This window comes from Sarcophilus harrisii, chromosome 1 (assembly GCF_902635505.1).
Source record: "Sarcophilus harrisii chromosome 1, mSarHar1.11, whole genome shotgun sequence".
In the NCBI taxonomy this organism is placed as follows: Eukaryota; Metazoa; Chordata; class Mammalia; order Dasyuromorphia; family Dasyuridae; genus Sarcophilus; species Sarcophilus harrisii.
This window is the reverse complement of record NC_045426.1, coordinates 349,679,728-349,740,675: the sequence shown is the minus strand read 5'-3', so window position 1 is coordinate 349,740,675 and position 60,948 is coordinate 349,679,728. Positions and strand designations below refer to the sequence as shown.

Sequence of the window (60,948 nt, the reverse complement as noted above, 5' to 3'; positions counted from 1 at the left end):
AACCATTTTAAGTTATAAAAGTGCTCTAAATTACTATTGACCAGAGAAATGTAAATTAAGACAACTGTGAGGTACCACTACACATCTCTCAGATTGTCTAAGATGATAGGAAAAGGTAATAAAGAATGTTGGAGGGGATGTGGGAAAACTGGGATACATTGTTGGTGAAATTGTGAACAGATCGAGACATTCTGAAGAGGAATTTGGAACTATGCTCAAAAGGTTATCAAATAGTGCATACCCTTTGATCCAGTAGTGTTTCTACTGGGCTAATGTCCCAAAGAGATCTTAAAGGAGGGAAGGGGACTCACATGTGCAAAAATGTTTGTGGCAGCCCTCTTTGTAATGGCTAGAAACTAGAAACTAAGTGGATGCCCAACAGTTGAAGAATAGCTGAATAAGTTAGGGTATATGAATGTTATGGAATATTATTGTTCTGTAAAAAATGATCAGCAGGATGATTTTTTTTATTATTATAATAACTTTTTATTGACATAACCCATGCCAGGGTAATTTTATTTACAACATTATCCCTTGCACTCACTTCTATTCCGATTTTTCCCTCCCACCTTCCACCCCCTCCCCCAGATGGCAAGCAGTCCTATATATGTTGAATATGTCATAGTATATCCTAGATACAATATATGTGTGCAGAACCAAACAGTTTTCTTGTTGCACAGGGAGAATTGGATTCAGAAGGTAAAAATAACCCGGGAAGAAAAACAAAAATGCAAACAGTTTACATTCATTTCCCAGTGTTTTTTTCTTTGGGTGTAGCTGCTTCTGTCCATCATTGATCAATTGAAACTGAATTAGGTCTCTTTGTCGAAGAAATCCACTTCAATCAGAATACATCTTCATATAGTATCGTTGTTGATGTATATAATGATCTCTTAAGAGGTTCTGCTCATTTCACTTAGCATCAGTTCATGTAAGTCTCTCCAGGCCTCTCTGTATTCATTCTGCTGGTCATTTCTTACAGAACAATAATATTCCATAATATTCATATACCACAATTTATCCAACATTCTCCAATTGATGGGCATCCATTCATTTTCCAGTTTCTAGCCATTACAAAAAGGACTGCCACAAACATTTTGCACATACAGGTCCCTTTCCTTTCTTTAGTATTTCTTTGGGATATAAGCCCAGGCACTGCTGGATCAAAGGGTATGCACAGTTTGGTAACATTTGGGGCATAATTCCAGATTGCTCTCCAGAATGGTTGGATTCGTTCACAATTCCACCAACAATGCATCAATGTCCCAGTTTTCCAGCATCCCCTCCCACATTCATCATTATTTTTTCCTGTCATCTTAGCCAATCTGACAGGTGTGTAGTGGTATCTTAGAGTTGTCTTAATTTGCATTTCTCTGATCAGTAGTGATTTGCCTTATATATATTTTGAAAATAAAAAGATTAAAAAAAAAAAAAAAAAAAGAACTAGCCTATTGAAGAGGATGAAGAGGTCAGAATCTTGTCAGCAAAGACAGAAAAATATAGATACTCATCCCAGTCTCCCATTGTCAGAGGACATCTATTTGCATCCTTAAATTACTGGGGGATAAACTTATTTTGCCATATAATCCTAAAGATTTCAGTCAACTTTTGTATAAGCCATATACCCCTGTCTTGTATTTAGCTGGGAAAAAATTCAACATTAGGTACTGTGTCACATGAAAGGACCCTGATGTCATTCAAAACCTTTTCTTCAGTTGGAACTTCAGCTAGGGATCCACTGCAATCTGAGATAAACAATCAGTGGTTTTAGCATTGATCTGTTGAGAACACTGTGTCTCCAGAACTATGTGGCTCCATCAGCCTGAGTAGTGAAATGCACTACAGTTTTTTGACCCATAAATAGTCTTCATGGCATCAAAAAAGTGCTCTAGATTGTTAATTTCAGTGTAAATTGAATTTCATACTGCAGCTTTTCTTTCTTTTTTTTTCCCCTGAGGGCAATTGGAATTAAGTTGTTGAACCAAAAAGGACCCATGAGAATCTGAACTTAGCTGCCTCACACACTAAATCAGTGACAAGCATGACCAGAGTGATTTTGCCTATTTCTGTTCTTATGTTTATTTGATTCATCACACCTGCAAGGTATTTTCCAAAATAGGATCATTGTTCTCTGAAATTAGTGACCTTGGAAAATCTCCTTAAACCCATTCCCAATACTATATGCATCCTAAACCCATTCCCACCATTTTATACATCCCAAGTCCATTCCCATCATGTATACATCCTGTTATCTCTTTAGACTGTGAAATATTTTTCTTGTATAATAGCTGCCTGATGATAAATAAGGAAATTGCCTAACTGCATTCTTTTTGCTTCTGTTATCACTTACAGGCTTTGCTAATTACAATCCTACATAAGCTCCCTTCACAACATGTTTGGGATCGGGAGCTTTGGACCATAGTCCCATTCAGTCAAGCCTAGTTTATTAAACTGTCCACTTTGAATTGAACCAATCTCCACACTCCTCAGTCTCGCTGGTATTACAAAGTAACGTGCCCATGGTCACACAACTAGGAAGTGTTAAGTGTCTGAAGACAGGTCCTCCTGACTTCACAGGACTGGTGCTCTATCCACTGCACCACCTCACTGCCCTGTACTGCATCTTTCTAACCTTTACTTGCACTTTACTTTTGGACAAAACTGCCTGCTAGTAAAACTTATGGAATTATCTTTTTTATTTAGCAATTTCTGTATTTCCCCATCATTTTTGTCAATCCAATCTTGATATTAATGAGTATCCTGGGCCAGATGAATAAATTCAGTGCTATACAGCAAATCTTTGAAAGTTTCCCACTCCTTTTCTACTTCACTGTTACTTTTTCTGAAAAATATTAATGGAGAATCACTTGAATCTATTGACATTGTCTTCTGTTGGTTTACTTGTCTTAGGGCTGCCATTTTTTTTTTTTTTTTATAACTCCAGTGCTTAACTTGGAGAGGATAAGTTGATGATCACTTCAGCACTCTGCCTTCATTATTCTCACATCCTATCTGCTTCTTCTTCAATGACATAGTCATTAAATGCCAATGGTTGCATTGAGGGTGCATCCACAAAGTTTTATTGTATGTTATTAAATGAAAGACCATGTTAATGATGTTAGAAGGCTAATAAGTGAATTGTTACTATTACTGTTTCCAAAACCATTCCTTCCAAGGATTCTCTTCCATGTTTGATAGTCTGTGCTTGTTTTGGCATTAAAGTTGATGTTGTTCTAGTGGCGGTGCAGAGAGTATGGGAATGTCCTTCTGGTTGGCACAGGTTCAACATGAAAGAATTCACAAACCTGAAATATTAGTGGCAAAAAAGGAACTTTATCGGCACCGAGAAGAGGTTCTCTTAATAGTGGGCAGGAGTCCTAGCAGGCAGCTATGCCAAGGACAGAGGTTCCTTGACAAAGCATAATCCTACTTCAAACATTCTGCAAAAATATGGAGTTCAGAATTGTCCTTTATAGAAATCTGAGGCTAAAACCTCCAATTGAAAAAAAAGTGAATGTCCCCAAGGCCTAGATACTTGGAGTTTCAAGCCACTCAGTATCAGACCCAGATCTCCAAATTTTATGAAAATCACTTTGAAGGCTTCCTGAATGGGGATCCAGTTATCCAAAAGATCAATTGGAGGAGGAAGGTGATTTGCCTTAGAAAAGCCCAGTCTGGGAAATATGTCTTTTCATAGATTCTCTAGAGTCTAGGAGGTCAGGAATGAAAGGGGCAAAGTGATTACTTTAGAGATTAAAGGAGACACAGTTTCACCCTGTCAAAGTCACCTAGAATTACAAACTTGTTCTTTTTCAGCACATTGATGATAAGGGTCTCCAAATCTTCACAAATTTTTTTCTTTGACTTCATCAGAGTTCGTCATAATGGGAGCATGTAACTGATGATGATGTCATAGCAATTTCCTGCAAGTTGCATTATCATAAGCCTGCTATTCATTCCTTTTGGGAGACATACAAGCTTCATGGAACTTCTCATAACTACAGTCATTCCAAGAAAAATGTGTAGAGAAACAGTACTCTCCTTATTTTCCCTTCCCTTCTTCTCTCCCCTCCCCCAACTTCCTCTCCTTCAGTTTGATTTACTCTCAGAATGTTTAGTAGAATTATTGCTTGGAAGGACTGAAGGGCTTCCAACAATAACAGATCGAAAACTTGCTTTTCTATTGGCTACGAAAATTAGCTAATCACAGTGCTTTATTTTCGCGCTCAGTACGCTTTATAAAAGGTTCAGTTCAAGCGTTTAGTTTATAGGTTTGCATCTTACTCCAGAGCTAAGAACATTTTTGAATATTTTGTCATGTCTGGACGTGGCAAGCAAGGTGGCAAAGCTCGCGCCAAGGCAAAATCGCGCTCCTCTCGGGCTGGTTTGCAGTTCCCTGTGGGCCGTGTACATCGACTTCTACGAAAAGGCAGCTATTCCGAGCGAGTAGGAGCTGGAGCACCCGTATATTTGGCCGCTGTATTAGAGTATCTGACAGCCGAAATCTTGGAGCTAGCTGGCAACGCGGCTCGGGATAACAAGAAGACTCGTATTATTCCCCGACATCTTCAGCTGGCCATACGAAATGACGAAGAACTCAATAAACTGCTAGGCAAAGTCACCATTGCTCAGGGTGGCGTTCTGCCTAACATTCAGGCAGTGCTACTACCCAAGAAAACCGAAAGTCTCCATAAAGTCAAGGGCAAATAAGTAAGTCAGACAATCCTGCATTTTGCCTTCGATTTTGCTGAATAACAAAGGCTCTTTTGAGAGCCACCTATGTTTTCAAAGAAAGAGTTGATTTACTTTCACTACTAAGTGTAATGACAATGTGATTTTTAAATAAAGTTAGTAATTTGTGACGAATCAAAACCCAAATTTCCCCCTGTCCCCCAGTACTTGTTGAATGAATTCATCCACAATTTGTAGGTTTTAATAGTGCCATTTAGGGCACTAAAATCATTAATTAGATAAATCCCTTGGAAAATGGTATTTCTGACACTTTCACATTCTACTTTCCATTAAGTTTCTAAAAACTTCCCCCTCGCACTCTCACCCCCGCCCTTGTTTTTTAGTGAAGCACTTTGTAGCCGGCAAGGGTCTTTTATCTGATTCAATTGATGCCCGGAAAATCCTCATTAAAAGTCCTTGCTCTCCTCTCCTTCGCCCAAGTACTCAGCGGACCGTGAAGGAGGAATATTTTCTATATGCCAAGCCGGTTCACCTCTTCCCAGAAGCTGAGGGAAGTCCAAACCAGCGTGTTCTAGTTTCATTCCGTTTTAACCTCCCTTACAATGCTGGAGGAAATCAGGTTTAGATAGAGCAGGCAGAGAAGGCTGAAGCAGTACCTTGTTTTCCAGCTCATTGCTGTCAATTGGGCATTAGTTCCAGGTTTCCGTTTTTCCCTTTCTGTTTTCTGATGTATTCTAACTCGGGGGGTGTGGTGGGGGGGTCGCCTAAAGATTCCCCCTCCCATGTTTCACTTCCTGCGACTTTCGGGAAGAGAAAGCTCATATGTATCTGGAAAGAAAGTGTACAATTATCTCTGTGCTAACATGTCAGGTATTTTAACAATCTCAGTATTGGAATGGTAGCTTAAAGAAAGTAGAAAAGCCGACTTGAAGATCTTCGGAACAGTGATATTTGCTTACCAGAGCTCGGCCGCAGGGATGGGGAGTCTTCTTTCTGCCAAGGGCAATTTGATATTTATAACATCATTTGCGGGCTATACAAAATGATCAATTTATAGAACTCAAGCTATGGGAGGTTCCATCTTTCAGCTCAGCATCGCCAGAGGTTGGTTAAGCAAATTATTTTGATGGCCTAATTCTGCCGGAGGTTCCCCACCCCCGGCCTAAAGGAACTTGATGGGGGATTGAGGGTGGTAGTGGGGGTGGAAGTGGGGGAAGGGGTGGGAGGAGGAAATACTTTTTTGGGTCTCATAGTTTGCTCCATTCCACCAGCAGCTCCCATATCTAACTCCTCACTCCTTTCCTGACTCTTTCCCGCCATTGCCCAGGATGCTTCCTTAATTCTACCTTCCACAACAGGCTATCATGCAGGGAAATTTACCTTTTATATGTGTGATGCACCTCTTGGATTGTTTGGTAAAGCCTGTGTTTCTTTTTAAGTTGAAAGATTTTTAAGTTAATGAAAGACCTAACTTCCCTCCCATCCGTGTAACTAATTTCAAGGATCCCCTTCTCAGCGTTCATGAATCCAAGGTTAGAAAGCTCTGATCAAATCTATTTGAGTTGTAATTCGTTTCACTACCTGGGAGTTTCCTTTTCTGTAAAATAAGAGTTGATTTATGGCCACATCGTTAAGCTTCCTCACAGCTCGAAATTATGATTAAAATATTGAAATGGCTAATTCACATGAAAGTAATTTGACTTTGGGACCTGAAATCTCTGGGAAATCCTCGTTCAATTCGATAAAATAAATTACACATGACCAATGTTTATAAGAGCTAGAAAAAGTTTGCTTTTTTATTAACATGATTTTATTAACCTTATATCGTGTATAGTTTACAAATATTTTAGCATCTCATTCATGCCCCTCCACTTCCACTCACGGGTTTCTTTCCTACGAGATATGATTTGGGCAAAAAAAAAAAAAAAAAAAAAAAAAAAAATGGGGTAAATATTGTAAAATCAAAAGAATGTTTCTATTTTTCCTGGGATTTGTTGGTAGTTCAGAGAATCTAAAGATTTCTTCTTTGAGACAAATCACTCTTTTTCAAGTCAAAATACCGACAAACATAAAAATTTAAAAGAAAAAAAAAAGTGCAGAAAGACCAGTCACCAACCGGCGTGGGCATTTACAGTATTGGGGAGAGGGACAACGGAAATCCGTTTTATTCTGACGAATATTTTAATTCTAGAATACAAGGAAAATCTTCATTACTGCTTTCGCCATAAACTAGCTTTTTAACTAGGTGGAATTAGAGGTTTGAATTAAAAACCAATTAAGACAGAACGCGGGACTTTCGAATGTTCTTTTGTCCAATCAGGAGAGAGTTACTTCTATAAATAGGGTCAGAAAACCTCCGCACAGTACTTCTCTTACAAAGCCTTGTTGTCTCTTGTGAAATGGCTCGTACTAAGCAAACTGCCCGTAAGTCCACCGGAGGGAAGGCACCTCGCAAACAGCTGGCTACGAAAGCAGCCCGTAAAAGTGCCCCTGCTACCGGCGGTGTGAAGAAGCCTCACCGCTATCGTCCGGGTACCGTGGCCCTGCGAGAGATCCGTCGTTACCAAAAGTCAACCGAGCTGCTGATTCGCAAGCTGCCCTTCCAGAGGCTGGTGCGAGAGATCGCGCAGGACTTCAAAACTGATCTGCGCTTTCAGAGCTCGGCTGTAATGGCCTTGCAGGAGGCCAGTGAATCCTACCTTGTGGGTCTTTTTGAGGACACTAACCTATGCGCCATCCACGCCAAACGTGTGACTATCATGCCCAAGGACATCCAGCTAGCTCGCCGCATCCGAGGAGAGAGGGCTTAAGCCAGAAGAAGGCGTGAAATTAATCCAAAGGCTCTTTTAAGAGCCACATATATTCTCAATGGGGGCTGTACTACAATTTGTATGCAGAGTGTACAACATGCATTTAGTTATTCCCTTATATTTCCGGATTAAATGTGAAATCTTTCGCAGAATGAAAAGTTTTCTGAGTAACTATCACAGCAGGGTTAGGCCCTGCTAACCTGCGGCTTCCAGAAACTTGTTGCTCTAGAGGTAATATCTTTAACACACCCGTAATCCTAGAAATAAGCGTGAGGTAGGGGTTCCAAAAAGCAGAAATAAGGAAGGAGAGCATTCCAGGCATGAGGGACAATTTTTGCCTAGGCAGAGATAGTAGCATTCATGTCTTGTATGTCTTCTAATGAGCGATATTGGGCCAGGTCAATCTGCCACATTAGTTGTGCGATCCTGGGTAAGTCAGTTTGCCTCTTCAATCTGTATAATGTGCTGAAAAAGTAAATGGCAAATTGGTATCTTTAACAAAAAACCTTATGGGGTCAAGAGGAGTCACGAAAATAAATGGTCCAAGTAGACCAATTTCACTGGATATGAGAGTAATGTGTAATAAACATGGAAATGTAGCCTAGGATCAGATTGAATGGGATTTAAAATACCAATCTGAGGAGTTGTAGTTTAAAGATAATGGGGAACAATTTAAGTTTCTTGAGCAGATCTAGGAGAGGACAAGTTCAAGCCTGCATTTTTTCCCCTGAGGCAATTGGGGTTAAGTGGTTTGCCCAGGGCCACACAACTAGGAAGTGTTAAGTGCCTGAGGTCACATTTGAACTCAGGTCCTCCTGATTTCAGAGTTAGTGCTCTTTCCAGTGTACCATCTAGCTGTTCCTCAAGCCGTATTTTGTGGATGTCACTTTTGTAGTTGTGTGAAGGATAAATTGAATAGGATAAATTAGATACCAGGAGATTTGCTTAGAAAGCTCTTTCGGTATTCCAGGTGACAGATGATCAGGTTCTTGTCTGTAGGATGATCTTAATTATAAGTAGAAAATAAAAGAGAGAGATGGAAGAGATAAGAAAGTGGAACTGATAAAACTCAATTGCTTGGATATTTGGGATCAAATGAGACACTGGTTGGTACTGGTAACAAATATGAAAGAAAAATGGAAAAGTTTGTGATGAAGGATGAGTTGAGTACACATTACGTTTGAGAAATCGATGGGACATCCATGTGGAACTGTCCAGGAGACAGAGATATGGGACAAAAGCTGAAGAAATGAAGGCTGAACGATTTGGGAGTCATCTACACCGGGAAAATAAGTGTGACCAAAAAATTTGTCACAGGGTCTGTGACAAAATTACTGCTGATGAGGTACTGTTGCCAATCACCTATCAACAGAGATGAGAGCACAGGTTTTGATGAATTATCAGTCATTCATTGAACACAGATCATGAGATTCAGCAACCTTAGAATGTGAATGCATAGGCAGGATGAGTAAAATGGGATTTTAATGAAACCAGAAGGGAAAGGATGCAGTTTACAAATCAGGAGACAGACAACAGAAGGGGAACATATGCATGTCTATCAGGAAGGTCAAGGAACCAGTGGGTCAAAACTGGAGCTGTATTTTACTTCTCAAGCTTGATTTTTGCAAACCAGCAGCAAACATAATCAAAATGATATTAGGTTCAAAGTAGAGTTTAAGGCAATTTTTCTTAGTCTTACTTGGAGGCAAGTTCTCCGAGTCAGAAATTCTCATCACAAATTTAAGAGTGTTGGTGAAATCATCAAGCACTCAATTGAGGAAAGAGAAAAAAGGGAAGGAAATAAATGTCTAAATGTTTAAATATAATGTTTTAAATGTCTAAAATGTGTCAGGTATGCTGCATTTTTTAAATGGGCTATCTTGATCACAGGGCAATATCTTGATTTCCTTATGAATTGGATTTAAGGGAGGCAGAGTATAGCACAAAGTCATCAGTCTCAATCTCTCTTTCAGAATTACCAAAGTTTGGTGGCAAGTTAAAAGTCAAAACATTTAATGATGATCTGGAATGCATCTCGACATCTTTGATAACTAACCAAGCTCTAAGTTCCAGCCAACTTCATGGCTTTAGGAATATATTCTCATCCATCCATTCTGCCTAGGGAAATCTTCATATGCTTGTGGTAGCTATCTCCCTAAACTCATCAAGGGGTGTGAGGCCTGTATGTTACACTCAAACTGATTTAGGTCATTTGCTTGAAACTGTTTACAGTATAGCTGCTGTGTATGCAGGTAAGATCTGGGTATAGATGAACTCCAGAAGTGGATAAAGCTCTAAAAGGACTCAGGTCTTCCTAATTGCAGGCATAGCATTCTGTTCCATGTGCCACCTAAGCTGCCTTTTAAAAGGAGCTAACTTGGGGGAGGATCCTGGGTACATCCATTTAAGAAGATTAATGAATAATAATACATTATTATACTTATTAAAATGCTAGGAATTGGAGTAAGCATTTTACAGCCATATTCTCATTTGAGCCTCACAACAACCCTGAGTAATGGACCTTATCATTAGTACTCTTATTTTTATAGATGAGCTAAGTGAGGCAAATAGCTTAAATAACTTGCCCAGAGTTTCACAGCTAAGTGTCCTAAGGTGAATTTGAAATCATCGCGTCCTGACTCTATAGGCGCAGAGTTTTGACCACTGTGACTAGTAACTATGAGGACACATCTATAATGGAGGAATTCTATGAAAATTTGGGTAGGTGAGAGGACCCAGTAGGAGAGGTGGGGTCTACCGGGATCAAAGCTGTAAAAAAGTCAAGGAAATTACTGCCACATCCTCTAACCAATTTTCTCAAACTGCCTTTTCCCAAGACCCCAAACTTTCAACTTGGACTTTTCTTAAAATAGTGATTTCATTGACGTCATCTGAAGAACGTTTTCTAATCTAAAGTGCTCCGTTAGTAGCCCAGATCCCGTGATAGAAACCGGCCAATCCAGAACGAAGCGGGTTGTTCCAAAAGAAAAAAAAAAGTCTCCGATCTTCCTACTTCCGCCGCCTCCTTCTTTCCCTGCTTTTGCTTCTGCTGTTTCTTATTGGGCTACCTAGACTCCCCTCCAGGCACATTTTCGTGCTCAGACCTTCTCTTTGTGATTTGTAACTGATACGGGTCTTTGCGGTTTCTCTACCTTTTCTGGTGCACCCTTCCTGGTCGTCGAGGTGCTTGGCAGATTGCCTACTCCTCGAAGTTGTCATCGCTCCAATTCCAGGACAAAAATTAACCCAGAGCGGGGAATTTAGACCCTGACAAGCGCTGCAGAGACAAGCGGCTCGCCCTCCGCACTTCTTTAAGGGCTCGGATCTCTCTCCGTCCTTACCGGGAACAAATGGTGGGATGCGCCGCTTTCTTCGTTCGCGGTAGGGAAGTTGGGCATTCTCGACTCTACATCCCCGGGGCTGTCTCTAGCCACCGAGCGACAGACAGACAGACTGACTGACCCTCCCGCCTTATTCCCTCAGCCGCAGCCATGGCGGCCTCCGATCTGTCTGCCAACCTCCAGGAGGAAGCCACCTGCGCCATCTGCCTGGACTATTTCACGGATCCGGTGATGACCGACTGTGGCCACAACTTCTGCCGGGAGTGTATTAGTCGCTGTTGGGGACAGGCCGACGGTGCATTTCCATGTCCGGAGTGTAGGGAGATGTCCCCTCAGAGTAACCTACGGCCCAACAGGCCGCTGGCCAAGATGGCCGAGATGGCTCGGCAGTTGCATCCGCCTTCGCCTGTACCCCAGGGTTTGTGCGGGAAGCACCGGGAGCCGCTGAAGCTCTTCTGCGAGGAGGACCAGGCGCTCCTCTGTCTCACATGCGAGCGCTCTCGGGACCACTGGACCCACCGGGTGTCCCCTGTCGAGGAAGCCGCAGAGGACTACCAGGTGAGTCGAAGCCCAGAGGGCCAGGTCCACACGGGAAACTGGTCTCAAAGACGAGAAGACTCTTCGGGAAACTAGTAGTTAACAAAATAAGTGGCAGAGTCAGCCCGCTCACCCGAATCGAAAGCCAGGAATTGGGACCAGCATTTTGCAGCTTGGGCATTGAAAGGAGGACGGAACCCAGGGGCATTATTGCACAGATTTTAATGGAGCCCAGATCTCTGGGTTTGAGGCGATGCCCTTTAGGAGGACAGGGAATGAGAAAACAGCAATTATAACTTAGTTTTGCAGTTCCTTTCCAAGAGTAACTGAAGAGTTCATCATACTTGAATTTCAAGGGCCAGTAGAGACTCCTAATAGAATTCTAAATTTAGATTTGGAAGGAAACCGAGAGGCCATCACATCCAGGGGATGGATTTTATAGATGAGAAAACTGAGGCCCGGAGAGATTGTGATTTGTCCAGGTCCACACAAATATTAAGTGATGTATGGGGCTGATTCTTTTTCTTAATTGTAAAATGAGGATAATAATAGCATCTAACTCACCAGATTATTGGAGGATAAAAATGGGATCAAATGGGATAATAATTATAAAATGTTTAGTACTGTGCCTGGCACATAGTAAGCACTAAACAAATGTTTATTCCTGTGCTTTTTCCCAATGAAAACTAAAAGTATGTGGAGCATAGTGATGAATTCTGTACACTTTTAAAAAGCCCAAGCTTTTTAATCCTATTTACAGCCTATCCTATAATAAGCCTATCCTATTTCTGAGATTACTGGGCAATATAATCTTAAATGAGCCAGCTAGGTGGTGAAGTGGATAGAGCAACAGCCTTGAAATCATGAAGACCTGAGTTCAAATCAAATATATATATATATATATATATATATATATATATATACGCATATATATATATGTAATATGTAATCTTAAATCATAAATTATTTAATAAGACTATTGAGTTTGTGATAATTTATTAAGCATGTAAGTAATTTCATTAACAAGATATCAGTTTATATATACTACTGGATTTAAGTGTTACTTAAGAGGAACATTTTAAAAAAGTATTAGAAAGCCTCTGACCTCAGAGAACCTCAAGTCTTATTTGGAGAAATTACATTACAATATGTACAAGTATATGATTAAGGACCTAAATAAGTGATTTGACTAACTGAAGTAGGAGTCAGAGAAAGGACAAATTACTGTCAGATGAGACTGGTAAGGGAATGCTAAAGTGGAAGTTTATTTTCCCTTAGCAATTTCACTTAATTCATCAATCACCTCCTGTCACTTCCAAATGTAACTTATAAAATTTCTTACATGAATTATAATTAACATCCAGATGACTCACTGCCATTTTCATAAAAGTTGCTGCTTCTTTTGATGTCACTTATTTTGTCAGCACCATGTCCAAAAGAGATATTTATCTTGAAGAAAATATATAATATGAAATATAAACTCTGCTTGGCACTTGAAGTTGATGAAAAATATTAATGCTGTATTCTGTTTTAGACACAAATCTACTGGAAAAAGTTTTTATTCATTTAACATTATTCATTCATTATTAACTTGAGAGAATATCCCAATTAATAGTCTAACCCCTCCTTGTCCTCAAACATCTCTCTCCTCCCAGACAACTTGAAATAACTTGGGAAACTTAAACATGGAAAGAAGAAGTCATAAAATGATAAAAAAAAAAAATTTTTTTTTAGTCAGAATTCTAGAACAGTTATTTGATCCTTCAGGAACTCTATCTTTGACCATTTTCCTTATGGGCCTTTCTATCCCCTCCCTCTTCTGACTCCCAAGCTTGTCACTCGTGATCTGAATTAACTAAAGGAACTTGTTTCATCTAATCAATACCCTAATGTCTTCAGGAAAGAGGGAGAGAAGATACTGCTTAGATTGATCCCAGTACTCTTCATTTTAGGGAGTAGGGAACACTGATTTCAACCAGATAAGAGGTACTTTTGTTTGTTTGTTTCTATCCTTATTCCAGTTTTGTTCTTGTCCTATCTTTTCCTAAGGGCACAAGTCTGGAAAGGATTTTTGGACTAGAGAAGTATTTTAGTTTTGTTATTTAATACTAATGTTAGTATGTTTTTGCAAAGCTTTTCAGACTTGGCCCCAACCTACTTTTTCTGCCTTATTATGACTTTTTTATACACACTATGGTCCAATCAAACTGATTCAGACATTTAGGGTTAGGGTTGTTTCTATACTTTTGTATTCCCTCCTCACTGCTGCTTTGTAGAATCCCTAGTTTTCTTCATGGTTCATTTCAAGTGCCATTGTGTAAGTGAAATTTTTCTTGATTTCCCCCTAGTTGCTGTTACCTGTTCTTTCTCTTCAAATTTTGCCTTTTTATATATTACTCGGCTACCTATATTGGAACTGTAAATTTCTTGAGATCAGGAGGTTATTTCTACCTAGCATGTCAATTGGCCTTCCTTTCATGCCCACTAATTATGTACACCAGATACTGTGCTAAAGTGTTGTTGCTACTTGATAAATATTTCATTGAATTGGGAGAGAGGAATGAAAGGGAAGATTCCATTTACCAAGACCTATGTTCTGTTTTTGCAAAATCTTATATGTCTTTCTTCCTCTGTCCTTTTTTACTACCATTGGTTCTTAACGCCACTTGGCTAGACTGATAGGAAAGCTTCTTCATGCTTTCTTTTGTCATACTATTGGCAAGATTAATCTTTCTGTCATTTGTTCAGTTCAGTCAATTATTGGCTATCTATTGCCTTCCAAGAAGAATCAAAACTTTGTTTGATTAATCAAGAATTTATCATGTGCCTTTCATATGCTAGGCAATGTTCTTTTTTTTCCTAGAAATTTATTTATTTTTAATACACACTGCTTTATCATGAGGAGAGAAAAATCAGAGCAAATGGGAAAAACCATGGGAGACATAAAAAAACAAGAAAAAGAAGTGAACATAGCATGTGTTGATTTACAGTCAGTCTTTTTAGTTTTTTTCCTGGATGCAGATGACATTTTTTGTCCAAAGTCTATTGGAATTACTTGGATCACTGAACCACTGAGAAGAATCAAGTCTTTCATAGTTGATCATTGCATATTTTTACTGTAATTGTGGACAATGTCCTGATTTTGCTTGTTTTACTCAGTATCAGTTTGTATAAATCTTTTCAGGCCTTTCTAAAATCAGCTTGTTCATCATTTTTTAACATAACAATAATATTCCATTACTTTCATATAACACAACTTGTTCAGCCATTCTCCAATTGATGGGCATCTACTCATTTTTCAATTCTTTGCTACTACAAAAAGAATTCCTACAAACATTTTGGAAAATGCGGATCCTTTCCCCTCCTTTATGATTTCCTTGGTAACAACATCTAGTAATGACACTGCTGGAATACTAGGCATTGTTCTAATGGCTAGGGATACAGAGACAAAAATAAATCAGACAATCGCCACTCTCAAGGAATAGTCATTGGCAAAATGGAGAAAAATTCAAATGGAAGAAAAAAAAATCTTAAGTTCTGGGGAAAAAAATCAAAAGACGGTCTGCCCACAAAGCTTACATTGCAATATGAGGACACAACACACATAGAGAAGTGGAAACCAGAGAGAAACACTGATTCTGGAAGTTACAGGGATGATATGTGGGACCATGGGGGAAGAAATTGTCATCCCCCTTCTAGGAATAATGGCAGAGATAATCATGTTTCCAAAACTACAAGGCCAGACTTCAAAGAAGATTAGAGAACATAAAGGAAGATTATGTAAAATGAAGCAGTACTGGGGACTATCTGAAATGATGGGCTAAGTGAGGCAATTATCAATCAGTCAGTATAATGGGACTCCAAAGTCAAAGTTCCAGACAGAAAAGAGTTGAAGGAGACTTAAGGAGCCCACATTCTATGACAGACTGCACACATGTAAACATATACAGGTTGATTACAAAATTAAATAAAAGGTAGTTAAGAGGAGTATCAACATTGATATATTACTGCAACGATATGGTGGAGAAGAAGCTGCTTTAGCTGTGTCTTGAAGAGACAAATCCTTTATGTAGAAAAAGTACGTTTTAGGCAGGGAACAGAGAAGATTCCATTTATGATTATGGACCATATATAAAAAGATTATAGAAGTCATAAAACTGAGTTTTCCCTAAGGAATGGGGAAGGATTGGGTGCTCTTGTACTACTGAAGAGTTAATCATCTTATCTCTCTTCTAGGGAAAGTTGGAGAAATCATTGGAGCATCTAAGGAAGCAAATGGGAGAAGCTCTGCAGTTTCAAACCCAAGGAGAGGAGACTTGTATTATTTGGCAGGCAAGTGATGAGCTGAAATGGGATCTTTCTTACTACTTTTTTTGTGAGTGACTGGAGTGGAAGGGCGAATGAGAGATAGCAAGGTGGCCAAGGAACTTTTGGGCACAAACCCTGGAGTGCGTGCCTTTGTCCTTGCTTAAGTAGGAAGAACAAATGTAACCATGTGGGAATAAACGGGGGAAGAGGAAAAGTGCAGAGATAACTTAGGTCAATGCTTTCTTATCCCTTTCTTGATCTATAGAAAATGGTGGAGAGCCAGAAACAGAATGTTACAGCTGAGTTTGATAAGCTTAGAAGCTTCCTGGCTGAGGAGGAGCAAAGGCTCCTGCAGAAGCTGGAGGAGGAGGAAAGTGAGACTCTGCCTAGACTCAGGGAGAATAAGACTAAGCTGATCCAGCAAAGCCATTCCTTGGAAGAACTGATCAGAGAGCTAGAGGAGAGATGCAAACGTCCTGCCTTGAGTCTGTTGCAGGTAAGTCTTGATTCCTTTTAATTTTAGAGGCACAGAAATTAGAGATAGAAGAGAGACTGAATTAAATGGATTGTTGTTCTCTTGTGGTTAGAACAAATAGCTTCATTTAGGTCCCTCTTTTGGACAAACTGTTCTTTTTCCTCTTTCTCTTCTTCATCTATCACCAGCCCTGTTTGGCATTGCTTATTATTTTTTAATCACAGGATTGTGAGAAATTGGGGTGGGGAGAGAAGAGACATGAAAAAAAACACTGGAGAATATGAGATTTGGGGGATGAATTTCAAGTAGTTTAGGCAAGAGAAGAGAAGGCTAAGAAGAGAAAAGAAATCCTTTTTCTTACACATATCATAATCTTTAGATAATTAGTTCCTTGTACATAATGAGTACTTAATAAGTATTTGTTGAATTGAATTGATTTTCTTACTCAGCCCCAGTTTCTCAAAAATGGAATCCCAACATTAAGAAGAGAAAGTTGTACATAGAAGGAAATTATTCCAATATTTATGTTATGTTCTTTCTGATGTCTCATTATGTAGCATGAAGGTAACTGTGTAAGTCTGGTCTGTATAAACTGTTTAGAAATCAATGCTAGAAAGGGAGACATTAAGAGAAATGGAAAAAGTCCTGCCCACCTATCTCCATATATATTGATGCCAGGAAGTATTCTGAACTGGGTGGGTCAAGGAAGTCCAGTATATTGGAAAAAGTAAAAAGATAACATAAGTCTTCATTTCTTTCCCTGCCTGCAGAACTAATAATCTTTAGTTCTCTAGTTCTTAGAAGGTTCACTAGATTGATTTTTGCTTTGATTTGAGAATTCCTTCCAAAGGTACAAGTCATAACACAACTGTACCTATTTATCTAGTGTAATTTCTGTCCATATCCTTCATAAAACTTCTTCCATTCTTCAGTGTATTAGTATGGGGGAAGGGGAGAAAAGGGGACTGTCTCCTTTATAAAGACGCCAGTTCACACAAGGGCTGACTATTGATTTACTCTCATTCTTGCTACATGACCAGCACAGCTCCTTTTCCAAGAATACATTTTGATGACCTTCACTTCATTGATAATGTTTTAGTATCCTTCAATTATGTGCCTTACCATTACCCTTCAGGTGCAACTTTAATTCTTCTGAGGCTGTAGTAGCCTTTGACAGCCATATAGCATCCCTAGAAGAATTTTGAAGACTGACATTTAATAAAATGGATATTTGCTTCAGAGAAATACTTAAAGTTATTGAAAACACAGCTCAACTTCCCAAAGGCAATTCAATCAATAAATCAGCAAGTATTTATTAAATGCCAGCTGTGTGTCAGGCACTGTTTGAGACTAAAAATACAAAGACAAAACTGAAACAGTATTTGTCCAAAAAGCTGTGTGAAAGAGTGTGTGTGTACGTACACACACAAGGATTCTGTCCTGATCTTTTTTTCCTTTCATATCTCTTCACTTGGTGATCTCATTAACTCTTATGGATTTAATTATTATCTGTACTCTAATGATCTTCAAATTTGCCTATCCTGCCCTAGTCTCTCTGTTGACCTCCAATCTTGCATCTCCAACTATCTTTCAGACAACTTAAACTGGATATTCCATAGACATTGTAAACTCAAAAGATATCCTGAATGGAATTCATTGTCTTTTTCCCTATATTCTTCCCCCTTTTCCTTTCTCACTCTCACACATTTTCTCTATTACTGTAGGAGGCAGAACCACCTCTTCAATCTCTCAGTTTAATAATTTAAGCATCATCCTGACTCTTTACCACTCCTTTCCCTTCCTGTATTCAATCTATTGCTAAGGCCTATAAATTTCCTTCTTTTCTTCTCTGAGATCTTCAATATCTTCAATATACCCCCCCTTCTCCTATCACTTTGGTGTAAATCCTCATTACCCAAATGCTTGGATTATTCAAATAACTTAATGGTGGCTCTGTCTGTCTCAGGTCTCTGCATTCCAATTAATCTTCCATTCAGCCACTAAATTGATTTTCCTAAAATCTGACCGTACTTCTTCCCTTCTACTCAGTAAACTCCGGACACTTCCTAAGATCAAATACAAAGTACTCTGGCTTTCTAAGCCCTTCATAGCCTAACTCCTTCATACCTTTCCAGTCTTCTTACACTTTACAACCTAGATTCAGTGACATTGGCCTTCCTGTTCCACCAGCAAGACAATCCAGCTCTCTTTTCTAGGATTTTCCCTGTGTGCACCATTCCATATCTGGAAGGCTCTCCTCTTTTATCTTTACCTACTGGCCTTCTTGGCTGCCTTTAAGATTCAATTAAAATCCTATCTTTTAAAGGAAGACTTTCTCAACACTACTTAATTCTAGTGTCTCCCCTCTTTCAATTACTTCCTATTTATTCTATATATAGCTTGTTTATACATATTTGTTGCTTATTATTCTCTTCCTTTAGATTGTAAGCTTCTTGAAGGCAGGGACTATCTTTTGTTTTTTTGTATCCCCAAATTTTTCACTATGCCTAGCACATAACATGTGCTTAAAAATGTTTACTGATTGACTGGAGAGGAGAAAAAAAGAGTTCTAACAGCTTGTGCTAAGCCAGATAGGATTTAGAAAGGTTTTACAGAGGAGAATGATGCTTGATCTGAATTTTAAAAGAATTTTAAGAATTGAAGGAGCCAGGGGAGGAGCAGTTTATTCCAGGCAAAGACAGAAGATGAAATGTCATATGTGAGGTGCATCAAGAAGGTTTGTTTGGCCACAGTGCAGGAGGAAGAGTAGTGTATAATGCTGAAAAGGTAGGTTGGAACCAGGTTGTAAAGGGTTTTAAAAGGCAAATAGAGGAATTCATATCTGATCCTTGAGGCAGTGGGGAGTTCCTGGAGTTTTTTTGTGTAGGGGATGTAGGGGATTTTAGAGTGAAATCAATTTGTCAGCTATGTAAAGAATGGAATAGGGAGGGGAAAGAGCTCATTTGAGTCAAAAGACATCAATTATGAAATTGTTGGAATATTCCAGGTGAGATGTGATAAGGGGTTACTCAATTCAGTGGAGAGAAGGAGATAGAGAAAGGAGATGTAAAACTAGATGTGAGATTTGGAAACTGATTGAATATGTAGAATGTGGGAGAGAGAAGAATTGATGTTAATGCCACAGTTGAACATTTGAATTATTAGAAAAAGATAGTGGCCTTGATAAAAATCGGGAAGTTCCATAGAAGGGAGGGTTTTTAGGGAAAGATAATAAGTACTCTTTTGTAGATATTGGGTTTGAGATGTTTCTGGGAGATTCTATTTTTGGATCTAAGCCTAGATTTATAGATCTGGGAATCATATACATAGATATGACAGTTAAATCCATGAGTTTAATGAGGTCACTAAGTGAGAATATAGAGAGAGGGAAGAAGACCTAAGAAAGAAACCTGGGACGCACCCACAGCTAAGATGGCACAGTGTGATCTGACAAAGGAAACTGAGAAGGAAAACTAATAGAGAGCAGTGTCATGAAATCTCAGAAAGGGAAGAGAGTTACCAGGAGGGTTACTCTACATGGCAAAATGTTTTGGAGAGGAAGAGAAGAGAATGAAGATTGAAGTAAGATTATCGATTTGATATCTAAGAAATTATTGTTGACTTTGGACAGAATGTGAGTCACAGTTCCCTTTTAATGTCTTGACCCAGTTTCCCTAATTATCCTATTCAATTACTCTGCCTCAGGTTATAACCATTTCCTCTTAATGTTAGGATAAAGGCCTTCTATCTTAGACCTTAGGTTATAATCATTCCCTCTTAATGTTTGATGGGATTAAAGGTCTTTATCCATTTTAGACATCATTAGAATATCGAGAGTCTCTCCAGTACCTCCCATTATGTCATCCTAGGTGCTTCCTCCCATTAGGTCATCCCTATACAGGTACCTTTCCCATTATGTCATTGTTCTTATAACCCTATAAAAGAATCTTGTATCTGACATTCACTGGTGGATTCTTGGAGACAATCGTCTCATTTAGCCCTGGGACCAAGCATGGATCCATTTGGTCCCAGTAAATCTCTCCATTAAATAAATTATTAAATTGTTTTCTAATCTCTATCCTGCCTCAGTTTTTCTGGCATTACATTTTGGAGCTCCCAATCACGATGTTAGAAAATGAGCAGGATTAGAAATAAGAGACTTTCTGGTCTCTGCCTTGGGCCTCAGGGTAGCTGCAGATCTGAATTCTTGCCCTGGAGAGGCCGGCTCCCCCTGGATTTTTTTGGAAGAACCTTCAGGAAAGAGAGCAGTTTCCAGCCACAACAGCTTGATGGTAGACTCCCATTTCAGCCACAGGAGAGTAAGTCTGTTTGGGTATCTTTTGGGGTAACATCTGGTTAAGTCTTAAGATCTGTTCTGTTCTGTTCTGTATGCTAGCATCTGGATTCCCAGAATTATGAAAGGCTGATGGGCATAAATTCTTGGAATAGGGTCTTCTGGATGCAGGGGACCCTACCTGAGTGTTTAAGACACATCTGTGTGCCAGTTGGCACAACTCTGGGCTTCCAGAGTATAAACCTGGGTGTCCTTTTTTTTTCAGACACCATCTGGCTTAAAAAAAAAAAAAAAAAAAAAAAAAGGTTTTCTTTGGATTATGGGAGGAAAGACTGGAGCCAACAACTTCCCTCGGGGTTATTCTTTCCAGATAGCCCCTGGTCTGTGTTAAATGGTTTGACTGCAATCTATGTGTGTTCTGTGTTCTGTGTAATTTGTTTGTCTGTTTTATTAATTTAAGAGCTCTGTTAAGTTTAAGAACAATGATCAAATTTGGGAATTGGTTATTTCAATGTTGCAACTGTACTTGGTGTAATTCTGAACTCCAGCTGGAGAAAACATTTAATTAGGAATTTTAGGATGAGTCTAAATTTGGGAAATAATTTTACTATTGCCTTTGCATGCCAAATTTGTTCTCATTATTCTTTTAGACAGTTTTAAATTGTGAGAAATAATTTTACTGTTGCCTATGCAGGCTAGATTTAGTTATTTTTAAAGTATAAGATCTTAAAAGAACAATAGCTTGTTAAAGAAGTTCTGTTCACTTTCCTAAAAGGGGTCAAGTACCTCTAATTAGGTAAAGTATGTAGCAAAAAGGATCTGACTTCTGAAGCCTTCAACTCTGGCCAAGTTGGAGCTTAGAAGAAGTCCATTGGGAATAATGGCCACATGGGGCCAGAGGGAGAGAAAGAAACTATTCTGTTTCATTATTTGAAATGAGATAGGAAAAGCAGTTTTATATTATTGGGAATTTAAATCAGAAGTTATGCCTTAAGTCCAGCTCTGTTAGACATGTGGGTTTTATGGAATCTTGTCCCACTACCCCTCACTGATTTCTGCTACTTTAAAGGTTGGGTGAGGTAGGGATCTTTTGTCTTCAAAGGTAAAGATTAAACTCACCTCCCACTGCTCTCTGCTACTTCCAGTATGGAGCATCTAGTTAGCCTGGAGTTAAGTTTAGTTTGACCTCCCCCTTCCCCCCCCCCCCCCCCCCCCCCCACACACACACACACACACACCCAGCTCTTTGGAGGTGGAATGGGAAAAGGGCGGCCACATGGAATTCTCTCCTCCCCTCCTTCCCCTAAAGTGTTCCAGAAGGTTTTTTTTTTTTTGTTGTTGTTTTTTAATCAATTTGTAGCCACTTGAATATTGGCTAAAAGGAGCAAACAAATTTACATAAATATTAGATTATGGTAAATATCTGTTTAGGATTTATCCAGAAACTGGTTAATGGGATTTGTTATTGGAGGTGAAATTTCTTGGGCTTGTAGTTAATATATCCCTGCATTTTTTCCTCCTGTAACTGATTTCTGTAATCAATGGTCATTAAGAAACTGTTAATGCAATTGAATTATGTCATACCTTGCTGTTTCCAATCTGGTTATTTGTAATCATTATACCCTAGATACTTGAGCAAACAAGTATTTAGTCTGATCATCTATCAGTTACTAGATATTGTGTCTGGATATTCAAGGTTTTTGTGTGTGTGTTTTTTTGGTCCCAGTAAATCTCCATTAAATAAATTATTAAATTGTTCTCTAATTTCTATCCTGCCTCAGTTTCTCCGGCATTACAAGAAGAGTTTCAGTTGGGTGATAAGGTCAGAAACCCTGTTTCAAAAAGTTGAAGAATGTCTTAGAAAGGAATAGTGGAGACATTTCTCCCTTGCTTGTTCTTCCTCTTGTTCAATTTCTGGATCCATCAAACTTGGACAAAAGTGAAGGCAGGGGAGGTAGGAGAAGTACTTTTGGAGATAAATGTCTTAACAAGCCCAGCCCACCAAAGTGAAAAAGACATTCACCCCAAATAGAGGAATTTATAACATTATATGTTGGCTTTTTGCTGTTATTTCTCTCTAAGTAATTAGATTATGGGCAAAGTTAATTATTCTCTGATGGACTAAAGATAATAGGAATTCTTGTCCTCCTTGCTCATTACTGACTTTCTTTTCTTCCCATAGGATGTGAGAGATATACTGCATAGGTAGGTGGTATTTTTTGCTTCTATTAGAAGGGAGGGTGGATGAATAAGTGGGTGGGAGGGAGCGTGGGAGAATGCTCATTGGCTGAGCCAGGTTCGACTTGTGCTCATCTTAGGAGTCAGGATGTGAAGTTGCAGTTGCCAGAGGTTGTTTCCATGGAGCTGAGGACTGTGTGCAGGGTTCCTGGGCTGGTAGAGATGTTGAGGCAATTCAGAGGTAAGTGAGACCCTGAAATGAGCAAATGTTTTTAGATATATTAATCTACATAAACACACAAATTTCCTTGAAAATCCAATAGAAGTATCTGGAAAGAAGTGACTGTTTTAAATTCCATTAAGCTCAAACTTATTGCTTGATTTCTTTTTGGTCTATTTATCCTCACACTTCCATTAGGTGCCATATAGAATATCCTCTAGGCATGGGAACACATGCACCTGTTGGGCTACCAGTGAAAAAGTATAGGGAGGAGACTTTACCCTTAAGTTTTGTACACCTTTAATTCACTAGATATTTTTAATGATCCTGCTTTGTGTGAAGTTTTATTCTAGGCATTGCGGTGACCAGAAGTACAAATAAGCATATAACAGACCCTTTCTGGGCTTCCTGTAGTTAGGAGGGAACATAAGACAAACACACAATGTAACTGAAAGTTTTCACATGGATGTTTATTGAATGTTAGGGCAGGGGTGAGAAAAATCACTTCTTTGTTTTTAAGCATAGAAACTTGCTCAAATCCATGTTCTGAATTTTTACCCATCTTTTTAAGTCCAACTCTCCAATGGCATTTTTCTGTGGAAGCCTTTGCTGATCTTTCAAGTCAGTGGTGACCTTTCTATCTTCAGAATTCACAGAGTACTTGTATTGTACCTTAATGCACTTTGTATGTTATTTTTTGCATTATCATTACATATACATTGTATTCTTCTGGATTGTAAGTTTAATAAAGGTAGGAACTATGTATTAGCCAAACTTTATATATCAGTACCTAGCACTATAATGGATACACAGTAGTAGTTTCTTAACTAATTTTATTTTAAAAGGGACAAACATGTTTAATCTTTACCCTACACTGCCATTTCTGGTTGGAGAGATCAGGAGGAAATTCACTGGGGAAGAACTGGTTTTCATTCTGGGTCTTAAGGAAGGATAGATATTAAGCTGGTGAGGAAGCCAATTTAGGTGGAAGCAGCAAGGTGAGAAAAGGCACTTGTAGAAGGAACTTCAGGGCATATTTAGGTTATAAACATAACAAGAAAGAGAGTAGTGAAAGATCAATCACTATTAACAAGTATACTTTTAGAGTAATTTCATGTACTTAGCACTGTGCTAAGCATTGGGATACAAACACAAAAAGACCTTCCCTATCTTCAAGAAGTTTATATTCTAATAGAAAACAACATAGAGTTGCTGTGTTGTGGAAGGGAATTTTATTCACAGTAATCATAGGATAGTGAGGTGAGATATAGAACAGTCAATTGATATGCCCTTTTTAGAAATTCTATTGATTTAGTTACTGTATTGCTGTTCTTAGAACATGAATTACAAAGTGCAGAAAAGGGGCACCCTGTGTACCCTGTGTACCCTGTGACAGGTGGATAATAGAATAGCCTAAATGGACAGATATATGGGATATGAAGGTGAAGCATTGCCTGAATTCTTGTGTCATCTAAAAAGTGGCACTTAGTTTGAATTCATTCAAAACAAAAGTTTAGACTTTTATTAGATAATGAGATTTTTGAGCAAAGCAGTTACTTGATTCAGAGATACTTTAGGAAGATTAATCTAGCAGCAATATGCAGGGTGATTGCCTATGGGAAGAAAGGTTAATTGGTAGAGGTTATTTGTAATTAAGTTGACCCCTAAAGTGAGCAGAAGACCCAAACTAGAGTGATGGCAGAGGTAGAAAGGATGCAACTGGATATGGATGAGAAGGGAAAAGATAGATTTTGGGGGGAAATTATAAGGTCAGTTTCAATGTGTTGAATTTGATTTGTTGATCTATGTGGGAATATTCAGGAGACAGAAATAATAGGATGATCAAACTCAGGAGAGAAATTGGTAGTCATCAATATAGATGTGATATTTGAAGCAATGAAAATGGCTACGATAACAAACAAGGGGAAATTAAAAATTAAGAATAACATAATGGGAAATTCTAATATTTAGAATTTAGGTAAATGAGTTAGCAAAAGAGAGAAAGAAAAAGGACTTTTAAGCGTATAGGGTGTTGGGAACCTAGGCTGAAGATTGGTTAAAAGACAAAGAGGTTTAACAGAGTAGATGAAAAAGTAGCTCCTGAATTTGGGAATTGAGAGGTCAGGGAATTGTGAGAAGGGAATGATGACAAAAACAAGATTAAAATTGTTTGGGGGATGAATCTGTAGGGAGAAAGTAGAGAAAATTGAGTAGATCATTCTTAAGAAGTTAGGCAGTAAGAAGCAAATGGAAAGAAAGAGTGAAGGTAAGAGTAGCAAGTTGGTGAGTTTTGAGTTTTTTAAAAGGCTATAGAGACTAGAAGATTCAAGGGGAAAATGGGATCGATGATATTTTTCAGTAACTTCTTACATTCAGCAGATGGGTAAATAAAACAATTAGGAAATGAGAGATTTTACCACATGAGGAAGGACAAAAAAATTAAATTTGATTTAATCTAGGGGAAAAATTATTTCAGAGACATTCTAGGATTTGTGATTTTATCAGTTGCAGTTGAAAAAAATCATTTAATTGCTAATATATACTTTCTTGTATAGAGTTGAACTTTTTGATGATTCTGGGGTTACATGTAAAATAATAGGACTGATTAAGTACCTACAAGTTTGGTATCCTTTTCAACCTCTACTGATTCCCTTAAGGACTTAATTAAGTATATCATTGCTGTCTTCTCAAAGACAACTGGTTTCCAAATTCCTTAAACTTCTCAGTTCTTTGTGAATGGATTTTTAGGTGAAACAGTGGTTCATTGATTTTGTTAGCACAGAAATGTCTTAATTTTATGTATTTAAACCCATTTTATCTTTTGTTATCCTTTTTATCTCTTGTTTGGTCATGATCTATATGTTCCAAAGATAATTCTTTACTTTTTTAATTTTTAAAAGTTTTTTTTGAAATGTTACTTCCATTGAGCAAATTAGAAAAAATAAAAATCTTTCAATTCTTCTCTAATATATCTACACAGACCATGTCTGCAAATGCATCTTTCTTAATTTTAAGTTCATCATTGCTTTCTCAGGAAGTGAATAGTACTTAAGATTTATCATTTATATTATTGATCAAAGTTGCAAAGCCTTTCAAAGTTGTCTTATAATGTTGTTATTGTATAAAGTTGTTTTCCTAGTGTTTTTCATTTTGGTTCATAGAGCTCCCTGTTTTCACAGAAATTATCCTTTTCATAATTTTTTACATTTACCTACTACAATTTGTATTGGTATTCTACAATAGAACATTTCCCTTCGTTTCTAATTCTTAGGTACCATGAAAAAAACTGCAATAAATATTTTTGTACATATGAGTCCTATTCTTTCTTTGATTTTGGGGGCCCAAGACATAGTGATATAGCTAAATTAAAAATTAGTACACAATTTAGTAATTTTCTGGTTCCAAATTGTTTTCTAGGATAGCTGGAATGGCTTTCACAGATTGACCAACAAAGCATGGGTATACCTGTTTTCCCACATATAAATTTTATCTTTTGTCATCTTTGTTAGTTATGTGTCTTCTAGGACAAATTTATTATATTTTCCCTCAGTATCTCAATGGTATATGGCAATACTTTTATTTCCTCATTTGCTTTTCCTTACATTCCAAAGTTTCCTTCAGCATTCCTTCTACCGCTGCCTTTTCTCATACTCATCTCACAAACTTTCCAATTGTTTTTATATTTTATCCTTTGTTCATATCTTTAATATATAGAAGAGGCATTCTCCTTGCTGAAGTCAACCACTCTACTTATATGATTAATCTGATCAGATCATAGAGCTAGAATGGACCTTAGAAATCATTTAGTCCAATTCCTTCTTTTTATAAATGTGGAATTGAGGCTCAGAGAGATTAAGAAGCTTGCTTGGGGCACATAGGTAGAGCTAATATTGAATATAAGTGCTCTGATTCTAAAATAAGCATACCTTCTATTAGGCTATACTGTTTATCTTCTTGCCTTTCATTTACTTGAGGATCATTCCTTCTCCCCCTCTTATTTTCATTCTTCCTTTTTCCTTGAGCTTCTTGCTCTTTTTTCTATAACCATGCCATGATCTCTTTCCTCCCCTATCCTTAAAAAAAAGCTTTACTTGACCCCAATGTCTGATCTACCATTCAACTAAAACTCTGAGGTTCATATTACTATCTTAGCTCTTATCTTCTAAAAGCAGTGACTTTTTGTTTGTCAAGTCACTACCTTGAGGGACAGCAGGTGTGAATTTTGTATAATAGTGCACTCCATGAAATACTGGGGATAGAAGTATAAAAAAGAGAAAGATAGTCTTAAGCCATTAAGGGCCTCCCAATCTAATTGGGGTATGCAAAACACAAAAGAAAGCTGAGAGAACTCTGGGAGAGAAGCCCCAAGGTAGTGCAGTCAGGTGAGAAATGAGGAAATGCTTGACCTTGACATCTTCCTTAAATAATGGTTTGAAGTTGTTACCTCCACTTTCCAATCAGAAGAACAATGATGAGGTGGAATATCAAGACTGATGATATCTTGCAGATTGAGGAGTCTCATGATCATTTTTAGTTTTTGCTCAATTATTTTTCTTCCAAGGAAGAATTCAGTGTTGGAGGGATATATCAGGAAATAACTATGGTTTTAAAAACAACCACCTTTTAGTAGCCTTGGAATAAAGTAAAAACTTCAATCCATTAAGATTCCACAAATCTTTTCAGATTTATTCTGTTATTACCTCTCTTGTTTGTATTTCAGCCAAATAGTAAGAAATTTAATACCTTTTTCTGGAACTCTATATTTTAATGCCCATCTTCTCCAAATGCTCATCATCTCCAAAATCCCAAGATTCCTTCAAGGCTCAGTTCCAGAACCACCTTCTATTTGCAGCCTTTCCTAATTCCCTACATTGTTACTGCTTCCTCATTCATAATTTTAACTTATATTCATTTATCTGTGTAGATAGCATTATTAGAGCAGAAATTAGTTTTTTGTCTTTTTATCTTCAGTGCCTCATATAGTTACTTCCATATATCACTTTTTAATGAATGTTTCTTGACTTGAATTTTGAAGAGATGATGCAGAAGGACCAATGTAATGTCCCATAAGACTTGCGTTTGAGTCTTAGTTATACTATAAATGGGGATCATACTCAATTTTTCCCCTATAAAATGGAAATTATAATACTGGCCCTCTCCCTTGCTATGGGTTGCTATGAGGAAGGAGCATTAGAATACTAACATTGTTATTGTTATCTTGTGATGCCCAATAAAAGCAGAATATTGCTGGATTGGATCCACTTACAACCTAACTCATTTTAGCTGTTCTTATGTTCTAATACCTCAGAATGGTTATTGGCTTCTCTCTACAGGAGATGTCACTCTGGATCCAGATACAGCAAATCCTGAATTGGTCCTCTCTGAAGACAGGAGAAGTGTGAGACGGGGGGATGTACGGCAAGCATTGCCTGACAGCCAGGAGAGATTTGATCCTGGTCCTTGTGTACTTGGCCGTGAAAGCTTCACTTCTGGGAGACATTATTGGGAGGTAGAGGTTGGAGAGAGGGTTAATTGGGCTCTGGGAGTTTGTAAAGAAAATGTGAATAGAAAGGAGACAGGGGAATTGTCTGCTGGCAATGGATTCTGGATCCTGGTGTTCTTTGGAAATTATTATTATTCTCCTGACCAGACCTTCATTCCACTTAGAGAGGCTCCCCGGCGAATAGGGATTTTCCTGGATCATGAGGCTGGACATATCTCATTTTATAGTGTAACTGATGGTTCTCTCTTATTCATGTTTTCACAGGTAACTTTCTCTGGAACACTCAGACCCCTGTTCTCTCCCTTATCCTGTAGCCCTATCCCTATGACCATCTGTCAGGTAATAGGAGAAACTGGGGAATCCTTTACCTCCTGATTCCTCTTGACATTTTAGTTCAATCCATCTTTTGTGATCAGAAATTCAGTGTCCTGGGAGCTTTGCAATCCTAGGTCTAATCCTTTTCCATTTGTCTTAGCAATTCAAAAAAGATTTGAAGATTGTTCAGAAAGACATCCTTTTTTGTTTTAAGATAGTGAATATGGATTTTACCACTGAGATAAGTAGTTTGGTGCCAAAACATTAAGGCTTCCAAATGTATATGTACCACACCCAAATCACTGGTTTTTCCAACCACATCCCAAGTGGTATGAGGGAAAGATTCTGAGCTAATACGATCAGGATTCTATTCCTGACTTTTCTAGAAGGTAGCTGTATGACTCTGGGACAAATTATTCTGTCTCTAGACCTTGCTATAAAATACTTACCCCAGATAATGTCTGAAATCCTCCATGCTTTTCTAATGTTCCCATTTTCACACCAAGTGTCAAAAACTGTTTTTAGGGGTAGAGAAATCTTGAAGATTTTTAGTATGAACATTAGTGTGGTCAAGACCTGGGCTACTGGTTATGTCTTTTGGGTCCAGTACTGATACAAAAATGCTTGGGTGCCTTGATTTTACCAAATCAGATCTGCCTATACCTGTAGAGAAAAGCCAAAGCAGTTAAGCTGTAGACAGACATAAACCTAAGAGACCAAGTCTCAACTGCCCCTGACCCAACTTTGACATAAATGAGTTCTCTCTCTGGCAAGTGACTTGGTACATAGTTTCCTCACATATAAGATAGAAGCATTAGATTGTTTCAAAGAATAATTTCTGCTTTAGAAGTCATTCAAGTCATCAGTAAAGATAATAGCTATATAAATAGATATTATCTTTTTAACTAAATACTATGTAAAACATTTAAATGGGGAATAAGCATTTATATAGTGGCTACTATGCACTAAGCACTTTACAATTATTTCATTTGATCCTTACAACAATCTTGTTATGTAGGTGTTGTTATCCCCATTTATTCCTTTTTTACAGTTGAGGAAACTGAAGCAGCTAGTAAGTGTTTAAGGCTGGATTTAAATTCAGGTTCTGACTTTTGGCCCTGCACTCTATCCACCATGCCACTCATCTGCTTTACATGAGTTTCTCACAACCTTTTGAGGCAGGTAGTATAAAAGGTAAAGATTATATCTTTACCTTTTACTTAAGGTAACAAGTGATTTGCTTAAGGCATCAGGCTAGTTATTGTCAGAGCTAGGACAACCAAGGTTATTTGAATAAAAAGACAATATTCTTTCAACTACACTATCTAAAGACACAAAGACTCTTTAATATAGAAAGATATATTAAGATAGAAATCCCCCAAATTATGCATAGGTTGAATATAGATTTGGTCACTAAACTCGGGCATACTATAGAAAGGACACTCCTTGAAGTGCATTCAAGAACAATTAAAAAAAAAATAACATTTACAAGTTCAACATAGGTCAAAATAGTCTGATCTAAATTTTCTATCTTCCTCTAGTGTCTTGTTTCATGCTTTGTGCATATAAAATACTTAATATATATTTTTAAATTTTTATCAATAGTTTGCTGACTTGTGAAGTTCATTTGCTCAAAGAGGATATTTTCAGTTGTCTGACTTTTGGTGGGGGGGAGGTATAGATCCTGGATTGGTTTGCTATTTCTTTCTCCAGCTTATTTTACAAATGAGGAAACTGAGGCAAATAGGATTAAAGACTTGCTCAGGGTCACACACAGTAAGTGTCTGAAACTGCATTTGGTATCAGATCTTCTTGATTCTAGGCCTAGCTGCTATAGCTGCCCACTCTATAAGAAATAATGAAAACTAAAACTAAAAGTACACATGGGAAAACAGTATTTCAGTTACACAGGCAGAAACCATTTGGGTTGCAAAGGGCAAGTAGATTATTTAGTACACTACTAAATTTTGAGGTTGATATCAAGAACTGGCCTTTCCCAATCTTTGCATCATCAGTGATAATTGAGGTTGAATAGATCATAAGTCTAGCACCAGATGGATCATAAGATTACAAATTGAGAGCTTCAAGGAAACTTAGGTCATTTAATCTAATCTCCTTATTTTACAAATAAAGCAATTGAGGCTCAAATATTGTTACAGGCCCAAGGGAACAAGTAATAAAGCGGGATGTAAATCAAAATCTTTCATTTGAAATCTAGACTTTTATACTGTGTTACAAATTTTTAGAACTTGAAGTACTCATCCAGTTCACTTAAGTGAGGCAATTGTCATGGATATGAAGTTGGTCTGATATCTTTTGTAAAGCTATGGCAATAGTGATGATGAATGTGTGCTATGGTAATAATGATGATAAATGTGTGATGTGATAGAGATAGGAACTGTTGTCCAGAGAAGTGGTTTCAAATCCCAGTGCTGCCACTAATTGAGTGATTATAGGCAGGTCATTTTATTTCTCTCGCCTCGGTTTCCTCAATTCTAAAATGTGTATTGTACTCATCAGTATTTACCAAGTCTGTAACATGGACTGGTAAAATATTTAATTCGCTACTGCAAATTCAAAATTATAAATTTATAAATTTACAACATGCAGTTCAAAATTCTGTCTTTGAAAGGGACAATGTAGAGTGATTTATTCACTGTGGTTTTTATCCTTTGACTTAGTGGAGTGGTTCAACTTCTGTCGTTTTTTTCAAACATGACTGAATTGGTCTTTGTCTCATAGAGTTCATGATCAGGTCCACACGTGAAATCCTGAAACAATTGCAACCACTTGTACTTTATAGGCACAACTTTTAAGAGCCCAGATTGACATTCATATGGTAAGACATTATAACAAGACTTTAGGGGGGGATATATATTTATTAAGTTCTTTAATAAAGAAATCTAAATCTTTTAAATCTGCCATTAGCTAAGATATTTTAAAATGTTAATGTGTTGCATGTGGTTTTTAGGTCACACAAAAATATTAACTTCTGGTATCCTAATTGTGAGACCCTTGCACAAGCTACTAAGTGTCTTATACTGCTAGAGGAGTTAAATCGTCATTGATTTTCCTGCAAAAATAACCAAATGATCAAAATAATGTTAAATGCAAGTTTTCTTTGGAGAGGTAAATAGTCTAAAGATAAATAAGAACCACTTCATGGGATATTTGCTCATCTCCCTTCACAATGCTTTTGATGAGTATAAATAAAAAACTTTATAAAGACATTTACAATTCATGTGCCAATAATCTGGTGCAGGGGACAGAACTTGGAGCTTTCCAAGTCAATATGCTTTAGTGCTCTGACTTTAACCTCTTTCTACATAAAATTTGGGGAAACTTATGAATTGGCATAGTCATTCTAAAATGTAATTTGGAACTATGCCTCAAAAAATTGTAAGCCTTTTGACCTAGAAGTATCACTGCTGGGCCCATACCCCAGAGATTTAAGAAAAAAAAAAAATTATAGATTTTCAATTCAATTCAAAATATAGCAGCTCTTTATAGTGGCAAAAAACTTGAAACTAAAGGAGTGCCTATAAATTGAAATGGCTAAACAAATTATAGTATATGAATGTAATATAATTCAGTTGTGCCATAAGAAATAACAAAAAATAGTTCCAATAAACCTGGTAAGATAGGCAAGGACTGAGACAAAAGGAAGTGATAGAACCAGAAGAATAAGTTATAACAACACTGTGAAGACAACTCAAGAATTCTAAACACAATGACCAATCAAGATTCTCCAAGATTGATGATTTTCCTATCCATCTGATAGAAGGGAAAGATTCAAGCTGAAGTATGAGATATGAAGTTTTGGAACATGACTAATGTAGGAATTTGCTTCACTTTGCAAATTATTTTTGTTTTCTTTCTGAGGGGTTAGGAAGTTGGAGGTAGGAAAGAAAATAAATGTTAATTGAGAAAATGTAAAGAATAAAAACCATATTGGAAGATATAGTTCAGGATCAAGAAATGAAAGCAGCCAAATAATGCTTAAAAGAACATTCAGAGTTTCCCATACGTCATAACATTTTTCAAGAAGAGTTATAATATACTGTACATGAGAAACCCTGTATATTCTGATCAACTTGTGAGCTCAATGATGTGGATATTCCCTCTGATATATCCATGCCTGCTTATCTTGTTTGACTTTCCAGCTTTTCATGTCTACTTTACTTGCTAGAAATCTTGTGATCTTTTGGAATACTAGTACAGCCTTTACTATGTGTCCCACCTCTTAATACCTGGTTGTGTGATCCTGTTCTTAGTATCTCAAGCAACTTGCAAGAGAAGGTGACAGTCTATAAGTAATGTAATAAAAAACCCTAATTAAATATATGTATATTCCTGGTGTAAAGTCTGTCTTTACATATTCCTATCTCACAGCCAAGCTCAGCTCAGAAAAATTGACTTTAATCTGGGAGGAGTTTGATTCCCCCATCAAAAGAGTGTTCAGGCTTTTCTTGGTTCATATCCCTACTTCATAATAGGTCTACAGGGAAAGACTTTTATAAAGCTTAAATATAAAATAACATGCATATCTAGGGTCCATCACTAAAAGGATTAAGATCCTTTCTAGAAAGTTAATTAAATGAATATAGTTGATTGCAGGTTTAGGATAGCTTCTTGCTGCAGCACAAAATAAAAAACCCCAACTTAATATATAAAAACCTCCTGAACTTAAAATAAAAAACTCATAAAAACCTAATATCTCAATAATACTTTTTTGAGAGGTAAAGAGTCCAGGAAAACATAAAGCTCTTGTACTCTTATTTCACTTTAGCCCCAGTCTACATCATCTGAGCAATAAATTGTTCAGTCATAAATCTTTAGAAATTCTTTTGTTCTTAAATTGATAAGCCTCACTTTCAACATTAGAGTAGTTTTGCCTAATTTTGAATTAAGATTCTTTCCATGTCTAAATTTCCATCTGACTCTGGCCTAAAGGATATAGCTTACCCAATCTTGGACTATAAATCCTGGTCTTTTTCCAATGCTTAGGCTAATTCTTAGGATAGTATTTCACCGTGCTATAAAGAATGAAACATCCTAAATTTTCCAGTGAACTTTAAACTATTTGTTAAAAAGCATTAAAAATAATTTTAGAAGACTATACTAGAAGGGGATTACTAAAAGAACTGAGAACCACTGCTATAAGGGATCCTGGGTCCCAAAAGAATGCATGGAGAAGAATAATAGGAAAGAAGGCTGTTGGAAAATTAGTGAGTTTGCAAAACTACTTTTGTGTATCTTATTTTATTTCATTAAAAAATTAAGAAGCATTTATTTATATTCTCTTCCACCTGCCATTTCCTCTCTTTGGGGCAGGAGTGGGGGAAAGGCAAATGAAGATATGCATAATCAAGCAAAACAAGATCCCATTGTCCATCTCTAAAAAAAATATTTCATTCTTCATTTTGAGTATCACCACTTCCTGGAATAGCAAGCTTTATTGCCATTTCTCTGGAATCATGCTTGGTTATTGACTAGAGTCAATAGTGGTCTTTGAAAGTTGTCTTTAATCTCGTTTATGTAAACTGTTCTTAGTTCTGCTCACTTTGTATCACTTCCAAAAGTCTTTCCAGGTTTCCCTAAAACTTCCTTTTAACATTTCTTATGCTAAGTATAGTATTCATTTACTATAACTTTTTCAGCAATTCCCCAACTGATGGACTACCTTACTCGACTTTCTGTCAAAGTAATTATTTTAACAAGAAAATCGAGATCTGGGTTCACATTTGAGTCTGCAGATACGTTCCTATGTGATATTGAGTAAATTGATTTACCTCCAGTTCCTTACTTATAAAAGGAAATTGGACCATATTTAATTCACAAAGCTTGTACCTAGAAATTCTTAGTGACCTGTTTGGCTCAGACTTCTTTGAAGAATTCATTACACAAGATATAGGGCAGAAAACCACAGAATAATTTTTAACAATTCCAAGTGATATAGCATAAGGGCACTATATATATATGAAATGGACCTCTACATGCATTTGTATTAGAAAACCTGCTTTTATGGTCCTCTGACTTTAAAGCAATTAAAATATTTATTTCAGAGGACTTCTGGCAAGCAGTCATCCTGGACTATGCTTTTCAAATTTCAAATTTATTTTCATTTATGTTCATTTATGTCAATGAACCTCTCCTAAGTTAGACAGGAAACTGGTTTTGGCTCCTCTGGCCTAACTCTCATAGTCTTAGCCAGCCTCTTCTCAGGGTATCAGTTTCTCATCTACTTGGATGGAAAGAGAAAATGAGGTAATAAATGAGCTAAAGGTTGATCTGCCTCATTGGTGCTGGTAAGGCTGAGGTCATGAGTTCAGCACTCGCATGCTTCACCCCCATCCTATTTAACCCTAATCCTAAATGGATGCGGCTGATCTGGCGAGGTACATGAATAGCTTATCTTCTGCTCCACTGATGGTCTATAGGAGGATCACTTGGTAAGAATAAAGGGCATGTCTCTTTATTCTAGGGATTTCTCTGAAAACTCTCTAAAATGAGTCCTCTGATGCTTCAGAAGGTAGGAGTGGTGCCCAAAGCTCTTTGCACATTTGCTGCAGCTGAAGGGTTTTTCTCCTGTGTGAGTGGTCTGGTGGATGATGAGGCCAGACCTCTGGTTGAAGCTCTTGCCACAGTCACTGCACTGGTAAGGCTTCTCACCAGTGTGCGTCCTCTGGTGTATGACCAGGTCTGACCTGCGCACATAGCTCTTTGCACAAACTGTGCACTTGAAGGGCTTTTCTTCCCAATGAGACTTCTGGTGTGTACGGAAGTTGGAACTGTCACTAAAACTCTTGCCACACTCCACACACACATAGGGCTTTTCACCTGTATGGATGCGCTGGTGGCGGATGAAGGCTGAGCTGTCATTAAAGTTCTTGTCACATATACCACATTTGTAGGGACTAGCACCTGTATGGATGCTGTGGTGTCTGGCTAACCCTGAGCTATCCCGGAATCCCTTCCCACACTCAGGGCACTTGTAGGGCTTTTCTCCAAGGTGGGTCCGCTGGTGCAGCTCCAGATGAGAGCTGCGGCCAAAGCATTTTCCACACTCTATACACTTATAAGGCCTTTCACCTGTGTGTATCCGCTGATGGCGGATAAGAGCAGAACCATCACTGAAACAACGACCACAATCCCCACATTTGTAGGGCTTTTCACCAGTGTGGGTTCTCCGATGGAGACTGAGATGAGTGTTTCTGCCAAAGCATTTTCCACAGTCCAGGCACTTAAAAGGTTTTTCCTCTGTTTCAGGTCTCTCGTGGCCAATTAATTTTCCTTGTTGGAAAGGAAAATTTGTTGGGGTGTTGGATTTACCCATTTTTCCTTCCATCAGTGGCATCTTAAATTGTTCTTCCAACTTGGGCTCTTTGGTCTCACCATCAACTCTATCCCAGTCATGAGACAGACGCTGAGTTATACCTATGTCAGATTCTGCCAAAGACCCACTGGAAGATTCTTTCATTTCTGGAACTTCTTCAAGATGCTCTCTGTACTATCTCTTTGCTGAAGTTCTAAACCTGGAGAAATGGGAAAAGAAATCAACTAAAGTCACTCTGCTGAAATTGGGTAACAAGAGGGTTAAGCTAAGGGTGAAGAAAATGATCAAGGGAATTATGCTAATTTCAACTTTGAGATTATTTGCTTCAACAATTTTTAAGACATGGTGTAAAATCTTTGTGCTAATTAGTCATTTCCTTATAATGAAGCTGGTTTATATTTAGCACATGTAAATATATTCTAAGACATAATCGGGAAGGTAAGACAGCTGGCAAAGTAATGATATGTTACATTCCCAGTTCATAACAGTGCATACCAAAATCTTTATCTAAAAATCTTACTTGAAAGTCAAGTAGGTAGTGTCCAAAGCCGGATTTGAATCCAGCTATTCCTGTTTCCATTGCTCTTAACCATTGTACCACTTGTATTGTTATTCAAGTTTCTTGTGTACATTTTCCTCAATAGCTCCTGAAGAGTGGGGACTATTAGTTATACCTATCCCTTAGAAGTGCCTGGAACATCAAATAAATATTTTAGTGAATTGACATGAACAAAGGAGAGCTAATTAGGGAAGACTTCTTGGAGGAAAATTATGAACCCATAATTGGAAGAGAGGATCAAGGATTGCTCAGGGTTGCTGCTAAGGTCAAGATCCTATTCATGGGGCAGCTAGGTGGTGCAGTGGACAGAGCACCAGCCCTGATGTCAGGAAGACCCGAGTTCAAATCTGCCCTCAGACAGAACACGTCCTAGCTGCGTGACCTTGGGCAAGTCACTTAACCCCAATTGCCTTGGGAGGGGGGAGAAATCCTATTCATTTTCACATTCACAGCCTTTTGAAACATGTACTTCACTCTAGACCCACACAAAAGCAAAGCAATATTCTAGGCCCAGAAGTACAACTGGTATTGGGCTTCAACAAGGGAGAATGATATGGGAAGGGTACAATAGTAATACTTTGGGTTCCTCTGATGAGCACTGTTCAACCACTGCCATTTATCCAACTGGGATTATCCCTTTGCCAGGGTCTAAGGAGGTCTAAGCCAGCTGCCTACTTTTTCTGCAATTAAATATTAGGAGTTTAGGAATGGGACACAGGAAGGGATACAATGTAGTTCCCAAACTCTAAATGGGGAATGGGAAGTTACTCTGCTAAGTGGTAGATCTGAATAAAGTCAGGTTTCTCCTCAATTACACCTGTAGTAGATTGGAGACTAAAGGATTTGGGAAAGAGACAGAGGCCTATTGAATGGATAAACCCCAATACCTACCTGTGCATAAATTGAAGTGGGAGAGGGATATTTTATTCACCTGAATGAACTGCCATTAAAATTCCACCCCTTACCTATGTTGAGATTGAAACCATTAAGTCTTAGGTGCCTGTTGGGCTCACTTAACATCAGTGTGAAAAGGGAAGGTTTGAAATCTCAAAAGAACTGAAAACTATTAACCATATGAAAGAATGTTCCAGTTCACCCAAATTAAAATCCTTTTTAAAACTGGAGTTTTACAAATTGGGAAAGATGATGATAGATAGATACTCAATTTAATGATGGTGGAGCTTGAATTTATAGAAAGCGGTTGTGCTAAGAAACTGATGAAAATGTATATACCTTTTAATCTACTGATTCTACTGCTAGGCATTGCCCCTAGAGAGTTGAATGATAAAAAGAAATGCCTCATATACACCAAAATATTTATAGCAATATTTCTTATAGTAGCAAAGAACAAGAAAAATAAATGTATATTTCTTCTCTTTATCCTTATTCTATATTATCCTAATGAGAACATAGTAGGCACTTAATCATTACTTGTTGACCAGTTGACTTCTATGTTCTTTTTCAACTCTGATCTTTAATATCCTTTCCCAAATACGGCCACATGCTTTTTTTCTTGTTCTTTGCCACACTAGTGGCATTCTTTCCAGACTACCTTGTATTTCCGTACTTGTATATTTCTTCTCTTTATACTTATTCTATAAGAACTATTATTATCCTAATGAGAACATAGTAGGTACTTAAGTATGTAAATACAAGGTAGTCTAGAAAGAATGCCACTAGTGATTGAAGGAATCAGGAAAAATTTCTTATTTCTTTGAAGGTGGTGCTTGAATATCATGAAAGAAGAGAGATGGAGATGAGGACATCAGTACATTCCAGGCATGAAGATGGTGAATGAAAATTCAGTCTCAGGAGGAAGCATCTTGTGAGAAGAATTAGAGAAGACTTGTATGCTAAAAATTTAATATATGGGACAGAATAATGTGCCATTGCCCAAGGTGAAAAAGATAAATTGAGGCTAATCTGTGAATGGTTTCCTACTTGTCTCTATCTCCTTTGTTAGTTTATCATTCATATTATACCTCCTAAGGGTGGGTATTCAACATTCTATCCTAGGATTTCTTTTTTCCAATGACATTAGTCCCAGCCTTTCCCCTAGACTTTAGTTTCACATAGTTGCCTATTAGACATTTCCAATCGGATATCCTAGAGGTGTTTCAAACTCCATTATGCCCAAAATTATCATTCTCCCCTCCCCCCCAATTCTAAACTACTATTTCTGTTGAAAGCACCACTATCGTTCTAACCTCCCAGATTTTTAATTTTAGCATTACTTTTGACTCTTTGTTCTCCCTCTACATAATCTATTAGTTACCAAATCTTGCTCTTTCTAACTTCTTTCACATTCAATTCTTTCAGCCCTTTAATTTAAAAGATGTGGAAACCCAAGCTGCTCTGATTTCAGAGTAATTTCTTTCCACTATATAGAGTTGCCTAATGAAGTACTACTGGGCTATAAGATACAATGAATATGATGAATATAGAGAAGCATAGGAAGACTTAAATATGATTTTAAAAGTTAAGCAAGCAGAACACAGAAAACATAAATATGACGATGTAAATGTAACTGTAGATGTAATGTAAACAGAAAGAAAAGCAACAAAAATGCTGAAACTGCATTTTGTGTACCTCAACTCTGATTTTATACAGAAGAAGTAGGGAATTATGTATATGGAACACTAATAGACTTTTGAAATCTTGGTTAGTTTTGGTGAAACTTCCTCCCTTTTTTATTTTTTTATTAAAAAGTATGGATAACTGGAAAAGAAGGGAAAAATTTTAAAATATAGGATGTAAAAACAAAGGATAACAATTTTTTTTAAAAGATGAATTTTGTTCTAAAAACAGGAAGTAAGGAAAAGAAAGGGTTAGACATGTGGAAAAGCACAATTGGCACTCTTCCACACACACCCTATCGCTGTTTACACATGGCCTAATAATCAGCTCAGTTTTTTTTTTTTTAAGCTATCATTTTATAACACTACTACTTTTTATAGATAAGATACATAGCCATTTCAGAGGTAAGACTTGACCCTGAGTTTTTCCAAGCTTCAAAGCAGGCTTTCTATTTATTTTATCATGCTATACTGTATGTGTGTATAGACAGACAGACAGACAGACACACACACACACAAAGTCTTGGGAAAAACTCTCTACATTACTTTTATCCATTTTCTTTCTATTTAAACTCACACTCTCCAAAGTTACCAATGATAAATCTGAAGTTTTTTTCTTGGTCCTCATCTTTTATTATCTTTCTTGAAGCTTTTGATACTATTGGTTACCTCCTCCTGTATGTTCTCATTCCTCAATTTATGTGACACTACTTCTCTGTATTCATATTGTTTTTTAATTGCACATGAATATTTTATGAAGCAACTATATAGAATCAGAGCATCTGGGTTCAAATCTTACCTTTTATACTTACTATTTCTGTGACATAGCTAATTGCTAGTTCTCTTTCTCTTTGTTTGATCATTGCTTCTCAGATCATTGGATTATGTGGAATATGATGTGTTCATCATATTCATTATATCTTATAGCCCAGTACTACTTCATTAGTCCCTCTTCTCCCCTTTGACCTTAATGATTTTATCAGCTCTTATTGGTTCAGTTATTTCTTTGTGATTTTCAAATATGTAAATCCATTCTAAACTCTTTCCTGAGATCTAGTCCCACATTATCAAATGCTTGTTGACATCTCCAACTGGATGTATTGTAGGCATCTCAAACTTAACATGTCCCCAAAAATAGAACTCATTGTCTTCCCCTCCTAAATCTATTTGTCCACTCAGGCACCATCATCCTTCCAGTCATCTTACATCCTAATCTTGGTGTTATTTTTGACTCTTTCTTGTCCATCAACAACCACATCCAATCAGCTGCCAAGTTTTCTAAGATTCTAACTTCAGAAATCATTTCTTGCATCTATCACCTCTTCTTTAATTGGACATCCAACTTCTAGTTTCTCCTCTCTCTAAACATCTCCATATAGTTGCCAAAGAACTTCCAAGGAATAAATTTACTAAAAAATCTTCAAAGTTGTCTAGGTTAAAAGAAAGCCAGCCCACTTTTTAGGCTTCTTTCACATTATTATCTTTCACATACTCTGCAGTGCATTTGCTGGAATAGCAAGAGCCTGAATTTGGCTCTTTCCCATGCACAGAATCTAGTTTCCTTCAAGGCTTAGAGATGCCACTTCTTATTCCTTACTACTATAATTGATTGTCAATCAAGCAATCAATATTCATTTATTATGGATGATGTGCTAAAAATTATGGATGACACTGCTAAAAACTGCTGATTCAGACATAAACATTCCCTGCCTTCACAAAGTTCACATTTTAATGACAACATGAAAATAATACACAAAGGTACTTGGAAGATAACTGGTGAGAGAAAAACACTAGCAGTTTAAGGGGTTGAGCCTCCTGCAGAAAGCACAAAGTGCTAATGAAGAAAATTTAAAAGTTAAGCAACTTGCCCAGAATCACATAGCCAAAACATGATGCTAGATCCTTTTGGCTTCAGGATAGATTCTCTAATATGTCATGCTATACTACATATGTGTGCTTATGTATTTTTTGTGTGCATTCATGTATCTGCATATACACACATACACTGTCCAATAGAAATGTAAACTCCTCAGCAATAGAAACTTTTTTTTTTTGATTCTCAGCATCTACCACAGAGATTTGCATATATTAAGTACTTAATAAATGATGTCAGTCTGATAGATACAAGATGAACAGGGATCTCCTCAAAATAGTGTCCCCAAGTCTGTCTCTTCTCATCTCCTCCACTTCAACACCTAAGGTGCTTTTCCTATTTTTTTTATCCCAAGTACAGACATTCTCAGCTATATTTTTAGTTGTTTAAATCCAATTGCAAAACTTAAAGGTTCAAAAAACTATCCCTAGCAGCAAGTTAAATGTTAGCCAAAAGGATAATTTCAGTTTTATTAATACAAGTAGTGCCTAAGAGGTTCACTGGTCTACCTGAGACACAAAAAAGGAAAATGAAACGAGAAGAGGGAGAAAGAAGGGGAAAGTTTTACAAAATAATTGCCCATTCTCTTCCCTTCCAAAATTGGAAGGGAAGAGAATGGGCAATTATTTTCATGTATGTGAATTTAGAATCTAAGTAGAAATTCTGATCTGGAGAAATTCTATTATCATAGTTCTTATGCAGAATATCTTGGTAGCAGTCCCTCTGGGTGGGATCCAGTTGTCCACATTCTTCTCCTGCTATGTAGATTGCCATGTCCTCAAAAATTTTTGGCTCCTGGAATAATGTATCTTCTCATTTTTGGTGGTTTGGGCACTTAATTCACCTTTATTCAATCTAAGGGAAATTTGCCATAGCTTAGATCATTTGTTTGTTTACTTCTCTTTGCCTTTAGAATGTATCTTTCATTAGGGGCAAAGGCACTAAGTAAAGTTATCACCAGTGTCTGTAGCAATTAAGGGCCAATGGTGAAGGTAAACTCATTTTGGTACTAAAGGTAACTTATTTTGTACAGAACGGGCCTTCACAAAAGGGAAAATTCATGGAGAAGAGAAATACACAAGTATAGCATCCAACTTGAATTGCATTTGAAAAGAACTTAGCCAGAAACATCCCAAAAATAGGATGCTCAGAATGGTGGAGCATTTTAGTGATTATACATTCTCCTATTTGCTTCTAAAAAGAGAAGGCTGGACGTGTCAGTCAATGCTCATTAGAGACCACAACCTATCTCACTTCACCTGTTTTTAGCATCTCCCTTAGCCTTCCAGTAGGTCAGTAGGGTAAATCACTACCCATACAGTGCTAACATCTTTCCATCTACCCAAGTAATGGTTCTCTAAAGATATCAATTCCCTTGAAATTCTCTACAGTGAAAGCCATTCATTCTCCCAGGATTCAAAGGGACGACATAAGGTGTCACATATTTAAAGGTATCACTTTATCTTTCCAGACAACTGTCCCACTGCACAATCTCCTTTCCTTTGAAATGGATATATTTAGAACCAAAGAGTAAATTAGAGTGCAGAGAAGCACACAATATACAGTCAACAAAACTGCCAGAATTAACAGAGTTTAGCAATAATATGGAAGGTGAGAGGTTTTTGTTTGTTTGTTTGTTTTTTAAGAATTTGGAACAAATGACAGCTCTGGGCAAACAAGTATCCTTTACTGGCCAAACCTCCACGTACTTCAGTACAGTGCTGGGCAAATAGGTAGCTCCAATCTTACAAGTGCCTAAATAAACAGGCAACCATGAACACCAGTCTCCAGCTTCATAACCCTGGGCAAATGGGCAGATGCCAGACCATCTCACAATTCAGTTTAGTGTTGCAGACATACAGAAACATCCCACCAACCCCTCAGCACACATTAGTACAGTACCAGTATTTAGGGCTTATAGTCACTGGCACAAGAAGTCTGAGACAGTGCCCCTTCCACCCAGGAGCGAGCACAGCACAAATTTAAAAGAATGTTAAAAGTAACCACTCCCCCCCCCCCAAAAAAAAAAAATAACATAGAACCTGACCATGGAATCTTATTGTAGTGACAGGGAAGATCAAAACAAAATCAGAAGAGGACAACAATGTTAAAACACCAAAGGGAAAACTAGAACTTATGGAAGAACTCAAAAAGGAACTTAAAACTAACATAAGATAGAAAAAAATTGGGAAAAGAAATGAGAATTATACAAGAGCATTATGAAAAAAAAAAGTTTGGAAAAAGAAATAACTGCTTAAAAAGTAGAACTGGCCAAATGGAAAAGAAGATACAAAAATCCAGTGAAAGCAACTCCCTCAAAAGTACAAATGGCCAAATGAAAAAGTACAAAAGTCAACTGCATAAAACCACTCCTTAAAAGTTAGAATTGGGCAAGCAGAAGTATGATTCTTTAAGAATCAATTAACAGAATGAAAAAATAGAAGAAAATGTAAAATACCTCTAGGTCAAAAACAATTGATCTAGAAAGTAGATCTAGGAGAAAATTAGAATCATTGGACTGCCTGAAAGTCATAATCAAAAGAAGGTCCTCAGCAGAATGAATACAGAGAGGCTTGGAGAGACATAGATGAACTGATGTTAAGTGACATGAGCAGAACCAGGAGATCATTATACACTTCAACAACAATACTAGATCAATTCTGGATCAATTCTGATGGAAGTGGCTATCTTGAACAATGAGAGGATCCAAATCATTTCCAATTGATTAGTAATGAACAGAACCAGCTACACCCAGTGAAAGAACACTGGGAAATGAGTGTGGACCACAACAGCATTTATACTGTTATTGTTTGCTTGCATTTTTGTTTTTCTTTCCAAGGTTATTTTTATCTTCTTTCTAAATCTGATTTTTCTTGTGAAGCAAGATAACTGTATAAATATGTATTCATATATTGTATTTAACGTATACTTTAACATATTTAACATATATGGGTCGACCTGCCACCTAGTGGAGGGAAAGAGGGGAAAAGTTGGAACAAGTTTTTGCAAGGATCAGTGTTGAAAAATTACCCATGCATATGTTTTATCAATAAAAAGCTATAATTTAAAAAAAAAAAAGAAAAAAAAAGTCTAAACACTATCTTTCAAGAAACTATCAAGGAACACTGCCCTGATATCTTAGAACTGGAGAGTAAAGTAGGCAAAATAAGAACTTTAAGGAACACTAATTATAGTCAAATTAGAGAACTATAACTTCAAGGAGAAAATACTGAACTGGTCAGAAAGAAACAATTCAGTTATTGGGGAGTCACAATCAAGAATACATAGGATTCAGCAGCTGCAACATTAAAGAATAAAGCATCATGGAACATATTTTAGAAGGGAGAGGAGCTAAGTCTATGACCAAGAATCACCTACCCTGCAAAATTAAGCATAATACTGCAAGGGGAAAAAAAAATTGTCATTCAATGAAATAGGTTTTTAAGCTTTCATAAGGCGAACAATTCTGTTCAAAATTCAATTCTGCACAAAAAATTACATCTCCAATATCAAAACCTAAGAGAAACCCCCCAAAAGGTAAAAAGGGTAAAGAAAATGAGTTAAACTGTTTAACCCTGGGCATAAGAAGACGACACCTTTAATTCTTAAAAATTATATCACAGGTAGAAGGAATATACATAGCAGATGAGGGTATAAATAATCTCTTGTTTCCCCAGGCCAAACATCTAGCCTCTAGCTCTTCTTTCAAGCCCTAATTGTCTTGAGTGAAAACCTATCGATTGTTTCCCATAAACCCTTAAATTTCGGAAGCTTTCCAACTTTTCCGTGGATCTTTAATCCCAGATCTCCAGGTTTCAGGCACTGTTCAGTCCCCACCTCCATTCCCCACATCCACCTTTGTCTCTCCAGCTCCCACGTCCGGGAGCCTGACCCTGCACTTGGCCCCAGCTCCTTCATTCATTCTCCGCCTGCGTTCCCAGCTCGTTCCTTGGCACTAAGATGTTCTCCCACTGTCCTCACCCCGCCTACTGCAGATTCCAGGCATCCCGTCTTCCTAAACCTTATTCCTTATTTCGTTCCCCATCCATATCCCGCATCCCTTAACTCAGCACCGGCTCCAGCCCCAGTCTCAACCCAGCAGCGCCGGGCCTCGTCCATCCCCGATAGGAGGCTGGGCCCGGCCCCGCCCCAGGGGGCTGGCGTTTCCATCCCCCGGATTCGGACTCACAGGCCGTGGCCCCCCAGCTGGGTTTCCACCTCTCAGCGATTCGTGATAGCGGTGTCTATTGCCTTTCTCTGGGACCCAGAAGCTCAGGGCACACCAAGGACAGCGAAAGCCGCAGCTGAGACAATGGACAGGAAGTGACCAGGCCGAAGAGGCGGGACCGCGTGCCCTGCCGCCGCGAACTTCCGGGTTCCTCTAGGACCACCTATAAGTACTGGCACCTCTCTGATCTTCTGTCATCCTGCGGAATAATTTAAGGCAGAGGAAAGATTGGGATCCTTTCAAAGTCCAGTTGTTTACTACAAATGTGAACTTGAACACGTGCATTCATTTTTCTGGGCCTCAGCTTATCTGTAAAATGAGAGGATTGTTGTATTATATGTATCTATGCATGTATGGGTGAGCTGTTTAAATTCAGAATCCCTATTATATATGTTATAAGTATTAATACACACACACACACACACACACATCACCTTTAGGTAGATTTGTATTCACTCCATGGTTTCACTCTTTCCAGCCACTTGCTCATTTCTCCTTTTCGGGACTGGTTTTCCTCAATAACCAAATTAGGGAGAAAAACTAGAGATCCAGTGACAACCAGTCTATTTCCTTGATCCACGCACTGGCAGACCCCAATATAAATAATTATTTTGCTCTGAGAAATTAAAAAAAAAAAAAAAAACAATAGCTCTCTTCTATAGCCCTGTGCCTCTAGTAATAGTAATAATAATAATAATAATAATACTCTGACAAAATACTGCAATTTTACTTTTTTTTTTCTCTTCCAGGACCCTACTCTCCCAATTGCTCCATCACAACTTGATTCTCAATCATTCACCCGGATAAGCAGTGTTTACACTAAATGTTTAAAGAAAGGTGAACACATTTGGAAGAGGAAGAGGAGGAGGATACAGTGGCTTTGTGTTTTTGTAGATGCAGATTCCCTTGCATCATTATGGTAACATTAGTCATCGAGTCAGCAAGACAGGCTATGTTTCCTCATCTAAGTTGGGTAAACAGGGAAGCAGGAGCCAAGAACTTTTACTTGATCCTGTAATAGGATACTTTCCAGTATTTTCCTACCAACATGAAGGCCCTTGCTCCTCCTTTCTTTCTGTGTTGGGGATTAGTTTTCCCTAAAAAGAGACAAAGTAGTCTTTGCTTCCCTTATGCAGCTTTTTAATCATCTAAAGGCATAAACGTTCTCATCTAAATGGGTTTGAGGACTTGGTGCATGCCTGCCACAGGAGAGTCTCAATAACCTCTACATAAGTTTGGGAAAACCAGGATTTGCCAAGATACTCTTCTCAGTCCTTCATGTCAAGAGATGCTTCCTGACCATTGTAACTCTAAGTTATAGCTTTCCCATTGTAACTTTTCTCTCTGACTTTTGCTTTCCCAATATCCCACTCTGCTGCTTGTTAGATCTTTCCCTGAGATCACTCTCTTAAGTATATAACTCAACAATCTATATCCAGCCCTAGTCTCTTTCCTGGAGTTCTGCTCTCAATATCACTGGCTGCCTATTGGACATTCTGAATGTTTTGCAAGCACTTAAAATTAAATTTGTTCAAAATAATTTATCATCCTCCCCAAAGGACTCCTTTTCAAAATATCCTAATTTTTGTCAAGGGGACCATTATCCTTCTAGTTATCCAGATTAACAAACTTAGTGCTAAACTTGATTCTTCACTCTTTCCAAGATATTTGGAAACATTCTCTTTCCAGGAGCTAATGCCCAGCAAACAGGGTATGCCCTGAGTTTGGCATAACAGCAATTCTTTTCATTTTGGATGTGTAGTATTCTTACTAACACCAAGTATTCCTTGAAGTATTTTGTATTATTAAATATCTGTTTAAATTTGTTAGAGCTCCCAGGGATCTAAGAGGCATCCATCACATTTCTTGAGTTGCTCACAATCCCTTTCTTGATAATTCCAGTTTTGTGCTCTTCTGAACAATAAGCTGTTCCCACAGGACTCAAGAATGCCTATATTGTCTCAAGACCTAAGAATATTTGTATTATGATCCAGTCTACTTGTAGTTTTTTATTTTGTTTTGTTTTTAATGTATATAAAAGCTATGCCTTTGCTCCAGAATGTTAAGCCCTCTTTCTGGGAGGAGAAAGAGGGACTTCTGCTTGCAAGCATTTTTCTCTAAAATTAATTAAACTTCCATTTGATCATTGCCTCTTGTCTCTGGCCTATTTTATTTGGCTCCAGCCACCCATAGATTAGAGGCTAGTTTCAATCCAGTTGACACTTTTCTTCTCCATTGTATCTAATCAGTTGTCAAGTCTTGTGGTTCTGCCATACAAATAACTCTTGTATCCATTTCCTTGGAAATGGGATATAGGGTGTGTTCAGGGAAGACTGGAACCTCTGACCACGAAATGGTTTACTGGGGTATGGCAACTCTGCCTCACTTAAATCCAATTTGTGCATGAATCAAAAGATACCATTCATACCATTTTACCATTTTTACCCATCTCAAAGTCCTGTGGTAAAAAGCAATTGATGAAGCAGCAGATATAGATACACTAGGAATTGTAGTCACAATCATGCACACAAGTGACCCAGGCTGTAGGATCATTTTCTGACTGTAAGCAGTAGGGATTCAGCTGTCCCCTGATTATTTGAGAAGCCTTTTTAAAAGATTGTACCACTCACATCCTGGTGTAAGGAATGGGCTAGAAAAGATGCCCTAAAAGTTGTCTGTTTATCCAAACCTGGCCTGATTACTGAAGCAGGTGGGGATCCCATTGTGTGGCCAAAACACACCAAAATGTATAAAAATTTCTGCAAAGATGATCCTTTTCACTATTGGTACAGGAAATGTGTTCATAAACAAGCAACACAAAATCCAAGATAAAATATGAAGAGCTTTTTTTGCAAGAGAACTCAGCGTGTGACTGCCAAATGAAAGCCAGCTTACTGAAGTTGGAGCTATATACACATTTTTCTATAAGGGCTCCAATGAAGATGAGTTCTGTGAAGCTGGTGTAAGTTTTACAGTCAAAACTAATCTAGTCAACAAGCTGGCATGCTTACCAAAGGCAGTGAACAACAGGCTCATGGCAATGTGATTGCCACTTGCAGGACAATGTCATGTCACCATCAAGATGAACCCTACTGAGGTCAAAGAAGAATTTTATGAAGACCTGGGAGACCCGTATCATCAATGTGCCAAAAGAGGACAAGTTTCTGGCTAAGTTCAATCCTAGAGTTCAGACTTTTAGAAATGGTAGGCAATCTTTGGGAAGAATGGAGTTAGAAATAACAATAATCACTTATTACTGAAGAATTGTACATTTCCTAACCTTCCCATCACCAACATTATCTTCCATTTACCTAAATGCAATAAAATTTCAGCTAATGATAGCCAATATTGGCATTTAATAGATTATGTCATTGTAAGGAGAAGAGACAGGCAGGACATGAGAATGACTACTGCAAGGTATGGCACAGAATGCTGACTAATCATAGATTTATTCTCTCTCCAAGCTAAATATTCACATGCAAAAAGCAGTGTCCCCAAGGCAAAATTACTACAAGAAGAATAAATGTGAGCAAATTACAGTGCTTCTCTGAGTATGAACATTTCATTGCTAACTTAAAGGGAAAGTTGAACCAACATATAGTTGGCAAAAATGGAGCAGAAAACTTTTCAGCAATTTAGTGTAAATCATTATATTTGCTCATCTGGATCAGAACACTTGCAAACAATAGGACTAATTTGACAAAAATAATGTGGAAATTCAAAAGCCATTATATCTAAAATAAGAACCAACAGGATGGTTCATCTATCTCTAAGAAGGTGACATTTAATTTCATCAGAAATAAAGTACAAGCTTAGAAATCTACGATTCTTGGCTCAGTAGAAAGGTAGATGAAATTTAAATTTATGCAGATAGTAATAAGCCAAAGTGCTTTTATGATGCCCTGAAGACTATTTATAGCTAAAGACCTATGGTGCACCTCAACTGTATAGTGCTAATGAAGCCATATTGTTTAGTGATAAGGACACACTTGTAGAGAGATAGGCTGAATACTTTCATTATATTGAGACTAGACCATCATCAACTAATGTTGAAGCCATTGACCATATACCTCAGGTTGAAGTCAATTCTTTCCTAGCTGAAGTTCCAACTGAAGAAGAGATTTTGAATGCCATTAAGCTACTTTCATGTGACAAAGCATTTGATGCTGACTCTATTTGAGCTGAGATATACAAGGTGTGTGTATGGGAGGGTGGGGGTGGAGAAGGGCATCTATTGCTCATCTTAGTCATTAGTCCTTTTGAATTATTTCAGGAAGATTCTGAATATCCTGGCAGGATAAGATAATAGACACTGAGGTCCTTTTTCAAACTAGACTGCCAAACAGACAAGTATTTCCTGGTTCTGCTCATTTCACTCTGTATCAGTTCATGTAAGTCTTTCCAGGTTTTTCTGAGAGCAACTTGTTAGCTATTTCTCATAGCAGAATAGTATCTCATCACAATCATATATCTCAATTTGTTCAGCTGTTCCTTGGTTGATGAACATCCCCTCAATTTCCAATTCTTTATCACCACAAAAAGAGCTACTGTGAATTTTTTTATACAAATATATTATTTTCCTTTTCCTTTTTTGTCTGTATAGTACATAAATGTAGTAGTGATATTATTGGACCAAAGTGTGAGTACATTTTTATAGCCCTTTGAGCATAATTCTAAATTGCTCTCAAAAATGATTAAATCAGTTTACAACCATACATCAGAGTCCGAATTTTCCCATATTTCTTCCAACTGTTATCCTTTTCCTCTTCTGTCATGTTAGCCAATATGATAAGTCTGAGATGATACTTCAAGAGTTGCTTTAGTATGTATTTCTCTAATCAATGGTGATTTAGAGCATTTTTTCATATAACTATAGATAGCTTTGATTAGTTTCATACATAGGTTATATGAAAGTTAAAAATTAAAACCATATAAAAGCTATAAGGCAAAAAGGGAAGGAAAAAAAACTATGATTTTTAAAGGTTAAAATGTTTATATCCCTACATGGGAAGATGGTTTGTGTAACTTTTGAGAACTGTATCTTTGACAAGGCAATTATAAGGGGCATACTGAGAGGGTGTAAGAATAAGTTGACTTTAATGTGATAGTAAAAAAATTAGGAATAGAAAAGGAATTGTACTGAGGGAAGAAGAAAGGGGAGGTAAAATGTGATAAGCCTAGAGGACTATAAAACTGTGAATATCCTTTGATCCAGTAGTGTCTGTATCTCAAAGAGATCATAGAAGAGGAAGAAGGATATGTAAATACAAAAATGTCTGTAGCAGCCATTTTTTTTTTAGTAACAAGGAATTGAAAACTGAGTGGATGTCCATCAGTTGGAGAGTGGCTGAATAAGTTATGATATGTGAATGTTATGGAATATTATTGTTCTATAAGAAATAATTAGCAGGTTGATTTCAGAGAGGCCTGGAGCATCACAGAACTGATGCCAAGTGAAATGAGTAGAATCAAGAGAACATCATAAACAATAACAAGAAGATTATGTGATGATCAGTTTTGATAGACTTAGCTCTTTTTAACAATGAGATGATTTTAAGGCAATTCTGATAGACTTGTGATGGAAAATGCCATCTGCACCAAGAAAGAGAATTACAGTAATTGAATGTGGATCAAAGGATAGTATTTTCACTTTTTTATTGTTCATTTGCTTTTTTTTTTCTTTATTTTTTTTTTCCCCTATTGATCAGATTTTTCTTGGGCAACATGATGAATGTGAAAATATGTTTAAAATAATTGTACATGTTTAACCTATATCACATTATTTACTGTCTTGAGGAGGGAAAGGGGAGAAAGAAGGAGAAACATTTGGAACACAAGATTTTGCAAAAGTAAGTGTTGAAAACTATCTCCATGTACTTGGAAAAATAAAATATTATTTAAAAGTTTTTTTACAAGGAAAAAAGAAATAAATAAGAAACATTTTTTTAAAAAAATAATTCCCATTGTCTGTTCTAAATTATTTATACTTTTTAATTTTTTAAGAGCTCCAATCTCCATTCTCCATTTTAATTTCCATTTTTATTTCTTCTTTTAATTATTATGTTGACTTTCTACATCATTTTGGATTCTTGTAATTGTCCCATGATCATTTCTGAAGTATTTACTATTTCATTGTATTCTTTTCTTCTGTATCTTTTTACAAACTTATATTCAATCATTCTAAACCATGTCTACAACATGAGAGGCACTATGCTAATTTTGGTGACACAAAGACAAAAATAAAAGAGGACCTACCTTTAAAGAGCTTACATTTTATCATGTGTGGTGTTCTTTTTTATAATATATGATGGTTCTCTGGGGGCAGGTTTATTGGGGAGGTTTTCTGGAGGCAGTCTTAATTTCAGTTCAGAGTAATAATCACCTCAAATGCAGCCAGCTGATAAAATCCAAACGTTTATTTTCTTCTGCCAAGTCTTAATCTCTTTCCTTGGGCCCGGGTAGCTTTCTTAGAGGCCTATCTTTCAGTGGAGAAGCGAAGGAGGAGAGCCTGCCACCAGGGTGGTGTGAGATGAGATGAATGAATCTCGCTCCGCCTCCGAGAGTGGGCTTCTTCTGAACTGACTTACATTCCCCTCTCAATCTTTTCAAATGAACTCTGCTGACTGAGCTCAGCTGTTTTTATGCTCTCTCAAAGGTTGACTCCTCCTCTGAGAGAGTGGGATTGTGGGTTTCTGACTTGTGAATCTCATACTGAATACTGACTGGTGAATCTCCCAAAAGTGTGAACTCCAATGAGTACTTAAATACATTAGTGAGCTAGAGAATTTTCTAAGTACCATGCTAAATTAGGCAACTGACTTATCACTTTGTAAGCATTCTAACAATCATGAAAAACATTTACACATAGAAGTTGAAACCAATCATTATACAAAGTGAATATAAAGAAATGTTTTGGGGAAGGCACAAGTAGCTGGAGAAGGGAACAGATTTGAAAAAAAAATGAAGATTCTCTTCTATTTAATCTTTGAAAAATTCTAGAAATTTTTACAAGGCAGAGGAGACAAAGGAATCAGTGTAAAGGGACAGAGAAGGAAGATGGATTGTCATGTGTCAGGGACAAGAGGGTAGTTTGGTTGGACCATAAAGTGTATAAAGAAGAGTAAAATAAATAACTCAAAAGGATAAATTTGAGCCAGATCTTAATACCAACAAAATGGTTTATATTTGATTCTAGAGATAATAGTGGATCTCAGTGTCTTCTGATATCCAGAAACCTCTGAGGAGTAAATCTGATATAGGGATGGAAAAATACTCTTGGCCATTCAAGAAGTTTTTCATTTTACATCACAGAGCTGCATCTCTGTTAATAACTAGCCATATGGTCTTTGAGGCCTCAGGTGTGGCAAAACTAATCCTTGGAAGTTATCTTGGGGTTTGCAGACAAAGACCATGCCTTAAACTCAAATCATTCTGGCTTTTATTGACTGACCAACAATAGATCCGAGGCATCGGATGGGTCATCATTTGGACACTGATTGCCTCAGAATGAATGTAAATAGCAATTTTTTCTGCTTTGGTCAGAAACCCTAAGGGACTTCCCCACTTAGATTTACATATGTGTGTGCGTGTGTGTGTGTGTGTGTGTGTGTGTGTGTGTGTTTGACTATGTAAAAGAGGCCATTGTCTACTTTATTTCTTACCTAACCTTAATCTTTGCCTAAGTCAAAACTGAGATCTGTTAAGGAGCTTAGCTTAAAAAGACCAAGATCTCTTATCACATCCAGAGCTATTTCCAGTTGTCTTGATGTATATCTTGCAGATGGACCCTGATGGCTCTGGAGGAACCTTCCTTCACTTGAATCCAATTTATTTATATGTCATGGTATCAACTCCCTTAAGTCATGGTCAAACAAGGACAAACAACAACAACAACAATAGTGAATCCCTGTAGCATAATGAACAGTCCCTTTTGCTACAAGGATATGACTGACTTATTCATTTATTAGAACGTCATTTTTTCCTATTTATTTATTTTTAGTCTCTATGGTAAGGGTTTTCCTTGTGATGAATATTTCTTTTTTTAAAACTCCCTTTATTTTGGAGCATTTCTTATATTTTGAGGTGATGAAGAACAATTGTTAAATTTTACTTTGTTTTTAGTTCTAAATATTTTCCTTCATTCCATTCCTTCGCAACAAATATCAAATCAGGCAAAATATTTCTACAATAGCCATGTATCAAAAATTATTTCATTTTTAGTTGACTCCTTAGAGTTCTCTAAGTATATAACAGTATATAATTTGCAAAAAGTGATAGTTTTGTGTCCTGCTTAAAATTTTTTCAATATATTTTTCTTATTTTGTTGCTAGAACTAGCATTTCTAGTGAAATATTGAATCATAATAGTGATAATGGACATTCTTGCCTTACCCATTATTTTATGAAAGGCTTGTAGTTTATCCCCATATAGTTAATACTTGCTCTTGGTTTTCAATAGATGCTAAAATTCATTTTTGAAATTTTGAGTTCCAAACTTCTTCCTCTGTCTCGTGTCTCCCTTACTCATGGAGAACTACTTATTATTTTAAGAAAAGCTTTATTTATTCCTAAACTTTCTATGTTTTTCATAGGAATAGGTGTTGTATATTGTTAAGTGTGAAGGAGAAAATCTTCTGCATCTATTGAAATAATCCCATCATTTAAAAAAAAATTGTTATTGTTTTCATCAATTATAATTTTTCTAATATTGGACCAGCTTTATATTCCAGACATAAACCCAATCTAATTATAGACTATGCCTTTTATGATATATTATTATAAATCTTCTTGCTAATGTTTTATTTAATTCTTTGTCTCAATATTCATTCAGGAAACTGGGTCTTTGTTTAGGTTTTCCCTGGTTTAGGTATTTAAAAGTCATATTTATGTCATAAAAGGAATTTGGTAGGATTCCTTTATATGTTTTTTTTTTTATTTTCCAAAGAGTTTATATAGTATTGTAATTATTTGCTCTTTCAATGTTTGATAGAATTATTTTTTAAAAGAATTTTGAGTTCCAAAATCTCTATCACTCATCCTATTTTCCCCTCTCATTGATAAGATAAGCAATTAGTTTTTTTTTTCATGTTAGCTTAATCTGAGATCATGTGTTTTCCCCCTTCAGCTGAAGCATAATAGATTTTGTTTTAGCAAGAATATAGAAAATCAAAAAGTATGTTTCAATACACTTGCTTCCATCATTTCCTTCTCTTAAAGTGGATGCATTTGTCATGATAGCTAGTTTTGAATTATCTTGGATCTTTATGAGAATATTCAAGTTATTCACAATTGATCAATCATTGTGCAATATTGTTGACATGTGTGCAATATTTTCCTGGTTCTGCTAAATTTACTTTGCATCAGTTCGTGCAAATTGTTTCTTCCCAGGTTTTTCTGAAAGCATTGTGCTCATCATTTTTTATAGCATAATGGTATTCCATCATGATAATATACCACAACTTGTTCAACCATTCCCCAATTGATAAACATCCCCTCAATTTCCAATTCTTTGTCACCATAAAAAGAGTTGCTATGAATATTTTTATACAAATAGGTTTTTTCCTTTTCCTTTTTTGCCTTTATGGAATATAAATATTGTAATGATATTATTGGATCAAAGTGTATGCACATTTTTATAGCCCTTTGGGTATAGTTCTAAATTGTTGTCCAGAATGGTTGGATCAGTTCACCACAATGTATTAGGGTCCAGTTTTCCCATATTCCCTCCAACAGTTGCCATTTTCTTCTGTCATATTAGCCAATCTGAGAGGTCTAAAATTATACCTCAGAATTGCTTTAATATGAATTTCTCTAATCAATAGTGATTCAGCTCATTTTTTCATACAACTATAGATAATTTTGAAAACTTTATCTAAAAACTGCCTGTTCATATACTTTAACCATTTATCAGCTAAGGAATGACTGATTTTTATTCTTATAAATTTGTCTCAGAAATGAGGTTTTTATCAGAGAAATTTGCCGTAAACTTTTTTTCAGTTATGATTACTGTGTATTTCCATACAATTTCTCCCTGTTATCTTACTATCTTTCCTTTCACTCTGTCCATCCTTAATAATAGTATTTTTATAAATTTAATTCATTTTTCTAAATATTTGAGAGAAAAAAAAAAACCTTTATCAGCGAAAGTTGTTTTCCTTCTAATCTTGGCTACATTGGTTTTATATGTGCAAAACCTTTTAAATTTAATTGTAATAAAAATATCCATTTTACATTATATAATGTACTCTATATCTCATTTGGTCACAAATTTTTCCCTTATCCATAAATCAGACAGATAAACTATTCTATGTTCCCTAGTTTGCTTATGATATCATCTTTTATGTCTAACTCATGTATTCATTTTATGAATATCTTATCTTGGTATATTCTGTGAAGTATTGGTCTATACTTAGTTCCTGATGAACTGCTTTCCAGTTTTCCTAGGAGTTTTTGTCAAATACTGAGTTTTCATCCCAAACTTCTGGAACTTATCAAACATTAGATTACTATGATCATTACCCATTATGACTTGTGTACTTAATAGATTCCACTCATCCACCACTTTATTTCTAAGCCAGTAACTGATTGTTTTGATGACTAGATTAAAGAACAAACCATAGAAAGTACTGATAATTTCTTCAAACAAAATGACAATAATAAGACAATATACCAGGAAATTTTATATCTCTAAACACATCAATAAAATAGAAAAAAAAACATAACAATGAATTTAAAAAGTAGAAAAACAGTGGAGACTACTCCCTTCACCTTTTCTCCATTAATTCCCTTGATAATTTTGACCATTTTTTTTAGATTAATTTTGTTATATTTTCTAGTTCTGTAAAAAAAAAATTGGTAGTTGCTATAACACTGAGCAAATATATTAATTTAGGTAGAATTGTCACTTTTATTATACTAGCTTGACCTATTTATGGGCAATCAACATTTTCCCAATTATTTAGATCTGATTTTATTTTTTTGAAAAGTGTCTTGTGATAGATATGAACAGACAATTTTCAGATGAAGAAACTGAAACCATTTCTGGTCATATGAAAAGGTGCTCTAAATCACTATTGATCAGAGAAATGCAAATTAAGACAACTCTGACATTGGCTAAAATGACAGGAAAAGATAATGACAAATGTTAGAGAGGATGTGGAAAAAGTGGGACACTAATATCTTGTTGCTGGAAATGTGAATGGATCCAGTCATTCTGGAGAGAAATTTGGAACTATGCTCAAAAGGTTATCAAACTGTGCATACCCTTTGACCCAGCAGTGTCCCCAAGAGATCTTAAAGGAGGGAAAGGGATCCACATGTATAAAAATGTTTGGGATAGCCCTTTTATTGTAGTGGCAAGAAACTGGAAACTGAGCAGATGCCCATCAACTGAAGAATGGCTGAATAAGTTATGGTACATTAATGTTATGGAATATTATTGTTCTGTGAGAAATGATCAGCAGGATAATTTTAGAGAGGCCTGGAGAGAATTACATAAATTGATGCTAAGTGAAATGAGCACAACCAGGATTTCATTGTATACAGCAATAGCAAGATTATGTGATGATCAATTCTGATGGATGTAACTCTTCTCGACAATGAGATGATTCAGGACAGTTCCAATAATCTTGTGATGATGAGAACCATCTATACCTAGAGAGAGGACTGTGGGAACTGAGTATGGATCACAACATAGTATTTTCACTTCTTTTGTTTGCTTAAATTTTATTTTCCTTCTCATTTTTTTCTTTTTTGATTTTATTCTTCTTGTGTAACAAGATATTTGTATAAATAACTATGGCTATATTGGATTTACATATATTTTTACCATGTTTAATATATATTGGATTACTTGCCATCCAGATGAGGGGGTGGGAGGAAGGAGGGAAATTGGAACACAAGGTTTTGTAAGGATCAATGGTGAAAAATTATCCTTCCATATGTTTTGAAAATAAAAAGCTTCAATAAAAAAAAAAGAAAAAAAAGTGTCTTGTAATTGTAGTTATATAGTTCTTAGATTTGTCTTGATAAACCCTCAGGTTTTTTTACATTGTTTCTAGTTATTTTACATGAAACTTCTCTCACTTTTCTTGCTTTTGGACTTTGTTGGTAATACATACTGATGGGTTTCGTGTATTTATTTTGTATTCTCTAATTTTGCTATAGTTGTTAATTATTTCAACTATTTTTTTTTAGTTGATTCTTTGGGATTCTCCAAGTAGAGCATATCATCTGCAGAGTGATAATTTATTTCCTTATCACTCGTTCTAATATTGAAGAATAGTGGTGATAATGGGCACCTTTGCTTTACTTTTGATATATTTTGGGAAGATGCTAATAGTTTTAGATCAATGCTATTTATCATTTTGTTAAAAAAAAAAAAACCCCTCCATTGATTCTTATGAATTCTCTGTGTGTTGTAGTATGATAAAAGCTTTTTTCTTTATAATGATACATTTGTTTTATTATTGATATGGTCAAGCCTTACCTGATCATTGTGTATGATTTCTGTGATATATTGCTGTAACTTCTTGCTAGTATTTGGTAGGTCTCCTTTAACTATTTTTCTAAATACTTTATACAATACTATGTTTGATAGAATTCATGTGTGTATCTATCTGCTTGTGGATGCATTTGTGTTTATTAGGGAGTTCACTGCTGGCTTCAATTTCTTTTTCTAAAATAGAGCTCTTGTATTTTGCTTCTCCTTTTAATGTGGGAAACTTATATTTTGTAAATATTCATCCATTTCACTTAATTGTGAGGTTTATTGGTATAAAACTGGGGAAAATTTTTGATACAAGAATTTTTTTTTCTTTCTGCTTTTAATGAAGTTAATCAATGTTTTATCTTTATATTGGCTTCTCATAAAATCACCTCCTGGTTTAATTTATTAATTCATTGGTTTTTTAATTTTCAATTTTATTAATCTTTCCTTTGGTTTTTAGGATTTTCAATTTGTTGTTTAATTGGAAAATTTTAATTTATTCTTTTTCTAATTTTTAAATACATTCATATGCTTTTTCTCTATTTTACTGATGTAACTGTTTAGAGATATGAAATTTCCTATAAGTGCTGATTTGGCTGCATCCTATAAATTTTGGTATGTTGTCTTATTATTGTCATTCTGTTTGAAGAAATTATCAGTAATTTCTATGATTTGTTCTTTGATCAGGTCATTCTTTAAGATCAGATTATTTCATTTTTACCCATTGTTGAATGCCATTGTTATTCTATTATGATCTGAAAACAATGAATTTAATATTTCTGCTTTTCTGGATTTAGTTGTAAGGTTTGTAATACCCTAATATTTTTATTTAGGTGTTATGTACTGATGAGAAAAGTTGTATTCCTTTCTATTGCCATTCAATTTTCCCCCCAGAAATCTAAGATATCCAAATCTTCTAAAATTTTATTCACTTCCTTGACATTTTTCTTATTTTTTTGGTTAGATATTTTTAAACCTGAATTGAGGTCCTTCACTAGTAAAGTTTTATTGTCATTTTTTTCTTTAGTCCTTTAACTTGTTGGTTGCATTAAATTAAAAAAGGTTTTGCACAAATAAAACCAATGTAGTCAAGATTATATGAAAAGCAACAAACTGAGTTTCTTCAATAAAGGTTTCATTTCTCAATCATATGGAGAACTGAGTCAAATTTGTAAGAATATGAGTTATTCCCCATTTGATAAATTGACAAAAGATATGAGCAGGCAGTTTTCAGGAGAAAAATAATTGTTTATACTCATATTAAATGCTCTAAATCATTATTGATAAGAGAAATGCAAATTAAAGCAACTCTGAGGTTCTCTCACTTATCATATTGACTAATAAGGCAGAGAAAAAAAATGACAAGTGTTGGAGTGGATATGGAAAAAAATTGGACACTAATGCACTGTTGGTAGATTTGTGAACTATTCTGAAAAACAATCTTGAACTGTGCCCAAAGAGTCATAAAACTGTACATACTCTTTGATCTAGCAATGTCACTACTAGTTTTGTAGTTTCCAATTAATTTTTAATTTGTGCTTCAAAGAACATTTATCAAATGTAAGGTTCCATGCATAACTGAGAAATAGGTATACCCCTTTTTATTCCCATTCAATATTTTCTAGAGATCTGTTACATCTAACAATTCTAAAAGTATATTCACCTCCTTAACTTCTTTTTTTTTTTTTACTTTATATTTAGATTTATCCAGGTCTGAGAGGTGTAAATTTAGATCTTCCACTTACAGTTTTTATTGTTTATTTCCTCATGTCATTCATTTAACCTTTCCTTCAAGAATTAGGATGCTATGTCATTTAATACATGTATGTTCAGTATTTATATGATTATATTAATATATTATATCATGTTGATTCATTAACAAATGCGATTTCTCTCTTAATTTTTTTTTGGTATGTTTGAGATTATGTTTACTATTTCTGCTTTCTCCCCCCCCCCCCCTTTTTTTATTTCATCTGAGAATTTATTATTCTGTTCACAATTCTTGTTTTAACTATGTATATTATGTCTTTCTGTTTCAAGTTTGCTTTTTCTAGACTATATATTGTTGGATTCTGGTTTCTAATACATTCTGTTATCCTCTTTTGTTTTATGGGTAAATTCATCCCATTCAGTCTCACAGGCATTTATTTATTTATTCTTTGCTTTTTTTTTTTTTAACCTTACTTCCTCTTCAAAACTTGTTTTGCTTTCTGACTGCTATCTCTCTCAATCTGACTTCCCTTTAATCTATATTTCCTTTCTTATCCCCTTTCCCTCCTACTTCCCTATTAGTTAAGATGAATTTCTATACTTTAGTGTGTATATATGTATGTTCTTGAATTAGTTTATATGACAGTGATTAAGCATTATCCATTTCCTCTTCATTGTATGAACTTTTCTTTAGATGTCTCATTTATGAGATAATTTTTCTTATTTTTCTTTTCTTGTTCTCCTTCTCAAAGCATCACTCTTTTTCATTCCTTCATTCTTATTTTGATATTATCCTGATATAATAACTCACTCCCATATCCTCTGGCTAAGTACATTCCCTCTAATAGATCAAGTGATTATAAACTTATTGGTAACTTGTATCATCTCCTTATATAAATGTAAATAATTTAATCTTATTCAGTCCTTTATGGCTATTTGTTCATATTTATGTTTTTATTTTCTTGACTGTTGTGTTTGAATATAAAATTTTTATTCAGCTTTAGTCTTTCCATCAGTAATGCTTAAAAGTCTTTTATTTCACTGAATCCATTTTTTTTGTTCTATGATTATAGTCAATTTTTCTGGGTTATTTTTAATTGTAATCCTAACTCCTTTGCTTTTTAGAATAACATATGCCATATTTTGTACTCATAGGTGCTAAATCTTTTGCAGTCTTGACTGTGACTCCACAATATTTTAATTATTTTTTTTTGGGGGGGGGCATCTCAACTTCACCTGGGCCACTAGAAAAAGGAATTTTTCTTATTTTTTCTCTTTTTGAGTTTCACCTTACATTAGAGGAACAACAACAAATCTGGAAAAAATTGCAAACACTACTTCTAACAGAAGGGAGAAGTGAAGGCAGGTTTGTTCAATTTGATTGAGTTGTAAATAATTCTGGCTATTGTATTTTCCCCTTCACCTGGGAGCTCTGGATTTTGGCTATAATATTCCTGGGATTTTCCATTTTAGTATTTCTTTTAGGAGGTGACTAATGGAGTTTTTC

At 36.4% G+C, this 60,948-nt stretch overlaps 4 protein-coding genes across 7 annotated transcripts; 3 read left to right on the top strand and 1 right to left on the bottom strand.

Moving 5' to 3' along the window:
• The first annotated feature begins 4,258 nt into the window (after positions 1-4,258).
• On the top strand, positions 4,259-4,862 carry LOC100929420 (histone H2A type 3). Its single transcript, XM_012550257.3, has one exon. The coding sequence runs from the start codon at positions 4,318-4,320 to the stop codon at positions 4,708-4,710; it is 393 nt and encodes a 130-aa protein (XP_012405711.1). The 5' UTR covers positions 4,259-4,317; the 3' UTR covers positions 4,711-4,862.
• Positions 4,863-7,049: 2,187 nt separating this feature from the next.
• LOC100929161 (histone H3) lies at positions 7,050-7,566 on the top strand. The gene has a single exon (XM_031945899.1). It carries the CDS (start codon positions 7,092-7,094, stop codon positions 7,500-7,502), a length of 411 nt encoding a protein of 136 aa, XP_031801759.1. The 5' UTR covers positions 7,050-7,091; the 3' UTR covers positions 7,503-7,566.
• Positions 7,567-10,446: 2,880 nt separating this feature from the next.
• LOC100930451 (E3 ubiquitin-protein ligase TRIM11) lies at positions 10,447-38,374 on the top strand. 4 transcript variants are annotated; one of them, XM_023504081.2, is made up of 9 exons: positions 10,450-11,401; positions 15,617-15,712; positions 15,954-16,184; positions 22,640-22,662; positions 22,776-22,876; positions 28,189-28,364; positions 28,623-28,697; positions 31,416-31,512; positions 38,289-38,374. In XM_023504081.2, exons 1-8 carry the CDS (start codon positions 10,994-10,996, stop codon positions 31,422-31,424), a joined length of 1,119 nt encoding a protein of 372 aa, XP_023359849.1. In that variant the 5' UTR covers positions 10,450-10,993; the 3' UTR covers positions 31,425-31,512; positions 38,289-38,374. The 4 variants fall into 4 exon arrangements, with proteins under 4 accessions (XP_031801757.1, XP_031801758.1, XP_023359848.1 ...); XM_031945897.1 differs by having other exon boundaries at positions 10,447-11,401; positions 28,189-28,697; XM_031945898.1 differs by lacking the exon at positions 38,289-38,374 and adding an exon at positions 35,943-36,016 and having other exon boundaries at positions 10,447-11,401; positions 28,189-28,697.
• Positions 35,149-45,771, bottom strand: LOC100930195 (zinc finger protein 239-like). Its single transcript, XM_031945994.1, has 2 exons — positions 45,207-45,771; positions 35,149-36,208 (listed from the first exon to the last, which is right to left on the bottom strand). Exon 2 carries the CDS (start codon positions 36,151-36,153, stop codon positions 35,149-35,151), a length of 1,005 nt encoding a protein of 334 aa, XP_031801854.1. The 5' UTR covers positions 36,154-36,208; positions 45,207-45,771.
• Between the last annotated feature and the right edge of the window lie 15,177 nt (positions 45,772-60,948).

What these genes read in the sequence shown, in the direction of transcription:
- LOC100929420 (XM_012550257.3), top strand. Translation starts at nt 4,318, where the DNA reads ATGTCTGGACGTGGCAAGCAAGGTGGCAAAGCTCGCGCCAAGGCAAAA.
- LOC100929161 (XM_031945899.1), top strand. Translation starts at nt 7,092, where the DNA reads ATGGCTCGTACTAAGCAAACTGCCCGTAAGTCCACCGGAGGGAAGGCA.
- LOC100930451 (XM_023504080.2), top strand. Translation starts at nt 10,994, where the DNA reads ATGGCGGCCTCCGATCTGTCTGCCAACCTCCAGGAGGAAGCCACCTGC. An exon ending in AGACTTGTATTATTTGGCAG is followed by an intron (nt 15,713 to 15,953) that starts GCAAGTGATGAG and finishes CTTGATCTATAG; the next exon opens with AAAATGGTGGAGAGCCAGAA. An exon ending in CTGCCTTGAGTCTGTTGCAG is followed by an intron (nt 16,185 to 22,639) that starts GTAAGTCTTGAT and finishes TTCTTCCCATAG; the next exon opens with GATGTGAGAGATATACTGCA.
- LOC100930195 (XM_031945994.1), bottom strand. Translation starts at nt 36,153, where the DNA reads ATGAAAGAATCTTCCAGTGGGTCTTTGGCAGAATCTGACATAGGTATA.